Source organism: Lepidothrix coronata, unplaced genomic scaffold (assembly GCF_001604755.1).
Source record: "Lepidothrix coronata isolate B3197 unplaced genomic scaffold, Lepidothrix_coronata-1.0 Scaffold126, whole genome shotgun sequence".
NCBI classification, from domain to species: Eukaryota; Metazoa; Chordata; class Aves; order Passeriformes; family Pipridae; genus Lepidothrix; species Lepidothrix coronata.
In genome coordinates, this window is record NW_016690306.1 from 196,697 (window position 1) to 268,785 (window position 72,089).

At 40.7% G+C, this 72,089-nt stretch overlaps 1 protein-coding gene and 1 long non-coding RNA gene across 2 annotated transcripts; one reads left to right on the forward strand and one right to left on the reverse strand.

Moving 5' to 3' along the window:
* Nucleotides 1–32,665: 32,665 nt before the first annotated feature.
* Nucleotides 32,666–36,803, reverse strand: LOC108502956. The gene is made up of 3 exons (XR_001876670.1): nucleotides 36,686–36,803; nucleotides 36,125–36,341; nucleotides 32,666–35,741 (listed from the first exon to the last, which is right to left on the reverse strand). It is a non-coding gene; the product is annotated as an uncharacterized LOC108502956 (long non-coding RNA).
* Nucleotides 36,804–36,874: 71 nt separating this feature from the next.
* On the forward strand, nucleotides 36,875–56,654 carry MED30 (mediator complex subunit 30). Its single transcript, XM_017826446.1, has 4 exons — nucleotides 36,875–37,406; nucleotides 38,282–38,440; nucleotides 42,390–42,500; nucleotides 56,411–56,654. Exons 1-4 carry the CDS (start codon nucleotides 37,233–37,235, stop codon nucleotides 56,504–56,506), a joined length of 540 nt encoding a protein of 179 aa, XP_017681935.1. The 5' UTR covers nucleotides 36,875–37,232; the 3' UTR covers nucleotides 56,507–56,654.
* The last annotated feature ends 15,435 nt before the right edge of the window (nucleotides 56,655–72,089 follow it).

Below are 72,089 nucleotides of genomic sequence, written 5' to 3' on the forward strand. Positions count from 1 at the left end.
GCCATTAATGAGAAGTAATGCACTCTTCAGCCCTTCAAGGGTTTTGCTCACTCAGGATGTTATGTGCTTTGACAGTTTCTCAGGGGGAAGAGTATTCTAAAACTACCAAACTCTGCCAAAAATACAGTATGTATTTCTTTTCACAAATTCTTAGGTTAATTCAAGCCTCAAGTGACTCCTATTCAAGTGTCCTCTAAATGTGAATGGGATTGAGGATTTTATTTTTATCACTACAGAGCACTAGGCATTTTATTAAACGTTGGCCAAGCTGTCAGCAATGCAAAACTTTCCCCAGCAGAAATACAACACAAAGTGTAAACTCTTGTGTCTACCAGTACTTTTATGAGAATCTGAGTAAACCATGGAGAATTTATTGAATGAACTAAAATATTTGTGCCCCACAAAGGCTACCTGAAAAAAGCTCACTTTTTGCTGACAGGTAGTTGTTCCTGAAATGCAGGGTTGGAGGAAATACAATGGATACAAAGCCATGAAAACAAGTCTACCCAAAACTGGGTAGATACCTTGTGATCACCCAATTTCTAGCCTAATCAGGTCTAAAGTCTGGATCGGCTTAAAAATATGCAAGGATCTTTGGTTTTTATAAAATACGCTGAAGTTATTGATTCTATTTCTTACTTGAAGAATTGGCTAGCAGCTCTCAAACCTCGTGATGATGCATTGATTTAAAGCTTAGTGTGGTTGAAAAAATGTGAGATGCAATAGATAAACAATTCTCTCTCCTGTCATTAGCGCTGGTATTCTGAGAACAAGGACAAATGCTATCAATTCTGCAGAAGCAGGCAGAAATAGTGATAGAAGTTTCTATCTAGACAGTAATGCTAATAACAACTACTTGGGTCGTTAGGCTACCCTGAAAATTGTGCTGCCACATCTTCACTGTCGATCAGCCAGCTATATTGGGTTTTTAGTATATGTAGTCACATATCTTGTTACAATACTTTTGGAAGTCTCCAAGTCAAATATTGAGGTCCTTTGCTTAAAATGTGAAATCTGCTGCTTGAAGTACAAATGACACCTTAGAAAGAAAGAGAAGGCCAAGTAAGCAATCAGTCAGCATTCCTGGGAAAAGTACAGACAAATCCACAAAAGGTTACCAGCATGGTTATGACAATGGTACAGGAGGTTCCAGTGGCTTCAGTCCTGCTGCTGACTGCATGAGGCTGCCAAGAGCCACCTGTACCAGAACTGGCATGTCTCTTTGAAATTACTAACTTGGTTTTGCTACAACAGAAAATAAAGCTTCAGAATTTCCTGGGACAACTTATGCTTTACGCAGCTAAACAGCACTTGGTAGTTCACTACAAGATTTCCACTGAGACACCATCAAGGCTATGATCAATATTTGTGACTATTGCCTGGTTTCTGACACGTGGCCAGGGTCCATGGAAGGGAGGAAGACCTGGTGGGCAAGCGTTGCCATAAAAAGCATATCCTTTGTAAGTATTGTCAAAAGCAATTGGTCTGAAAGCAACAAATATTTTCCTGTGCTTGTTTTCTTGCCACCCTGTTGCAGACAACCCGAAGCCCAGATGCCTCAAGGCTGTCACAAATATCTGAAACCATATGTGAAGGCTGTGGGGCTCCTATAGTCTGGGGCACTCATTTCAAGCCCTGAGGCAGGAATATGTGTCAGTGCCAAATCAAAACTGGCCAGATATTGCCTTGAGTAGCAGTTGCTGCTTTGGACCAGGGACTAACACTGGGATCTTTCACTTTCATGAGTGTCCTACACTCCCATACAACTGTGGGACTAGGTCTCAATCTGGCTTGTTGAGCATGTGTTATACGCACTCCCATTAGGTATGGGAGGAAAAGGTTCTAGCCCTTGGTATGTATTTAATACTAAATGAAATCTCAACAAAGACTGTTCTATCCCTGTAGCTGCCTCAAGGTTAGGACACGCCTGCCATATGGTGGACTGAAGACCCATCCAAGTATTTTGAGTACCATTTAATTGCTTTTAATCAGCAACCAAAAGCCAACATCAAAAAGCCTTCCTTTGAAACAGAATACTGTGAAATCTCAAATTATTTCCTACCCAGATCGAGGTGTAAGACTGCAGAGCTAGAAACTGGACTTTTATCTAAATTCAGTTATCTGGTACCAGGCAAACCTAAGCAGTTGGGTTTTCTCTCAAGGTGACTGTGCAAAGGTATTCCAACCAAGCTGTAATAGTATTCACAGGCACTGAAGTTAACAATGTGTCAGCCATTAATACTGCTTAAACCTCAGATTTACAGAAGGATTTTCTTCTCTGTGCTTCAGAAGAATTCACTGGTTTCTTCTTGTGTAACTGATTACAATGGGAGTTCTTGACAGCTCTATCAGTCAGATAAGGGCACTTGAAACTTTTCTGCACTATTTCTAAGTCAAAAATACCTTAAGATGTGTACTACCCACCTACACAAAGGGTGAGATTTTATTTTTGAAAGGACTGCTTACTGCCAATCACCTCCTAAGGGGTAGTCACGAAGCCTCATAAAGGATACAGCTCCTTATGAAGTTTTAGGGGCAGCATTAACTACTAACAGAAGTCATCCCAAACACCAGATATTGCCAGCTGCCAGAGCCTTTCACTTCACCTTTGAAAAACAGCCGCAGTGTCACTTTGCAGAAAGACAAAAACTACATCCATGAGCAAACTTGCTCAGACTCAGTTTGGCATCACGTCTGTGTGGCTGTAAAGCACAGATCATCTGGAGCAGCAATTAAAGTTGGAGGAGGAGGAAGAGGTCAGTGGACCAGTCAATAATCAGAGCACCTTTTCCCCACAGCTGGCACACAACCCTTCTGCAGTTTGTTGCTTAATTAAAGTTTGGTGTTTTCTGCAGTGCACTTCTGCCATCTAGAGGTTTTCCTGCCCTGATGAAAATCTCTTCAAGAAGAGATTTTTTTCTCTTCTGTATCCCAAACATTTTTAATCAGGTATCAAACCTCTGATGAAAGGAGGGCAAGGCTAAGACTGATATCACATATGACTAAACTAGAATTAAGAATAGGTTGGAAATATGAAAGAGGTTTCTTTTGAATCATAGCTTTGATGGAGTGCAGATTTTACCATGATCCCTCTGAAATAAAACATTTTGAAGAAAAGGGGATAATGCAGGAGACCTAAATCAAAAATTCTAAAAACCCCGGTGCAAGACACCTATATTTTTAATGTTCTCTGAGTCTGGAAAAGAAAAATATTTATGCCATCACCCACAAAATAATTGTAAGTCAATACAATTATAATGAAGGTTGATTTGTGATCAATACAAACCTTTTACAAACTGCATTGCTGAGACACTGCAGTTAAACATCCCTAAGCAAATAAGGTAAGGGGATTTACGTAACGAATCTCTCCAGTCACCCTGTCACACAACAACCCACGTGGTTAACTCCAACACCCAAGATGTACTTAAACATCTTCCAACATCCCCAGCTGTTGATGCACTTGGGAAGACAGTTTCATTAGCTCAGCTACATACTATCTTGCAAGCTTTGAGTACCCCTGATATGCTCACATTTCCTATTTAAAAGTCAGTGTCTGCTCCTCCTCTCTCGTTAAGGAACTACCCCCTGCTCCATTAGGAGAGAGAATACACAGGAGAAAACTGAACAGGAGAGGTGAGTGTGGCAGGGTGAAAGCCCCAAGGCAGGATGCAAATCAGGATTTAGGATACGTGTTCACACTGCGATGTGAGGGCTGCCTCGAGGTTGCCTTTAACACCACTGTTTAATGGTAAATAGGGAAGCTGAACTCCAGGGACAGATAAAGGCTGTCCCAGACAGTGCTTGTGAGCCAAGTACATCTGGCAGCATGTTGCCAAACATACACAGAGAGTTCATGTTCAGCCTATGCATGAGGTAGTTTGAAGGCAAGTGGACCATGAGCCAGTATGCTCCTAGTTGCTCTTGTGCATCCATCAAATCCGTCCATCCATCAAATGCAATGCAGTATACTCACTGAAATGTCAGCTGCCTCAGCTAAAATAAACCCCCAAAATTCATGTTCAACAGATGCCTGAAAGTTCACCTGGAAGATCTGGATCCACTTGCAGCTCTGTGTCTGGAAACCTCCTGCTCCTCCTGAAGCCCTGCTTGAATCTCAAAGCTAATGTGAAGCAAGGCCCAAGTGCCCTCAGCAACCACAGTCAAGAGTCATGTTTGGCAAACACCTAACACACAACAACAGGATCGGGCTGCGGACAATGTAGGGCTGCAGAATCATTTTTTTGATAGAATGGGTGGAGGAAATTGTCTGAATTTTCAATGTAGAGTTGGTTTATACATAACTGCATGGTGCGAGAGGAAGGCTTAGGAAGTGATGCCAACCCATTGCACACCTTCCTGGGGCATGCTCTGAGCACCTGCACTATAAAAGTGAGCTCTGTTCTGTTTTTGGAAGAAGAAAAGCCAATATTCACTCTCAGGAGTAAATTATGGGTCCTGGACACCAGCATGCCTCCTCATATGGCTCAGTAACAGCCCTGTGTTATGGATTCCTGCTGGGATATTCTGCATTTCTCCCTGCTCTGGATATGTCCCTCTCAATAAATTTTCAGTAACTATACAGGATTTATTTACCTTAATACTGAACATTGGTTTCAACTCTGAAGACTACGTATGTCCTAAATAATCACTATTCAGGACCTGTTGATCTAATTGAAGTCTTTGATGACCTGAAAGAGTACTCTGAACCTGTTACCTATTTCTCCTGCCCAATAAATAAAATGCAGTCATCAGGCACAAGCAGTGCCCTAATGCTGGAAAGAGCTCAGAAGCAAACATGGGAGAGAGGAACACAAGGGTGTCAGAGTCTGAATTACTGGGGCGCTCCTGGGCCTCTGCTTTCATCATATGCCAGTCCCAAGGCAGCTCAGGTTCCTGAAGAAGCACAAGTGCCAGAGAAAGGCCTCACTGGTTTTTGCGTGATAGTGGAGGCAAGGAAAGGTTTACTAGCACAAAGCACATCTATTCCAGCAGGCATGAGGAATGGAGTCCCTGAGCTTTGTCTCTTTTGAAGACACCAAGTACTACTCGGTTGAGTGTTTAAGCTCATCTACTTCATCAGCCTTTAAAGGATTTGCTGTGCTATGGAGCTGCCTCCCAGTGCTCAGGTATGACTCCACTGAGTGCTTTAAAGTTTTAGTAAAAATTGACTTGCATCTTGACCCGTTAAGCACTTCAGCTCTTCTGCCAAGCAGGAATCCCACTACTGGTGTCCCAGGAATAAAGGCCATAAACAAGCAATAGAAACATCCTGCAGAGTAACCTTTTTGTTCAGTGCTCACAGAGTGGCTAACACAGTGGGATAGCAGCAACACAAATCATCATTATTATCATCCTGAAAGACAGAGGGAAAAATACCTAAAGGAACAAAATTGAAAAGGGAAGCATACTTTCCAGGTCAGCTTTTAAACTAGAGGCTGCACTCAAGTGTGTTGTGATTTAACTGAAGGAACTTTTTATCCTCTGTGTGTTATAAAATACACAGCAAGATGTGACTAAATAGATATAACTCAAATACAAACTTCTCCAGGGAAGCAGGAGAAAGGCACTCTGCTAGAAACAACAGCTGAAGACAATGCATTGAATTTCAAGACCTATATTCTGCTTTTTAAGCATTAATAAATGGAATGATGCTATTGTCACTGGTATTGATTTGAAGTCATTAATTTCATGAAAGTGATTGATTGGTGACAATGAAATAATTCTATATGGTACTATTAAAAATACAGACTATTTAAAAATACAGAATATGTAAAAATACTGAATCTAAGTCTATTTACTCCATTTGGGCTCAGCTGCCTGAACATGGTCCTCACATAAACTGCAGGGGAATCTCTGCTCTGGCACCTGGAACACCCCTTCCCTTCCTCCCTGACACTGGTGTCTGCAAGGCTGTTTCTCTCATATATTCCCACTCCTTTCTCCACTGCTGTTCTTCCCTTTCTTGAATACGTTGTCCCAAAGGCACTATCACTGTCCCTGATGGGCTCGGCTTTGATCAGAAGTTAGTCCGCCTTGGAACTGGCTGGCATTGGATCTGTTGGACATGGGGGAAGCCTCTAGCAGCCTCTCACAGAAGCCACCCCAGTAGTCCCCTCCTGCTAGCAAAACCTTGTCACACAAACCCAATACGTTATCTTTGTGTTTCATGCCAGGTCCTCCCTGGAACAGTGTTGGAGGTATAGAGAGGATCTGAACATTCAGGAGTGGTTGGTCTCTGGGGTGAAGCACTGCCAGCACAGGAGGTAGAACAAAGCTCGTATCAAACAGAGTGGTATAAAAAAAGGTGAGCTCTGTTTGGTACCACTTCTGGTTTTTCATATTCCTCATCTCAGACCCAGTTCTTCCTCCCATGTTTCCCACAGGCCTAGGGAAAAGACCAAGAATATCACACTCCATGTGGCTGGTGCCATGAGTTGATCCCTATTCAGCAGCCAAAGGAGATATTAGGGTTTAAATGAACCCTGTGCTTCGGAACAAATTACACCAGAAAATATATTACAGGTCTTGCTCTTACATTTGATGAACTGTATGTCTATTGATTTAAAAATATATTTTTCTTTCTTATTGTCACTTAAATGTATGGGATAGTAACTGATTCATGAAGCAGTACGTATTGTTTCTTTTAACTCTGATGATAATTACTTTTATTCAATGAATAAGGTCCAGGTTCAATAAAAGACCCATCTGGCTTCATATAATAAATTGATTTTATTGGGCTGCTGTGAAGCGGAAGCTAGAGAGAGTTTTTATTGAATCTAGGCCCAAACACAATATATCACAACTCTCATTTCATCTTATTTCATCTATTAATAAAACTCCATTTAATATCCTTGGATATTTTTCAAAAGGTTTGTCCTTTATCCTCTTTGTCATAATTAGCACGGAGGGTAATTAGTTTTTACATAGGCGTTTTCCTTCATCTAGATAAAAGTCATCTAAATTATTTTCATTTGCTTATGGAAATGAGAACACCACGTTTTTATTTCTCCTTCAATTGCTCCCTGGTGATTACCTTAATTGGAATTACTATTTCTATACTGCTGTTGTGGAGTTTAACTCTTCAGGAACTGTTGTGGTGGATAACAAGCCCAGCGCACTTGGGTGATGGCAAATGAACTGGCTCTGCACGAACCTAAAGCCTCCAGCTGCCATGTCAAATATCCATGGCAAGATTTTGAAGGTCACAGGACCCTTACGACTTTGCTCAGACTCCTGGGGTAGTCACTGGGGAGGGAGCACATCCCTGCATCCCTGTGCACTGCCTCAGGGGAGGCAACTGGGGTCACTTCCACACTGGGGTGTTCACACTGGTGTCCCACCACCAGTTTGTTCTCCTGACTCCAGCACGGGAAATCACGAGCCCTGAGCAACAGTCATTGCTCTGCCTACCTCAAATCCCTTGCCATAGTAACTGAAGTCTTTGGGATGCCCCAACTCGCAGCACTGCACCTGCAAACACAAGTAAGAGGAGAAGGTGAGGTGAGGCAGCAAAGGCTTTGCCCAGCTAAGGCTCACCTCCACCACAGGGTTTCCCTCTGCCTTCAGGGAACTTGCAAGGGAGCTGTCTGTGTTGCTGCTAAAACACTCTCTATTTGTTTGCTCAGGAAGGTTATTATGAAAAAAATGAAAAAAAATATATATCTGCAATTCATAGATTTTTATATATTTTTACATGCAATACAGTGTCACATAGAACTCCTTATTTGCATCTAATAAATATATATTTTCTAAAATGTCTTTTATTTGGGACAATATTTGCATGGAAGTATAAAGTAAAATAAATTAATATTAAATTATATATTGCAATAATAAAATTATGATAAAATATTATTTATTTAGTAAAAAGAATATTTTAATTTTTATTCCAGTTTCTGAATCAAATGGGCTAACAAGAATTCAGACTCCAAATTTATTCTTCTCTCTTTCTTTCAATATGAAATGAAAATTTCTGTTTTATCAAAAATGATGTAAAGAATTTTCAGATTTCATAAATATTTATCTTTTATTATGATTATTTTTAATTAATTACTAATATTTCAAGGACACCAACTCCTTAGACTGTTGTTAGTACAATTTTGCTGCTACTTTGGGTTAATCTTCATGGCATTCTGCAAATATCAGACTCTCCAAGAGAGAAGGAAGGTGTGTAAAAAACAGGGAAGATAAAATTGAAAAATATTGAATATGACTAGATTTAATACCTATTTAATACCTATTTGACATCTTTATGTCATAGACTCAGTGGTATCTTTTCTTTAATATTCACATCATTAGAAACTCACATCTTGACCCTTCTCACATCAACAAAAACACTTTCAAAATAAGTGTAATAAAACTGGGAGTGCAGGAAAAAGAAGACCCATAAAAATGAAGCACAAAATGAAAAACCTGGGCAAGCATATTCATTCAGAAATCAGCTCTGATGTGTACCCAAGGGCATATCTAAGAAAGGAAAAGATTTTCCAGCTGATGGCCACTCTTAGCCCCATAGTATGGGGCAAAACTAGCTGTGATGCATCTGTAACCATACTACAACCAACAGTCCAACAGTCCATACATGTCCAAGAAACAGAAACCAAGTTGTAAATGATTGAATCATATGAACTTTGTTGCTGAGGAACCAGAAAAACCTATTTTTCAAATACTCAGATTTCAGATTTCACACTGAAGGTGAAAAAACACTTCTAAGCATCTGAAAACTCAATAAGGAAACCCAAGAGAACAATGCAGAATATGAGATAACAGCTCAGAGTCACGCCTCAGAGCAAAACTTCACTTTGGAGACTTGTCTGCCTAAAATTTGAAACAAAAAAACCCAAACAAACCTCCAAACTCTACACTGGGTGTCAACTATTTAAGCTGTCTAATCACCAGAATATCCTACTCTGGGTTTCTGCACGCTGCTTCAGGGATCAGTTAGAAGTACAACATCTTCCTACCAATCCTGCAGGTTTCATCCTCTCTGCCACTTGGGCTCGGGAGTTGCCAGCTGCCAAAAGCACAAAGCCAAATACTGAATGAGATACCTATGGCACGATTAGGGCAGGAGGGAGAGGAAGGTGAAAGAAACATGTTTGCTGCAATTATTCATATAAGTAAAGCACTTTAATGTTCATCTTCAGAATGAGAATAACTAAGGATATTCCTGATGATGGCATGGTGCAGTAAGAACTGAGGAGGGCAGACACAGAGGGCTAACGGTGCTTCATTCCCTGTATCCTTGGGTAGGAATGGGTGCACTTGAAGTGATGGTGGGTAAGGAAGAGTTCAACTGTAAACAGCCCCTGCCCTGTGATGACACCTTTTCCTTTCATCCCATCTTTTGTTTTGCCACAGGCGTTAAAATGGAGAAGCAGAGATTGCAGGCTACTGGAGAAGACAGTTGATAATTAAGCAGTGCCCTTTGTACTGTGGTCCTGGAGCAAGGCACGAGACAAGGCTTTGCTAACAAGATACCACAGAAAACACTTTAAAAGTAAGAGATAATGAAGGATCAGCAGCTATAGCAGGGTTTTCAATGGAAAGGAGGGATTAATTCTGAAGGTACACTGTGGGCTTGGCACTTTAGAAGGAGGCTAACCTGGGGAAGTGGAAAGTCTTGGAGGCTGGAGGAAGAAGCAGATCTGAGATGGCATCATTAGTGTCAGGGAATTTCTGGAGATGAGGAATTCACATAGGGGTGATTGTTGGGAGGGAGTCTGAAGTAGTTATTTGCAGTGCAGCTAGGTTAGATATCCCTGAGAATTTCTATCCGAGGTGTCCCAGCGACTTGCATAAAAAACTTATAATTTGTTGTCTAATGGTTTCTGTCATAGAAATAATGTCATAAAAGCACAAGTAAGAACTCTCACCACCTAACCTTAGGTGTCAATGGCGACCGGAGGACTAGTTTCCAGTGTTCTCATGTAGCTAATGGAAATGGGCTTCTTGCGAGGGATTCAACAAAAGCCCACCACAGACAGTCTGATTTGTCTCTACAGAGGGAAGCTGGATGAGTATCATAGAGTAGCGACCTATCTTCTACATAGGTAAGACAAAGCAGACTTAAGCAAATAACTCAAGATGAGTTGATTGTTAAGAATTTCCCACATGATAATAATGCCTTCTTTGCCTCTGTCTTCAACATTGATGGACCCTGGACCCCTAGAGCCCAGTGCTGGAAGACCATGACTGGGGAGATGCCAAACTCTCAGCTGACTCTGAACTTGCTCAAGACTTGCTGCTCCATCTGGATGTGCATAGAGGGCCCAGCGGGATTCATCCCAGGGTACTGATAAACACAATCTCTGCATTATTTTTCAACTGTCCTGGGAGTCTGGAGATGCCCCAGTTGACTGAAAGCTGGCAGATGTTGTCTCAATTTTCCAGAAGGGTAAGAAGGAAGACCCTGGAAACTTTAGGCCTGTCAGTCTCACTTCAGTGCCTGGTATAATTATGGAGAATATTATTCTGGGAGTTACTGAAAAACATTTCAGAGACAATGCAGTTGTTGATCGTAGTCAGCAAGGGGTCAGGAGGGGAGAGTCCTGTTTGACAAACTTAATTTCCTTTTACAGCAAGGTCACCCACCTGGTTGACCAAGCAAAGCCAGGAGATGTGATGGTTTTGGATTTTAGCACAACTTTTGATACTGTCCCTCAGAGTATTCTTATGGATAAACTAGTCATCACACAGCTAGACACATCCATTGTAATCTGGTGATCAGTTGGATGACAGCTTGGGTCAAAGGGTTACAGTAAATGGGGTTATATCATGATAGCAGCCAGTCACCAGTGGGGTTCCACAGTGTTCCATTTTAGGTCCAGTTCTCCTTAGGGCTAGTTCTTTCTACAATGTTTTTATAAATTATCTGAACAGAGAAACCATATGTACATTAAGTAGATGTGCGGATAATGCTGAACTTTAAGGAATTGTGGATTCCCTCAAGGGTAGGGAGGTCTTACAAAGAGATCTAGATAGACTAGAGAGCTGGACAATCACCGACCATATGAAATTTAACAAGAGCAAGTGCCAGATTCTCCACCTGGGATGGAGTAACCTTGATTATATGTACAGACTGGGGAATGAGAGATCTTGGGGCAAGCTGAATATGAGTCACATGTGTCCTTGCAGCCAAAAGGATCAGGAGTATCCTGAGATGTATCAAGTACTGCATGGCCAGCTGGTCAAAGGAGGTGATTGTTCTGCTCTACTTTGCACTGGTGCACCCTCACCTCAAGTGCTGCGTGCAGTTTTGGGTGCCACAATATAAGGATATAAAGCTATCAGGGTATGTCCAGGGGACCACAACCAAGATGGTGAAACATCTCAAGGGGAAGACTTATGAAGAGTGGCTGAGGTCACTTGTTTTGTTCATCTTGGAGAAAAGAAGGCTGAGGGGCGACCTCATCACAGTCTACAGCTTCCTCAAGATGGGTAGTAGAGGGGCAGACATTGATCTTCTCTCTGATGACCAGTCATAGGACCAAAGGAAATGGAATGAAGCTGCATCAAGGAAAGTTCAGATTGGACTTAGGAAAAGGTTCTCTGAGAGGGTGATTGGTCACTGAAACAGGCTCTTCAGGAAAGTGGTTGCCACACTAAGCCTGTCAGAGTTCAAGGTATGTCTGGATGTTGCTTTTAGGCATATGGTTTAGTTTTAGGTAGTCCTGTGAAGAACAGGGAGTTGGACTTGATGATACTTATGGATCCCTTTCAGATATTCTATGATTCTATATGGGTGGAAGAGACCAGCTAGCTACCTGCTGCACCTCCGTTGAGTCAGACAATCTGTGTAATTGGTACTGTTCCAGATGAGAGCAATGGATCACCGATTGTCAAACATGTCATGTCTTAAACACGTGGGTTACTTCATAACTTTATCTTCAGACAATTTACTTTCTGATACTTCCAAAAAGTAACAAGTTATTTCAATATATGACAAAAATCTATCTTACCAAAGCCCATCCAACATCCACTACTTCCATTTATCTTTATGAAACCCCCCTTCACACAGCTGCATCTCTGCATGCTTCATAACAAAAATCACTTTCTATGTTGGTATCTACTAATGAATCTTCCTTAATTGCTGACAGGAGAATAAGCAACATCAGTTTCTCCTGTGAAGCCAAATCCAGGTGTTGCTCATTCTTCATAGTTGCTAAAGTAAATGGAAAGCACAGCAGCCACAATGATTTGGTACATCAAGCTTAAGCTGATGTTCCAGGTAATTTTCCTGTTGCAGCTAATTTGGTATTTTCTTGTTTGTGACTAAAAGCCTGTTGTTCCTTCAACTAACCTCACCGGGCCAGAGATGCTCTATGTGGTCAGAGAGTGCTAAGGCAAGGAGCACTGTGGAGTTTCTAGGGGATATGGGCACATACAGAAATAGCTGGATATGAAATCTTTAAGGCCCAGTTTCCCTCCCAGACGGTTGCTCCATACGCCTAGCAAAAATACATACACATAGCAGAAATGCAATTGATTGCTGCTGTGCAGGATGAGTACTTGAGTAAATATAATGTAAAGTTCATATACTGTAATGCAGGAACAGATATGAGTTACTACATAATACAATAGTAGTGTCCATGGCCTTTCAAAGATGATCATGTTCCTTCTTCAATCCTTTGTTAGTTCAATTATTTCTCTCTCTGACTTATCATTTTAATTTCTTGTGGTCTTACTGCTTTATGTAATTCAATTTCCAGTTCTCCATGTAACTTCAGTAACTGCCATTCCCACTTCCCCAGTTTTCTGCCATATAGAATACGGATTTTTCCATAGATAGATTAAAATATTTAAAAACTTGGAATATATTTCTTGATTTCATTGCACCATACAAGTTTTAGAAATATAGAAAGAAAATAACTAAGAAGACTTTTCAGTCAATTATTTCAATATTGATGAAGTTGTCTTTGCTCCTTTATCTTAACTTTTTCTAATATGCAGCCATACAGAAAATAAGCATTTTGGTGAGTTTAATGTAAAATATTTTTCCTCTGCCAGAACATGACGCTTCAATATTTTTTCATTAAAAAATCTCAGCACTCAATACACCTAATTAGCATTTTTATTTCCTAAAATTAGCATTTTCTGATAGAAATTATTGGCCAGCTTTAGTTATGTTTATTATTCCCCTGTTGGAGTGTCATCAATAGCAACAGTAATTTATTCTCTTTTAGAGACTGTAACTGGAACCTGAATACCAGGTGTTAAGCCTGGTTAACACCATGACCCACCGGGGAAGCTGGAAAACATGGATGTTCTGTAATTTTCCAGGCCAAATCAAACCTTTTGAAAGTTTTCTGCTATACTTGAGACAGATCACAAAGTTCAGAACAATTCTTATTTCACTCAGCTGTTTGCTTGCTAATTGGTGTCAAGTCCAACGTTTTTAAGATAAGACTTGACATTGGAAAGTGGGAGGCAGAGATTATACCTGGAGATTTTCCTTGTTTTGAATCTTCTGTGCCGGTGTCTTATGCTGACTTCAAATTAGTTAGGAAAATGTTTAGCTCTGAGAAGCCTTTCATAGCTTGGGTCATGAAGAAGAGGTAGCTGCTGCTACTGAGAAAAAGAAATTAAACTCGGAGGGTTTGAACTTCTTGACAGCAGTGGGATTTTTTTCCTACGTGCTGTTTCAGTGAATTTACTTTCATTAGGCTGCTCTTAGGCTGTTTGGTGAAGTGCCTCCCGCCATCCCTTCCGTCTCCCGTGTTTCCATCCCTGTCCCGCTCTGGGCAGCGCTGGCACCAGGTGGCACCACCGCCCCGCGGTTCTGCAGCCGCAGCGCCCGCCTCCAGCCCCGCTGGCTCCAGCTCCCCGGGGGAGCGGGGGCTTCTGCCCTGGCCGAAAACAGCTTTTATGTTTTGGAAAGGTGATCAGATAGAAGCCTCTAGATAGAAGTACTCTAATTCAGATTAGTGTTCTATCTTTATCTCATGGGGAACGTATAGGATACAAAATGTAGATAACTTCCAAGGCCAGATCTGTGAATAGGACTTGATAGTTATTATTGCTGTTATTATTTCTCTTTGTGCTACTGTTAGAGGCTCATCCCTCAAGAAGAGAGAAAAGAGACACACTAACATTTTTCAGGTACTTAAGAAATTCCTACAAAGCACTGCAGGGATACCTGCCCCTTGCATTTACTGTGAATAGGACAAAAAGTAATATAAGGAACATTTTTAGGTTAGACAATAGAGAAAATGCTGTAACAAAGAGATTAAAGCATTGGAAATTATTGCACATGGTGACTCTGGAGACCTCATCACACTGGTTTTCAGAAACAAGTGAGGCTAGTTTAGGATGAAGAGCAGCAGAGGAAGGACTAGAGGACTTGTCAGGGTCCCTTCTGGTGTTGCTTTCTACAATTAGGTGAGATAAAGATTGTACTCAGGTATTCAAACAGCATCTTGCCCAATGGTACAGGCTGCATAAAGTCTGATGAAATTTTTGATAAACACTTGGTAATTGCAGCTCTTCAGATCCAAAGGCACTAACTGAAAAGCTAACTCAGGTATGTCAATACTAACGGCAATCACCCTTTTGGATTGCATCCCATTCTCACCTTTAGATTTGATATTCAAAAGAGAGATTAGGCGTAAAGAAGCCTCTCCTTCCTCTTGTAAAGAATTTCTACCTTTCCCTTTGGAGACGTTGCTTTTTAAGATCATTTTTGCAAACACATGCTTGTCTGATCAGCTTGGTTTGTTTCTTCAAGCCTTTCAAGCTCAGAAACAGACATTGTTGTAACTAAAAAAAAATAATCACATTTAATAAACAATGTATTCTAATACTCCTATATACCACACATGTGGACATATTTCATATATTAACAAACTCAGAAATAGTAAGATAATTTTCTGAGACTGATGAGGTAAATCTTCATTTTACCAGACAAACATGATGTTTCTGGATTGGATAGAAATTCAAGACTAACAGATAAATTTGGGCATTATTTAAAGGGGTGGGAGGAGGTGTCCATCCTCTTGAAACTTGGCAGAGCCTTCCAAATTGAGATCCTCACTAGCTTTTTCACAATGTTAGGGACCTTTATTAAATAAGAGTCTGAATTTTCTTTCAGTGGACAGTCTTCGCTTTTAGCACAGTGACCTTCCAGCATGGAAGCACATGTGTCTTTCCTCATGGAGAAACTTTCAGTCCTGTGATGCCTCTTCTGTGTCAGCTGGTCTGTGGTACCTGCAATTGCTGCCACATACCCCTCATGGTGAGTATTTCTGTTTGTGACTGTCTTCTCTTTAAAAATGGCCGAATAGCAATGAAAGGAAATGATATAATATGAAGCTGCAAAGAGCAAAACGGTCTCTAATTTAAGGCATTGGGAATGCCGGTACTTCAAAATGCCTTCAAGATATTAACTAATCCACAGCAAAATACATGACACAGGTAGAGACTGATTTACAAATTGTAAGCCCCAGGCTACCTGGATTAAAATAGTGACTCCAGGCTCTGTGTGCTCCAGTTACACTATGTGGAGGATAGTGAGTACTAGAAATCACATCTGTATCTGTCCACCTTTCATTTCTGCTGTTATTTTGGGAGTATGTCTAACTCCTCATGGCAAAGTGGAAAAATCTCTGTTCCTCTTCTTGATTTCTTTCCCTACAAACATATGTATGCAAGGAAGCACAAGGTGAAATTGCCTGCTATTGAAGATGCCAAGTCTCATACTATGTTTCAGTTTTGCACATTGATTTTCTTGTGTGTTTCTCTGATTTCACTTGTGCAAACTGATCACTACTATACCTTACTCAGCTAGGACTCAGCCCCAGGTTGACTGTAAAGCTGCAATAAAATAAATAAAAGAAAATGAACAGCATTTACTTTTATTATGAATAATAGATTTTTCATTAAAATTCCTCCCATCTCTCAGTCCCCTTCTGGATGGATTAACCACGTCACCCATGCAGATTGCTGATATGTTGTCTCTGATGTCTGAAGCAGGAAGAAATGAAATCGAGCAGTCCCAGGGAAGCACTTGACTACAGTAAAGTGGCAGATTACAGCCATCAAGAGATTTTCCCATCAGATGCAGTAACCAGCCACCTTGAAAATGGTTAATAAAAGAACTTGACATGAAATCCACATTAGTATTTAGATTTCAGAGAAGCAAACACATTTGCATGTAGCCATTTTAGTCTTAATTCTGAAGTCCCACATTCTGGTACAGTCTCCCTCACTAATGCTCTTGCATCTTTTAAGAAAACCATCTCACTTTCTCACCTTTCTTAACACTAGTCATTCTGATGATCACAGAGATAAAACTGTAACAATTTTATAAACAGCACACCAGTTAAGATTTTTAAATAAGTTACCCATATTCATCACTGAATCAGTTTGGAAGGAGACGTAACATATTTTATTAGCCCAGATGGTGCAATTAAGGAAAAAAGAGAAGCCTGGATACAATGTAAAAATTGAATATTTCCCATTATGAGCAATAAATGCATCAGTTTTACTTTTCAAGTCCTATTGATCTTTAAACAAATTCTGGAGAATTAAGATTGTCAAAATTGACACTGAATTTCTGACTTACTGAAAAGAAATGTGTCGGTGGGACAGAACAAAATATTTTTATTAAGGGAAATTTCTCTTAATTTGCCATTTTTGTTCTGATTTTAAAAGAAAAGACAAAATACCCAGTAAATCAATTCCTGTACAGCTCTATCTGTCCCAATTCAACAACATCAGGCAATATATAGACAAAACCCACTAAAACTGAAAGGGAGATGATTTGGCTTATTAGTCTTAAACAATAAGTTATATTTCATATTACCTTGAAACAGAGTGATGGGTTGTTGTTGCTTTTAAATGAAAGCAGTGAAAATTTAAGCAAAGAATCAGTAAGAAAACCAAAGCCTGGCAAGCAGATTTTCAAACCTGTCTGTTGCACAAGGGCAGGAGAGGCTGCAGAGGAGGAGGAGGAGTAACAGTAGTAATAAAATGATAACCCACATTCTGAAATACAAAAGGTGAATCACTTTTGTTGTCAGTCAGCAAAGTGATAAGGACAAACAAGCCATTCAATAGCGACAAACTTCTGTGGAAAGTTTAAAAACATCTGAAAATTGCTGGTGCTCTGAGATTCAGGCTATAGGAAACTGAGAATATTAAAACCAAAGAAGAATAAAAGGCAGAGGAGTTTCAGCTGACATTTTCAGAAATGCATTTAGTACAGGAAAGAATCCCTTTGGACTAGAAAGTAACTAACATAACCTTTCAGAAAAAGAGTCAAGGGACCCGACAGGAAAATACAGAGCAGTCACATTCACAATCTACTTTCCAAGATCAAAAGGAAGAATAGTTAAAATAGCCAGACTTCTTTTGCTTCAAATGCATCCTTTGTTAAGACTTCTTTGAAGATCCCTCTGACACACTGCTCATGAGAGATGCAGCCCTTAGCTAAGATGTCCTAGAGCACTTGATAATAACACAGCCCACCAGCAACAAATGTCTAATGTGAAGAAAGAAGCATCAACAGATAAGAAAGTAGAACAATGGGATAAGAATAACAGGTTGTCATAAACAAATCCTTCGTGTGCTGAAAAGAATGCCTGCATACCTTAGAGATCAGCGTTAGAACTGGTTCATTGCTTTGTCAACAAGTAAAGAGAAAAAAATAAAGAATTGAAATAGTTTATATATTGCACAGTAGCAGAAGAAAATGCACATTAAGATTGAAAATAATAAACTATGTTAACAGCGATTTACTCTCCAACATACCTGCCCTGGAAATGGCATGCAAGGCGTATTCCAGCTTCTTCTGCTAGGTAATTTACAAATAAACCCTAGTGACATCAACAAAACAGCACAAATGTTTGCAGATGTCTCTTCAGGACTCAGCTAAGGTAGGTAGTTTGGGGGTTTCTGGTTTTAGGGACAGATCCTCAGCTGCTGTAAGATGGCACAGGTCTACTGATGCCAGGATGCCAAAAATTAAAACTAAGCACATACTTAAAACCTTATCTTGAAGCACAACAACAGTACACATTATGCGTTGTTAAGGCTTGAAGACGAGATTTATTGAAGACTCAGCTGTTAAATCCAGCTGTCTGGGGCTGCAGCCTGAAGACTTTACCCACGGTCACCATAAAGGATGTCCTTAAAGCCAACAGCATTAAATCTTTCTTGCTTCCATGGAGCCTTGCATGACTCAGTTCCTCTTTAGCGTTATTTGTCCCTGCACCTGCATATGTCCGCTAATCTTTTATATATCATAGCAATCTAAACTGGCCACTATAAGTGATTCAGCAGAGGGATTTCATCTGCTCATTTGTTAGTAAAATGCTATGTATACCTTTAGTACTATATAAATAAATAATAAGGCTAACAAGGCTGACTCTATACATAGGGACTTATAAGTCAGACAATCTTAATATTAACATCAATCTGCCACTTTATTAGCAGCCCGTGAAGCTTGCAGATTCCTGGCCTAATGTGCACATGCCAGCCAGTTTCAGTTGGCAGCTTAGCTACAGGTGACAAAACATCTTTTCTGACTTGCATAAAAATATGTGTGTAAGCAAAGAAAAACCCAAGAAAATAATATCTACTATAAAGAAAAATGATACAGGACAACAAAGATATTTAGAAACTGGGAGGGAGATGGTGTATAAAGTCCCTGATGATTCAAAAGTGCAGAAAGATGTTGGATTCAGTGATGCTGATGGTGATAGATTGGGCATTTGGCAACGTGTATCTCTTGTCGGTCCAAGCTGCTTGTCTGAATTCCTGTTGCCTTTGCTTTGTCTCTTTCATCTGAAATAATCTGTCAATACAGGGAGCATGGGAATGGAAACTGAATCCCTTACCTGACCAGGACTGAAAGAGCACTGCCAGGAGCGGGAAGGGCAGGAGATGCAAGGGATGTGTGGGCTTACGCCAGATGTATCTGTTAAATAATGCAAACACATTAAACAACACAAACTGTGTTCTTTGTTCAGTACCATGTGAACTACACTCAGAGATCCTGTTTCAAACCTCAAAACTCATCAGTCTAAGGCCAAAACTCTCAGAGTTGGTTTTCAGAATTACTGGATTTGAGGATTTCCAAACCCTGGCACACAGAAAGCTGGTACATTTAGAGAGGAGCACCTGGCACCTCCTGAAAGAGATTTGAGTCTGGATATACTATCAGGGAATCAAATCACACCATTAGCCCCCTTAAGACATCCTTGAGACAGATTAAGCATCTTATGAGACAAGATAGGGGAAGTGAAACAAAGGCTGGACAAGGTACCGGCAACGACACTGATAAAAGCAAAATCCTCATATCCCCACACTGAATGAGGCATTTCCAGTCACTAGTCTCTGTGTCTCATCTTTGCTAGATGGTCATTTGGAGGAAGTTTTGTTGTTACGCAGGTGGATTCTCCAGCACGAATCCCACTGTCTCCTTGATCAGCTCTCTGAAAATACTAGCCTTCATGTCAGAGTAATACAGGGTTATCTACACACTTTCCTCTTCTTCTGGTGCAAGAAAAGTGAAGGACTTACAATGACCGTGAAGACCACAGTGAGCACCTCACAGTGAAGTCCCCATTCCAGTGACAAGCATCAGAGCTTAAGAGAATTGTCAGTGACACACTGTAAGGGAGAATCCTCACTGCACTGAACCAGAGTACTCAGGCACACATTCATCCCATATACAGGGACTGTCAGCTGTTTTGTAAAGGAAAACAACTACTGTACAAGTGGTGAAAAAACATTGTTCCACAGAAGACAGAACTGAATGTAACTACATGGCAGGGCAGGCAATACCAGAAAACAAATAAAATTATATCAAAGAAACTGCTCCTGTATAAAAATCAAATCTTACTCAGATATGAATCCTGTTAACTTCAGCCTGGCGCAGGAGTATTCAGTTTTTCAGATGAAAGAAGGCTGCTGTAGGCATTTCTGTAAATAGGTTCTATTTTATCACAAATGAACTTAAAATGATTTTACAATTCTTTTCTTAGTTTTGCTACGCTTTTACTGACATTTTATTTTTTCACATCTTCACTCTCCTTTCTCTTGCCTGCATTCCATCTGGGTAAAAGAGACTAAGTAGCAAAGTGCCATTTTTCCTTTGGTATGACGGTCTTTCACTTTGTGATCCTTTGGAGGACACCAAGTCTTGTGTTTAAATCACTAATCCCCTTTGGAGAAGGTCTCACTTTCTGGGTGGCTTCATCAGTCAGACCCACAAAGCGATCACTTCTCAATTTATATTATTTCAAATTACACTCCTTTATCTGTCATTGTCATACAGCACAGTAGGACATCTTTGGAAGATGAGGGGGACTGTCTGTTTTGTCACATTCAGCTCTCTACTGCAATTAGAACCTGCTTGTCTGCTAACTAATCACACTTTGTCTGCCTCACAGTCATATTTTCACTTCTTCAGTTTCCACACAGCCTTCAGAATAATTTCAAATCTCTGAAATGGATATGATTTCTCGAGATTAAACTTCAGATCTATGCTGATGACCCCAGTTTTGACACAGCAGAAATCTTCCTCTTTCATCCTTCTTTGTCATCAAACATTAATCTTTCAAAATAAAGGACAGCATTGCACACAAGACACTGGATTCTAGATACCTGCTTCCAATTTTCAGCTATGCCACAGCCTTCTCCAGGAGGTTTGCCACTGTCACTGGGAATGGGGCATGCCTTCCCTGACTCAACTGTTCAGTCTAAGCTGTTCTCTACAGTTGAGAGAGAGGCATGACCAGCAGTCCTGAAGGCATCACTCACTGCAAGTATGTTTTACTTTCCTTTGACAAGTGGGAGAGCCTGGACAAGAGGGTTGACCACAGCTTTCAGATGCCTAATATTTATAAGGAAATCCTATCCTTACCTACTCTCCACCCCAGATCTCAAATACAGTAATAACAACCAAGGCCTTCTTTCAGCTGTTATCAGCTGTCTCTGTTCAGGATATATAATGTTGTAACACTCATATTCTGTGTCTGAAGAGTGCCCAGTTAAATAAAAGAGGGACTGTACAAGCCTCCACTGCAGGAAAGGTTGAAGCATCATTCTAGGTCCTGTTAAACATCAGGCCAAACAGAGGAGGACACAGCCACCCTCCAAAGGCAGGTGAAGAGCTCTGCCAGCAGTTGACCACATCCATCCTCTGTTAGTCAATAGGAAGATTATTTGAGAATGATTTTCAGTATCCTTTCTATTTGGCTATATTAAGCTTATATTCCACAAATCTTTCATATTTACTGAATTTGTTAGTGTCACAGCATAGATTCATCATTTGAATACATGCAGTTGTTTGGCCTGCTATGCCCAGCTGTCACTCTCATCACCTTCCAACATCATATTTCCTCATCTTGACGTTACGATTTTGAGCCACAAAGCTCTGAATGTTCAGAAACATCTGTAATTGAACTTTTTGATTCCAATGACTATCAAAATTGAGGTTAAATATGAAATTCACATCCACACCAGGTAACTGGTTGTGAATATCCAAATTTCAGAAATGTCCATCTTATACCACATTATTAAGTTACTCAAGAGTTAGTTACTAAGAATAGATTCAAAATGTTTTGGATTTATCCACCTAGGTTAGAATTTACCACTAGCTTTTGGTTCACCCTTTCAATCAGATGGTAAGGAAGAAGAAGGGTAATCTAGTTCAGATCTTGTGACTTGTTAATATTGCAAGGATCAGGAGTCTTGGGCAGTTTGGCCAGAGCTGATCTCCACTCTTGGTCCAATGTTGAGAAGATTTAGGAGTCCAGAAGCAGCAATTATCACTATAACAAAGTTTATGGCATCAGGAACAACATAACAAGGAGAGGCTGCTGAAGTATTTCACTCACTTTTCACCAGGAAGACAATCTGTTCCTGGCTATCGTGCTCATATGAAGGCTGTGTTCGAATTTAGGTCTTGCCTTATATGGTCAAATAAGGATTCTATCTGTGCCTAAGGAACATTTCGTCTGAAGCTATTTTCTACTCTTCCTTTCTCCTTTAGCTAAGGCACACTTCAGTAGATTCATTCTGAAAATGTTGTCCCCGTTATAAACGCAACCAGTATACACTGGCATCTTTTCATGGTACACATATCACTGCACAGGCATTACCAGCAGTAGCACAATTCCTATAGATCAATTATCCTCCTGACATTTACTAAATGACCACCAGACAAGACAAGAGCTGCTATCATTCTCCTCCTAGTGTGATGACAGATGGACAAATAGTTTTGTTCAGACAATTCTCAGAATTTTAGTCGAGCAGTTGAAATATATGAGGGTCAGAAAGAATTATTTCCTTCATCAACATTTTTAATACAATGGTTTGCAATACACAGATAACGGGGCAGATGTATACATCAGGCAGCTATCAGTAAGACAAGAGGGCATGGTCTTAAGCTCTGCCAGGGGAGGTTTAGGTTGGATATTAGAAGGAAATTCTTTACAGAGAGGGTAATCAGACATTGGAATGGGCTGTCCAGGGAAGTGGTGGATTCTCCGTCCCTGGAGGTTTTTAAGATGAGACTGGATATGGCACATAGTGCCATGGTCTAGTAACCATGGCAGTAGCAGATCAATGGTTGGACTTGATGATCTCAGAGGTCTTTTCCAACCCAGCTGATTTCATGGTTTTATGATTTCATATGGATATACGGTCACATACAAACAGATACAGATATACACATACACATTTAACATGCAATACAGAATATGCAATAGTAGCTTATATGGTTCATACGTTTTTATAAACACATGTAGATAAATGTAGATATGTGTATGGAATATATTCTTAAGATGTGGCATTCAGTTGCATATAACTCATTTTAAATTTATTTATGTTGTCTGTTTCTTCAATTTTTCAGAAATCACTTATGTCCTGAATGACTTCCTAACAGCCCTTACTTAGATGGTTCAATACTAATCCAATTTTTTTATAGACCTTACAGCACAAAGCATGGCAATTTCAATAATAAAATTACTTATTATTTTTACAGTTCTCCAAAGTGTGATGTTGACCTGAGTTTGGAATGCCAATTAACTCAAAGCTAAGCACATGTTTAAGTACTTTCCTGGATCAGAGTCAATAAAATCAGCTGAGACAGGATTCATGAAAGGTGAACTTATGAATCATTAGCATGGAAATGGTCATGGAACCTTTTTAAGTAAATTACATAGGGAGACTGGACACAAACAAAGAGAAGAGACACTAATAACTGGCCCTGTTGGATGTGGCAGGACGCTGAGATCAGGAGAAGGATCTGGCAAAAGTATCCCAGTAAGAACCTGTCTCCGTTCACTCAGATCATATGTAAGATTGCTACTGCTTTCCCATGACCTTAATATGGCCCCAAAAATGGGGAAAGGAGCCAAGCCAGGAGATTCAGGTGCAGTCTTGCAGTACTGGGGACTGCATAGGTGTTTGCATCCACCACTCAAGTCAATATTAAGGGACTGCAAAAATATTAGCATGTTGATGGAAATCAAGTCTGGAGCTCCCTCAAAAAACCCAAAACATGCTGCAGCTGTGCAGCTGGAGCGATGCAACAGCATCACCTTTTAGTCAATATAAACAATTTTATATATACACAGTATAAAAACATCAATCATGTTCTCTAAAGCAGTTTGGATGCAGCATTATTTCAGTATTTCAGTATTTTCAGTAGAATAATCACTAGCACTGTCCTTAGCCTGGATTCCTGTTTTGCTTTCAGAGATTCCATGTCCCTCCTGTTGCGGATCTCCTGCACCTTTGAAAAACCCAGGGTGAAGGATATGCAGATTAAAAAATTGGTGAAAATGATGGAAAATTGGATGAACTAAACATGTTCTTCCCATAAGATCTGTACTGTTCATATGAAGATCTTGATACTTAAATTCTAAGGCTAAAGACTGAGGCACAGCAAAGTACTGACTCCTAGTATATTTACTATATAAGGATGAAAGATTGTTGGTCCCTCTGGGATTATGAGTCTGAGAAGCATTGTTATTTCAGACCCGATGTTAAGGCCATTAATGATTCAATGCAGCCTTTTCCTTTACTTCAGTAGCTGCAGTTCTACCCCTAACATCATTTTTTTCCCATTTAGCCTGAGGATTTGATGTGATTAACATCTGAAATATATTACTTGTGTTGGTGTTAATTAATTTAGCTGATATATTACAACTTTTAAACGCTACTGGTCATGGAAGGCAGAACGATAGGGTTAATTAATTCTGAAGAATTTTAACCATATACAAAAGTATTTTTAAAATGAAACAACATGAAATCAGAGAAAGACTTTTCTCTATCATACTTCATTAGGATCCCTTAGGTCCTATAAAGAAGACAGTATTCTCCCAGTAAACTTGTGTTAGCTGGGTAATACAGGAACAATGTGCTCTCAGTCCAGATTTCAAATAGTTATCTCAGCAAAAATATGCATCTTAGAAATGGCCCTGAATTTACTCTTAGCGGGACCAAGTTCATCAATCCCACATTCTAAAGTCTCCCAAACTAAGACTTAGATTCTGCAGTTCGCATTTTGAATCTGTATGAATCAAATCTTTTTAAGTTTCTCCCTCATTAATTTTCAGTCAGGATTGTCAGTTAATAAAATACAGCATGGCACAGATGCTCAACTCATGTAAATTTTCCTGACTCCTGCCACTTGATAGCTGTCTCTTTGACGTCAGTGGAACCATGACAATTGCCATCAACCCCAATGTTCATTTTTTCCCTCCTGTTATCCACTTCCCCAAAGACATGAATCACTAGATGCTGCCACTGCTGTCATATAGTGCCATACAGACAAAAGATAAGTCACCTAGAAAACTTCACAATTCACGCTATCAGAGGATATGGATTTGAAAAAGTAGTTTGACTGAAATGACAAATGAAACACTGAATTGACCTTTGCACTGTAGTTTTCTTCTTTTCACGCTTGAGTATAAGGTTTTAATTCTCCTCATGCTTGCAGCTATTACTCAGCAGATATCAGCTGCTGAAGGACCTCTTCCTACCCCCTCAATACTGTATGTTCGCTCTGTCACTTCTGGCACTAATGGAAGCAGCATCCCTAAATACAATTCTATCATTAAACATTAAGAAGAAAGATTGGATAGCAGGGTTGCATCTCTGGTGGGAATATCTGCACAGGCTGACAGAATAAAAAAGAATATTTGAAAGACGTCTTTTTAAAGCTCCAAGCAAAGCGTGTGGAACGCAGACTGGTATATTATAATTTTTCTACATGAAATTAAAAATTCATTTAATTTCATCTGAAGTAGCAACAGGGCACAGATTTAATCTGTAAGCATTCTTTCTAGACCTAGACTTTCATTCAGATTTTTCTGCATTATTTATGCCTTTTTTCCATACACTAATTTGGCACCTGCACACGAGAAATAAAGACATATGGGCCTGAAGATCCTCAGCTCAAGCAATGAGAGCTAAGGATAATACCTCTAGAAATTAAAAATAGAAAAAGAAGCCTACAATAACATTACTTTCATCTTTTCTTTTTTCACAGTGATACATGGATTGTTCTTATTGTTACCAGCCTCACAACAAGACAGCATACTGGGTCTTTCTTTTGTTGATAACAACATGGTTGGTATTTGCTAATAATTTCTAAAAAGGCATCTTCTAGAGGGTTAGTAGTGATTAAAATAACATTATTTAAAAGTCACACTTCTTAACCCCAAGACTGTAATACTTGTCACATGTGCCAACAATACCCTTACAGCATTAAAATGGAAGAATTTTCAGATGTCTAGTTGAACAATAAATAGCAAGCTTGAAGGTGTTTGGTTATCTTGCTTTATTGTGGTTTCTTTGCTTGAACAATCAAACTAATTAGTCATGTTCTCCTTTTCATGTTACTACTTTATGGTCTGTTTCACTTCAGGCTTTCTCTCTAATTATTATCAAAAATATGACATGTGATATGTCATTCAGATAGTGCTGGCCAGAAATTTTCCATCAAAAACTTTCATTCGATGAACAGCTTCTATTCAGTTAAATGAAAACATCTGTAGCTAGTTCTCACATCATATATTAAAAGATGAGCACTTTCAGACAGAAACCTCCCTCTTGCACATCTCAGAAGTAAAAAATCACTGAAAAACAAACAAAAATAACTTAAATCATTTTACTGGAGTCACTGGAGATCAAGTGAAAGGAACTGGGAATGAGGAGAACATGTTTTTTTAACAAATTCTGTTTGCTATCACCACACATGCAGTTCTCTCGAAATATTGAAAATCCCTGGTGGAAATGTCTTAATTGACTTTTGGCATAGTTTGGTTTTTTAAGGCCTACATTTAGGGCCTTTTTAATTATTTTTTTTTAATGTGGTCTTTTAAAATCCAAATCAAATCTTCCTGCATTACAGGAAGCAGGTAACTGCAACTGAACAGCCAGATAATGGTTGCTTTAAGATCTATGAAGGAGGTACAGAATGGTAGCAGCCTGCTGCAACAGTCAAGGTGATTTCTCAGCACTGCCAGTCCAAATAAAAAGCATATCATGCCACCTGCTAATGCAGCAAGATTGTTCTGCGGAGGAGCTGAAGACCCATTTGAAGGACTCAGTAGTAAGGTTTTACATGAGAGGGGACTTACACTTTTTCTGTTTCTCCTTTTCTTTGAGAATTCAATACATTGGTTGAAAACATTTGGATTTTCTCAGAATTCTTCGCTATGATACCATGTAATTTTAACATATTCTGCCTCTCTACCCTTACAATTTGTCTGTCTGCATTCTTGCTCTTCCCATATCTGTAAAGCCATGAGAGTTTTCTTAGGTTTGAGACAGCTCCTCTGCTGTCCCTGCCAAAGTACCACCACCAGCAAGTCTATGGCAGCTCCCTTCAAAGGAATATCACTGTACTTCTCATCTGTAACAGCCTGATACAGAGGCAGAGACTGATATTTGAGCTTTCTGTGGCTGACACTCCTTTCTTCCTCTTGTTGTCATTATTATTTCAGCAAAAGCATTGCTACTAGCTGTGGTCCAGTCTCTACTCACAGCCAACTGGAAGTAAGCCATTCCAATCCAAAGCACAAATTCTCCAAATTCTCCAAGCATTATCATGTTTGGAAATCCTCATACTGTCACACTGCATGTATGTTCACTCTGCTAATAAGCCTTTTTGAGTTGCAACCTTAGAAAATGCTTAGATCTCAGATCACTAATTATCATCTTCATTCCAGGAAAAGCCTTGTTCCAGATACTGACAAACCTGTCAAACTGAAATAACACCAGACTTTTCACTCACTTCACACAGCATTCATGGAAAAAGCACTTGCTCACACCACATTTCATGTTAGAAAAAGCCCCGATAACAATTAAAAAAACAACTCCACTAAATTCCATTATTCTCTTAAAATTGACATGGATTACAAGATGATGAGGTTTCTTCTTCAGTAGTTTGCTTTTCTTCCATTCCATTTTTCCTTTTAAAGATTCTAGTCATAAGAACAAAGAAAAAACATGTATTTGTTATGGTGTACTCATAGGTAAGAAGAGTAGACTACCACGGTCAGGAGCACTCTGCCACCAATGGTCTGGGAGGTAACAGGAGAGAGAAATAATTTCCAGTAGGCAGCATGTGTGTTGCTGCCCTTTTGCAAAGTTTAAAAGTGTCAAATAGTATGCATATGGACTGTTCCACACCAACTGACCTTGAACCCAGAGAACAGTCTGATGAACATTTAATTTATTAGTATAGTTGCAGCTATACAGAGTTTACTGAGCATGTTTCACACACAACACACCCCACAAGTTACAAAACACTTTCCAACATGCCATAATTAGGATACACAATGTTTAAGAAAAAAGAGCTAAAATGTAATGTGCAATTAGTACTGATCCAGCAAGACGATGAGCTTTGCCATCATCCAAGCCTGCACTAGTTGGGAATGTAGTCAGTAAAAATGGCCAGATGTTGTATATAGATTTCAGGTTATAATGAGAAATATACTGCTTCTAGTAATTGTGATATACATCTGGAAGGTTATATAGGAGCAGGATGAAAAACTCTGGGGAAATAGAGGACATCCTCCATTCTGTAACATACTGCTTGTAATATTAGACAGAAGGAATGTGGCCAGAAGTTTTGCATAAATAATGACAATGAGTCAATCCAGGAATCCCGCAGTAATGCATCAGCTTAGAGGGATGATTTGTGTTCGGGCATCTGCCTCCAGCTATGCTTTTTTCTTATCTATTATTCCATTCCCTATTTCACATAGTCTTATATCACTGGGAAGACACAAGTGGCATTTGACTTGCATCGAGAGATGATGGCTTTTGCAGACAGGATCTGCACTGTAGATCTTTCATGCCCTTATAACTTTTCCAGCATTGCCATCTACACTGTTGATGACTTCATGGTAAATTAGGACACTCCAACCTCCTTATCCAAAAACCATTAGGTCCCTTTTTAATCTATCTTCTTCCTTGTTGTGAAATATACAATCTCTAAATTGTAAAGCACCGAAGATAAGGACTATTTTCTTCTGTGCTCACAGAGCAGAATGAAGTTATACTCTTGCCTGGAGTCTTCTGCTGCTACCACAACATATCTGACATGACCACATAATGTATGTCTGGGTTTCTTCAAATCATTCTAAAGCTACTAAAAAGAAAACAAGAAGAGCAAAATTTACCTTAGGATGAATATATTGTGTGAATGAACGTCTAAATGAGAGAGTGAACAACAGAGAATGAGTCCATGAATGGTTACACATGCAGGGGAGCTACTGACCAGAATGCAAAAATTCCCAGGACTAGATTTGTAGCACCAGAAGGGCTGATCTTACTATCTTGTTAATACCTGCTTTACATGCCATCCATGTGTGCATGCAATATCTGATTCACATGCAGAATGGGTTGTGGAATCTCTGAATAAGAAATGAGGCTAGAGAATCTAAATTGATTGACACTGAATAAATCACAAGTAATTTTGTTCATAAGAAGGAAATTAAGGTGAAAGAAAACATCTTTTGCCACAGATACAAGAAACAACAATGAGCCTTATAACACTTCAAGAATACAGATATTCTTTGAAATCAGCTGACAGGTGGTCAGTGCTCTCCCAAATGACAGTGGGGTACGCTTGTTCCCTTGAAGTCACAGAGAATGTTTTCACCTATGTATTGGGTTTCTGTGGCCAGGTTTTGGTAGTGGGGGGACTGTAGGGGTGGCTTCTGTGAGAAGCTGCTGGAAGTTTCCCACATGTCCAGTAGAGCCAATGCCAGCCATCTCCAGAATGGACCCAGTACTGGCCAGGCTGAGCCAATCAGGAATGATAGTAACACCTCCGTGATAACATATTTAAGAAGGAGGAAAAAAAGTTGCGAGACAGGTGAATATTGCAGTCAGAGAAGAGCAGACTGAGAACATGTGAACAACTTTGCAGACACCAAGGTCAGGGGAGAAGGAGGGGGAGGAAGTGCTCCAGGTGCCAGAGCTGAGGTTCCCCTCCATCCTGTGATGCAGACCATGGTGAGGCAGCTGTGCCCCTGCAGCGCATACAGGACCGTGGGAGTGCAGAGACCCACCTGCAGCCGATGGAGGAGCCTGTGCCAGAGCAGGTAGATGCCCAAAGGAGGCTGTGACCCTGTGGCAGGCCTATGCTGGAGCAGGATCCTGGCAGGGACCTACTGATCCATGGGGAGAGAAGCCCACGCTGCAGCAGGTTTTCCTGGTAGGACTTGTGGACCTGTGGGGGACCCAGGCTGGAGCAGCCTGTGCCTGAAGGACTGCACACTGTGGAAAAATGACCCACGCTGCAGCAGTTTGTGCAGAACTGTTGCCCATGGGATGGACTCACGTTGGAGAAGTTTATGAAGGACTGTCTCCCATGGGAGGGAACCCACAGGATGCAGGGAAAGGACTCCTCTCCCTGACCAGCGGCCGAAACAACAACTGACCGTAACCCCCGTTCCCTGTCTCCCTGTGCCACTGGAGGGGAGAAGGTAGAACTTAGAAGGAGGGAGGGGAAAGGGTTTTTAAGATTTATTTTTACTTCTCATTCTCCTGCTCTAATTCTGTTAGTAATAAGTTTAATCCATATCCCTACTTTGAGTCTGTTTAGCCTGTGATGGTGATCAGTAAGTGATCTCTCCCAGTCCTTATCTCAACTCATGAACCCTTCCTTATATTTTCTCTCCTCTGTCCACTTGCAGAGGAGAGTGAGAGAGTGGCCTTAGTGGGTACCTGGCGTCCAGCCAGGGTCAACCCGCTACAGCCTACTACTAGAGATTTACAGTTAGAGAGAGAAATAAAACATCAGTAGAGGCAGATGAAGAGAGAAACCCCAGGCTGCTGCACTTTTCAGGGTCTAGGAAAATAAGCCATGTACTACAGAGCAGAGCAGGGATGCCCTCACACAACTAGGACATGTTTTGGGAAGGAAAAGAGCACAGGACCTCTCTCTCTGTCCTACTACGGAATGAGTCACAGGAGTATCATCTGTCAACACTTTAATGAGAACTATGCCTCCAACTGTGGATCAACAGTGGGAAACTGCATACTGGCAATGACCCCTGAAGAGAAAAACCACCCTTGCACTCCTGCTTGTAATGTTAATAGCACATAAGCAGTCAAACCACAGGGCAGACTAGCTTTTCTCCAGTATTAACTACTGTGAAGTCCACCACAAAGTCATTTGTCACCAACATACTTTCAGCATTGGTGTAACAGCTGTGAAAATATAATTAGTCCCTCCATCTCTGTCCCACTGTGTACCAGTCACTGCTTCAGTGGTCTCTTTAGATATGTTTCTGTCCTCCACTGGCCAGAGGTCAAGTTTCCCAGAAGCTAGTTGCCTGTATAAATTACAGTGCACATATTTTACATCTCATTGTAATGCTTTCTTTTGCCAACATCCGCTTCTTTGCAAATGTTTCGTTTCCAAGCCATTTTTGTGCAAGCCCCAAGAGAAGCCATCCAACAAGCATGCTGAAAATTTATCTACAGGCATCATTAATGCACATTTGGCTGATGAAGACACAGAGTTCATATAAACTGCAATTTAGAATGCCTCTTCTTCCAAACAGCTAGTCCCACAAGACACCATTTGCTCAGGAAAAATAGGACCAGGGGAAATATCCGAAAGTCCAGTACAAGAAGTCACAGACTGCCCACAGCTATTTTGGGGCAAAAAGAGAAACTTGGTACTGTTCTGTGTGAACAATTTTCAGTGTCAGCGTTTGGAGCACCAACACAGTGGGAGGCTGCAGGGGAGGTGCTGGGTAGTGAGACCAAAAGGAGACATGATACATCTGCTTCTAGGCTTGGGTCTGAAGCCACAGTGTCTAGATTACATTGGGACTTCCAGATGTCTCTTTGGAGACAAGCAACTGAACGACTGCAAAAGCAGAAGGATTATAAGGATGAGATTTCTGCACTGGGATACCCAGGAAGAAGTCTGGGGACTTCCTGTTACTCCTTTTCCTTCTGTCACAGTTACAGGGAGAATACCAGCTGCTGGGCATAACAGCCCATCATGTAAAATGCAGGGAAGGATAACAATCTGCATGCCAGAAAGAACTGAGTGCGAAACTAGTTCTTTGGTGTTTTAAGGAACAAAGGGGCCAAGGGCAACATTTCTGGGCTGAAGGTCAAGAAGCAAACTTTTTAGAAGTAGAGAATTGATAATACAACACATCTGTCAATATCAAGAAATGGGTGTGTAGGATCCTCTGCAAAGTTAGAACCAAAAAGCTACATCATGCCTAAAGCCCCCCACATGTAAGCTGAACTATCACACTTCATCTGGCTCCCCCATCCTTTGTTAATGCTTGTTTTTATATTATGGGAAATTGTTGGAGGAGACGAGAGCGAGTGGCAGAAATACCAAGCCTGGAGAAAAGCCTATGACCCCTGAAAAGACACTCACATACTGGAATGGACATTTATGTACTGTTATGGACCTTTATTCACTGGATTTGACAAACCACCGGATTGACTGTTCTCCCCTGTCTACCCCAGTTATACCCCAGTTCTATGTTATATGGTTGTACAGTTCTTTGTACCCCAGTTTGTTGTTTAAAAATCATGTCCACCATATTGTCTCCTTCCTCCCCTCACAGTTTTCCCGCCTAAACCTGTTGTCCTCCCCTGTTTTCCCGCTCTTCTGCCTGCCATTGGTTGAGGTTTGGTGCAGTGCAGAGGTAGCTGTCATTGGCCCATTCCCACAGCAACTCCCAAACTCCACCTACCCTTACCCTGTTATCCTATCCCTGGGACCCTTCAGTTGTCAATCCCTTGCTCGTCCCTAAACCTGAACCCAACCCCTAAACCTACACTATTTAAAGCCCTGTTGTCTTAATAAAATCGGCATTACCTCACCAGACCTCAAGTGTGTTTGGACCCCTTATTGTAGTGCCCGATCCCATTCCTTCATACCCCGGACCGCAGCAGGAAATGGATGTATGTATATTACTGGAAATGGAGTACTGCCCTCTGCTCTGATGGATCTGACCCTGACTTATGTGGGCAATGCAAGTCTCCACAGTGTCCAAGCTGTAAAATAACACCTGTTGTAGTGCCATTTGGATCAGTCTATGACAGGACTATGCTTCCACATTCAGCCTTTACTTTCTTTTATTAAACTGATTTTATCTCAACCTATAAAGTTTTTCATCTTATTCCCCCCCACCCCGTGCTGCTGAGGAGGGGGAGCGAGGGAATGGGGTAGTGAGGGAGTGTGATGGTGGGGCAGCTTGGTGGGCATTCCACCACATAAGGCCATTCTGAAATTAGGGATTTACAGGTCATTTTTTCTGACCACTCTGTGAACATTCGGAGGCTGGGCTGTGGCAAACCACTGAAGTTGGTTACCACCTGTATGAAACCCAGTAGACATGACACTCTGCTTCTCTGCACCCCCACAGAACGTGCCATTAACACATTTAACATATAGACAAGTCTGCTTATGGATATACAGATCATGAAGGAGACGAGGCAAGGAAGGAAGCTGAACCCCTTCCATCTCGCTCTTCTTGTCCTTCTACCACCTGCAGCACTAAGAGCTGTGTAACAGAATCATATAAAGGCAGAGAGGTCTTCATTGCTCAACCCCAGACTCCCTTTGGTCCAGAAAACAGCTGTGTTCATCCCCTACTGAGCAAAGGCATGGAGTACTGCCCTCTGCTCAGATGCTTTGGGCTCTGATCCTATGTAATTTATCCCATCTTATCTAGCACTACCATAGATGATCCTGCCTCCCTCTAAATGGATGCTTTCATAGTTCATGAAAATACCTGCCTGAATGAGGAAAACACGATCGGAAAAACACCCATGTCACACACAAAAAAAACCACCAAACCCCCAATCCTCCTCATGTAATCACAGCCATTAACTCTTTCCTCTGGCCTATAAACATAATCCCTGATGAACTAAACTCCACCTACCTTGACTGTCTGTGTTGGCCACATACTAAAAAAGTTACATGCTATGCCTTTATCTGTCACAGCTTGGTATCAGTAAAATTGTGCCTTGTCTGTTTATTGTTTGCAAAGGTTCCACTAAGTCCCATTATTTCTCCTTGAAAGAACACATAAACACTAAATGAGACAGGGTGGAGAATGAAAGTCCTTTCCTGGCTAACACATTTCCCCCAAGCCCATCTGTCACCCTCAGAGCAGTATCAAACCACTGCTGCTAAGGAGTAGTGTGAGGAAACTTGTGAGAGAGTACACTCTTTTATTCGAGGAAAAGAGAGAATGATCCAGGGATTTCACCAGTTCTGTTTATTTTTAAATAGAATGATTCATATTGCCTTGCAAGCACATCAACTGATTTAGAGAAAATTATTTGAAAAAAAGCAACAATTATCCTCTTCACTCACTTTTGAGGATTTTTATTCTCCTGATGGAACACAACTATACCACCTTTGGAGTTGCTCAGGGTATATGAGTGAGAACCTCTTAAAATAGAAAAAAATCATAAGACATTATTATTGTGAAAACAATGAGTCCTAATCTCAAACTTGGGTTAAAGCTGATTGGACTAGAATATTACATACAGACATAGGCTCTTTGTTAGGTTTTTGGTAGCTTCTTTACAACCCAACAACAAAGGCTGCAGAATGCTAAGACACTGGTTGAACCGATGCCACAGATATTGAAATGGATGTGAAAGATGATCTCTGATTTGGACACCTTCCAGATGAAAGCACTTGGCCCAAACTGAAGTCAGACAGTGGTTGCTTAACAGATTGCCTTTAAAAAGAAAAATACATATTAATCTTTTTCTCATTCAACCAAGAAAATATTCTTACCTAAAAGGAAGAAATTCCTTTGTCTGGGAGTGAAACATCAGATTTAGATGGCTCTGCGGACTGGCAATGAAGAACATTAGGCCTCCTAGCAACGTTCTTCAGCACTCTCCACATGCAGACTTGGCTTCATGTTTCAACTGCCTACTGTACGTGACAGCCCTATACTTCAGGATACACCGCATATGGAGTCTGTGTCTGGCATGCCTGAATAGTAGGTGGTCTGAGTTGTTCATTACTCTCATGCCATCGGATCTGGGACAGCAAGTTAAGCACTGTGAACAGAGCTCTTGGCCAAGCAATCGGAAGAGGAAACCGTTATCCTTTGTGCTCAACCCTTGAATAGTTTTTGCATCTTTTTCTCAATGTACAGTGAACTGAGATGCAAGCCTTCAAACAAGCCCTTTGAAATTCTCCAGGGGCTGCTCTTCCCAAACACTGTCTAGCCAGACACCATGGGATGTTCTTTTGCTGTCTGAAAATATCCCCCTCTTATTTTAATAAACCATTTTTTCCTATCTGTTTAAGAAATCACTTTTGTATCTTTTATGCTAAGATCCTCGTTAAAATATAATTATTTACATTGCATCTTGGCTAGGGCAGAGTGCTAGAGAGAACTTAGCCAGGCAGTAAAAATCTTCAGTTTAGGAAAGGGGGTGGTGTTTACCCTTATTAGTCAGTTTCTGAGGTAAAAAATGTTTTCTGCAGCAAAATGCCTCTGATAGCAACTTTGTATGGTTCTGTTCCTGACTGTTCCTTGACTGCTTTTTTCTTTCTTTAACAAAGATTGTATATCACATGTATGATTTGATATGCACGCAGGCAACCAGAGAACTAAGCCATTAGCTCCAGCATTGAAGACAGTTAATTTCCAAATTCAGAAATGCTAGAACAGACTGTGAGAACTCACAGCCAGGTGGGAGAGAACACACACATCCCGCAGAGCTGGGCTCCTGCCTTATGTGTCAAAGGCCCAACACATATGCAGAATACCCTCTAGGCTGGTTTTTACAGTTTTCTCTTTCTCTTATTGTTTCCCCTCCCCTCAGTCAATGGGAAAGAATGCTTTGAAGTTTTACATAACTTGTAATTATTTCTCTTGATAGAAACTAAATCTTTTTTGGCAAAAACAGCCAGAGGGAAAAACAGAATGTTGCTGCTTCCCACATTATTTCTTCTAGACTTAAACCTTCCAGCTGCGGAAGGTCTCTTGAGCAAAGGAAAACCCTTAAACAGCTCAGCTTTCCTCCTCACCCAATTTCTTGTGCTTGTCACCCCTTGCCTCCCCACACGCGTCAAATTTCTGATTTATTTTTACAGCATTACAAATGCAATGCATTTCACAAAAAAAGATAATTTGTAACATCAGTTTTAATAGATCACAACTATCTTGACAGGACTTAGTAAGAATTCATATTTTGTCATGATTTTGACTAGTTGTCAAACTCACTCAAATACAGAGTTCTAGGTATGACATCACCTGGAAATAAAAAAAGAGAAACTTTGGTACTTACTGATTTTTGCATATGAAGAAATTTTTCATTAGGCAGACAGTAAGCATTAGCTACTGCATAGACAGTTTGTATCTATCAGTGCCCTGTTTGTTTTTGAGGGTGTTCCTTTTCCCCTCACACAGGAAGCTTTGTCTGTATTTTGAAACCACCTCAACTCAACTGTATTAGTGTGGTACAAGCACTCAGAGACATTTTACACCCACACAAATACTGTGACACAGGAAGGCCACGTGTTAAGGCTTTTCCATATTAGCAGTAATATTTCTAAGCAAGAAGGAGTAGCAGTACACCTATAAAGCTGTAAAATTAATCCAGGTGTGCATGTGTATACCAACATATACACTCCTACCTTGCAAAAAAGATTTTCAGCCATTTATCAGCATGATTGGAACCAGATCACCTCCCCTACGAAGACAGGCTGAGAAAGCTGGGGCTGTTCAGCCTGGAGAAGGTTGTGTGGAGACTTCATAGCAATCTTCCAGTATCTGCAGGGCACCTCCAAGGAAGATGTAGAGGGACTCTTCATCAGGAACTGTAGTGATAGGACAAAGGGGAATGGCTTCAAACTGAAAGACAGTAGGTTTGGATTAGATGTTAGGAAGAAATTCTTTGCTGTGAGGGTGGTGAGGCACTGGAACAGGTTGCTCAGAGAACCTGTTGATGCCCCAACCCTGGAAGTATTCAAGGCCAGGTTAGACGGAGGCTCTGAGCAACCCAGTCTAGTGGGAGGTGTCCCTGCCCAGGGCATGGGCATTTGAAACTAGATGATCTTTAAGGTCACCTCCAAGCCAAACTTTTCTGTGATTCTATGATGTAGCACAGGGGCGGTGGGACTTGTGTGAACACGCTGGGGGATTCTGACCAAAGTTTTCAATCTCAAGAGACCGCGCGCAGGGCTCGGGGCCGACACCTCTACATGCTGACCAGCCCGCAAGTCCTCACTGGATTCAGGAAGCCAGGAAAACGACCCAGATCCCGACTGAAGAGACCGGCGGGCACAGGGACCGCACGGAGCGGCCGTGACAGGCTGCCCGGGCCCCGCCCGCCGCTCCCGCCTCGCCGGCTGTGACGACACCGGGCGCCGGGAAGTGCTTCCGCCTGCGCCTTCGCAGGGGGCGCGGTGCCGCGGCCCCGGGAGTGTCCGCTTGCGACGGGTCGAGGCAGTGACCGCGCTGAGGGGACGGAGGTGCGTGAGGAGCACCCCCGGTCCCACCGCCCGGCAGCGCTGCGGTTGTGAGGGAGCGGTGTCCCAACCGAGGGGTTGGTCCGACCCCGGGGGTGCAGCGCTGAGCCGGCTTCGTCAGTTGAACGGTTCTGTCTGGGATAGGGCCGCGTGCCGAGAGAAGGAGTGGGATAGCTGCCCTTCAGAAGTTTATTAGGATAGACTCAAGTACTTGATCGTTCCATCATAACCTCCTCTTTCTGCTCGGCCTAGTGGGACTGGTTAAGGCCAGGAGATGTCGACCCCCCCTCTGGCTGGGGCGGGGATGCCGCCGGGCGCTTTCTCGGGGACTCAGTCTCAGGCGGCCAGGGAGGTGAACACGGCTTCCCTCTGCCGCATCGGCCAGGAGACCGTGCAGGACATTGTGTTCCGAACCATGGAGATCTTCCAGTTACTGAGGAACATGCAGGTGAAAAATAGCTTTTTATTTTCACGGCCCTTGCTTCCTGTGTTGTTATCACTGACAGCCAGTATATACAGACAGAGGTGGCGGCTTAGGACGTTTAGATAACTCCATCAAACTGTTTTAAAAGGGTGGATTGATTGGAGAACTGAATTCTACTCTTAATGTATTTGTTTACTCCTGTAGATAAAGTGAACATGTAGAATATTCAGAAATGCTGAATTGCTGTTGCCCCCACAATAGATAAACTCTAAATACACTTTGTAACTGTGTTTTCCTTTATGAATAGCAAAGTCTGTTTATATGCCAGTTATGTTTCTCTATTTATGTTAACATACAGGGAGTAATTTTAGAGGAATTTTCATTGATCTTTTTTGGTAATATTTCCCACCTAAAACTTCTTTTTTTTTCTTATAAAAATGGACATAGTCCTTATTTATGGCTACTTACTGAGAAAACATACAAACATTTGTTGTGTTTTCTCTCTGTGGAAAGTAGAAGATAAATAATAACCCCCATTCTTTCTGTTTTCATGACTCTGGTGTTATTGAATTTTGTGGCCTGGGGTTGAGACACAAACTCTCAAAGTGTAATACTTGGATCACAACGTCATACTTAACCGTTGTGAAGACACTCACTGAAAAGAGTTAGAGGGATTGGCAATGACCAAAGTATAGAATACGTGAAGCTGTTTGACAACAGTGATTGAGCACATAAAATACAGAATTTTACTGGTAAAGAAAATAAAAAAATCAGTGATTTCTGTGGGAATAATGTGATTGTCTGATTTTAAAATGTACAAAACCCCATCTGATTTCTTTTGGTCTGGTTATTTTGTGGGACAGAAGCTTTAATATTTTTAATGTTTTGGTTCTCTTAAGTTACCAAATGGTGTTACTTATCATACTGCAACATATCAAGACAGATTGGGAAAGCTGCAGGAACATCTCCGTCAGTTATCAATACTCTTCAGAAAACTGAGATTAGTCTATGACAAATGCAATGAAAACTGTGCTGGGCTCGATCCTGTTCCCATAGAAGTAAGTATCTTTATGCATATATACATTACAGCTCGGAATAACCACTCTCTGCATAGCATATCGTTCATTCTCCTCAGTTGCAGGAGACTCATAACAAGTTTTAATGAGACAGGATATTAAGTGGACTGAATTCTGTTTATTAGTTAAAGCTGGTTGAAAAACTGCAAAACTTTCAGATTATCATCATCAATTCTTGCCAATTGGGAGGGATCCAATTTTGAAATTGAATCCCAGTTTGAAATTTTCCCTCTGTACTCGGCACTGGTGAGGCCACACCTCGAGTGCTGTGTCCAGTTCTGGGCTCCTCAATTGAGGAAGGACATGGAGGTGCTGGAGCGTGTCCAGAGAAGGGCAATAAAGCTGGTGAAGAGTCTGGAGCACAAGTCTGACAAGGAGTGACTGAGGAACCTGGAGTTGTTTAGCTTGGAGAAGGGGAGGCTCAGGAGGGACCTTCTCACTCTCTACAACTCCCTGAAAGGAGGTTGTGGCAAAGTAAGGTTCAGCCTCTTCTCCCAGGCAACAAGTGATGGGATAAGAGGAAATGGCCTCAAGCTGTGCCAGGGGAGGCTTAGGTTGACATTAGGGTTATTAAACACTGGAATGGGCTGCCCAAGGAGGTGTTAGAGTCACTGTCTCTGGAGGTGTTTAAGGAAAGACTGAATGTGGCACTTAGTGCCATGGTCTAGTTGACAAGATCTCAGAGGTCTTTTCCAACCTAATTCATTCTTGGATTCTGTAAAATCAAACTTGATTTAAAATTTTAGCCTTTTTCCTCAAGCTTCTTAGTTCCTTCATCAATTTGTTTCCCCTAGGAAAATGAAAGGATCAGGGTAGATTTTTTAAAAGAAGTGGGAAAAAGTGGGGAACAGCCTGCTTCAAGTTCTCACCTGTCAGCCTTGCTCCCTCACTAATAAACGTTATTCACTTTCTCTGACCATCAATCTGTGCCTCCTTAGTTGCCTCATTCTGCTGCTCCTAACCTGCTGGGCCAGTATGAACCAAAATTAATTGTGCAGTGGTGATGAAACAGTTACAGCATTGGACTTCCTGGAAGGAGGATTGGCTAAAGTTTTTCCTAATAAAACTGCTATTCCTAGTAAAATCAAAACTTTGTTTTCTCCCTCATAAGTTAAGTTGTTTCTAATTCTTAGTAATACTCTTAAACCCTGTTTTGTGTTATGACTCAAGTTATACTGCGCTAATTATCCAGAACTGTGAAGTTCTTTAAATATTGACCTTTGGATTCAGAGGCAACTTTATTAACAGACTTGTGATTGTCCGTTGAATTTTAACCATATAAGCATTTTATTTTGTATTTGAATCTCTTCAATGAATAGCAATAAATAAATTAGGTTCATTCATTCATTCTGTACAGTCCAGTCTAGACTACTACTTCTAGACTACTACTTCTGTCAACAGTCACTACCAAGGGTTTTAGAGAAACCTGACAGCAAGCAAGGGAGTAGGATAACTTTCCCATTTTAAAGAATAAAACTTTTTCCATGGTGTGTTGACTTGTGTGCAACAGAGTAGAGTAAGCTTTTTTAATGCAATGTCTGACTGATAACTTAGGCACAGCAAAATTTTGTATCAATAGTTGGAATTCTTTCTTTTTAATCTGCTGTCATGGTTTGAGATAGCTCCAAAAATCCTAATTCCCTAGTCTAAACCCCCCTCCCACATCCCAACCTAATGTGAGATGGGTTTTCCAGACAAAACACGCCAGACTCAGAATGGGGGAAGGGGAATATATTACAATGACTGTTACATATTACAATGACATTAGTTTGGGATGTGGGAGGGGGGCTTAGACTAGGGAATTAGGATTTTTGGGGATATCTCAAACCATGACATCTGCGTAGTCTTTTCTGCTCTGAAGTTAGGAAGTGCCTGCCTGTCTCGTTTTTACTGGTTAGGGTGAATGACAGTGGCACACCATTCGTCTTGGATCAGTTTTCTTAAATTCTTCTTCCAGTATTTCAATAATAGTCTCAATCATATTATTTTGTGGCTGACATTCTAATCATACCTTTGAGAATATTTACAAAGCTCTTTTTTTTTACAGAGTCAAGAGAAGTCGGTACCTACTAATATTCCTTAGTCTATTATTATTGATATAAATGTTTTCACATTTTTTGTAAATGTGTACTACCAATATAATGACTAAATTTCTGTTAACCAATGTAGCAAGGCATGAAATAATTGTGAAGCAGATCTGGTTTAAATTTCCTGCTTTTGTGTGTTAAGTGTAATTTGGCTTTTCTTGGTGGGTTTGGTTTTTTTCTATTACCTTTTCTAAAAGACAGGAGGTTTTCAAAGGAAGTGTTCTAGTTTGAGTGCTACTTTATTTTTCCATCAGAGAGAGGAGTTTTTTTCCAAGAGTATTTAGGAGCCACACTACTTCTTTTTTTATGGTTTGCAAATGTAGTAAGTGGTTAACCTTTACTACGTTTTCATGACAGAGTTTAGTGTGGTAGTTTTTGTTCATTTTCATAAGCTTAATAAGAATGGACTATGGAAATTTTTGCATAGAAGGACATTAAATTTTCAGTGGGTTAAATCAAAGTAAGTTTTCTATCAAAATGCTGAAGGAGGATGCTGAATGCTTTGAAATATTACACTCCAGCCTAAGTAACGACTTAATATGCACTTGGTGAGCAACTTGCTCCAAGGCTTTTGAACTAATGTCTTCTTGCTCATTTTCATCAATACTAGTCTTTCATTTCTTTGTAGTGTGTATGGGAATGAGGATGTAATTTTGCTTGGTTCAGGACAGAAAAACAATGTTGCACTGTGGACACTGTGGATGTATGCTATGTATAAAATGCTACAGCTTATTAATTTTTTATTAGTTGTTAGTAGCTTGGAAGTGTTCTGACACAGAAGCATGTATTTGTTTTATACCTGCTATATTTACTGATTCTTTTTAATTTATTTTCTTTTTAGGAAGGAAGCATACAGTAGTATTCATTTAGGGATACTTCATCAAAGATTTTTGGCTTTGTACAGAAATGATAGTACAATATGGTCTTTTCCAGCCTAAACAAAACTATGATCCTGTGTGTCGGAGAAGATCACAGTGGGAAATACTTAGGGAAAAACTCCCTTTAGGTAACTATAGGCCTGGTCTTAAGAACAGCCAAACAGAGGTTCACTAAAACAGCAAGTCATAGCTGGAGTATTAACTAAGTAGCTATGTAAAGCCAGTCATAATTATGGTTAGTATAGAACCATAGAATATAGAATCATAGAATCAATAACCCATCAGGATCATTGAGTCCAACTCCTGGCCCTGCCCAGGACACCTCAAGAATCACACCATGTACCTGAGAGCATTGTCCAAATGTTCCTTGAACTCAGGCAGGCTTGTGACCTCTTCCCTGGAGAGCCTGTTTGGTGCCCAACCATCCTCTGGGTGAAAAACATTTTCCTGATATCCAACCTAAACTTCCCCTGACTCAGCTTCATGCTGTTTCCTCGAGTCCTGTTGCTGGTCATGAGAGTGAAGAGATCAGTACCTGCCCCTCTGCTAAAATACTTTATAATAATGACAAGCTGTTGTTTGTGGTGTTTCATAGTGTGGAATGGTAAAATGGAAAATCACAATCTGCATAGTTCAAGAATACAAGATTTATCCATGATACACATCTTGAAATGGAAAGTGTGGGGTTTGCCTGCAGTTGTGAAATTGCTTGGATCTAAGCATGGTAACAGGTGGGGTTGTGTCCTTTTGAAGCGCATCATTTTCCTGGAGAACAAACTGAGGTCATTCCAAGGCCTTTGGGTTTGAGGTGACGAGCTTGTGTCAACTTTCGTTTGAGCGGTTTGAACCTGCGGAGAAAATGGTAGTACCTTATGTATCTCCTGCATTTCATTTCTTTTTTTTTTAATTTCTTCTTTTAATTTTTCTTTTTTTTTTTAATAAACCTAATATTTCTTGTTTTCACAGCAACTTATTCCGTATGTTGAAGAAGATGGCTCTAAGCATGATGATCGTGGTGCTGCAAGTCAGCTTCGTTTTGCTAGTGAAGAGAGAAGGGAAATTATGGAAGTAAATAAGGTAAGAAAGTTAAATTAATATGCATAAAATAGGAAATGGCACTTTGATGTCACAAAGCTTAAATTTCTAGATTGCTTTACTAAATGCAGAATGTCTGATGACTACCATCAAACCTGGGAATAATTACTTCTTGCACTTAACTATTTCAGAATTACCTTTCAGGAAACAAATTTGAGAGGAGTTTTTTGTTTTGTTTTTTGTTGGTTGGTTGGTTTTGGTTTGGTTCTTTGTTTGTTTTGGGTTTGTTTGTTGGTTTTTTTTAACTCTGGCTGTAGAGTTTGGGTTCCCTGACAGTTTTTACTTGTGCCTCTTTTAAAACCAACATATATTCTTTTGAATACAGTGTATTATGTTTATGCTTAGCCCACTAGATATCAGCACTATAGAGTGAGGTAAGGTGCCTGTTGAATTTATTTATCTTCAAAACTTACCTCAAAAAAATGTGCTCTGAATTATAAAGATGCTGTTAAATTTTCAGTTTGAGTGGCAGTCTGCAGTTAGGGACAATTATTAAAGATGGATTCAAATCTAAAAATAAATAATGCTAGAGTAACTGCAAATATAATATTGAGATTAAAATATGAAGTTTTGCCAGACCACAGTTTTGAACATTGTTTCTTCAATCTGTAAAGTACAAAGATAGGATTAATTAAATATTTCTATGGCTGTAATATCTGTAAATACTTAGTAAAAAGGAAGTATAATCTACAAAAATAACTGAACAAAGGAAATAAATAGATGAAATGTTTAATTTAGAGAATAATTGGTGGATTTTTAACTTTTAAAATATTTCCAGTATTTTAATTTGTCTTCAACACTCAGAGATGTATTGAATTTTTCATAACCCATTTATGTAGAAAAATGGGGACTACTTGAATTTAGAGAAAAGCAGTTGTCAGCTTCCCTGTTGTAATCGTTCTCCTAAGTGCTGATATAGCATAGTTTTATATATTATATTGTATGCAGTGTTGTACTCTGAATTTATGCACATTCATTTGCAATCTTTAAGTGTTAATAAGTTTAACTGTCCATATTTGCTGTGGGTTTAATAGTTCTGTGACGTGGGTTTGCCCTTGTTGTTGTACTTGCATCCTAATGTGTTTTTAAACCTCCTTGGTGAGATCTTGTGAAAAGAATTTCATAAATTTTTATGTTGAGTTCTGAACCTTAAGAAGGTTGATGGTGTTACAGGACCACTGGTCGAAAACTGGTAATTAAGAATGCATTAAAACCTTCACTTAAATCTGCTCTGAAATCCTGTATTTACACCTAAATGCCAGACCTAGTTTTCCAGATTTTCCATAGTAAATCTTCACAAGATAGTTGAACTTTCTCTAATCTTCCTGTGGACAAATACTTACTAACTACTGCAAAAGGAAGTTAAAACGTCTTGTTTTTTGGAAGTGCACTGATTTTTTTCTTTTGTCTCCCTCCAACTGTATTAGCACATCCAGTACCACTTTCAAAGCTCGAATTTTAGTACTTTTCAGAATAGGAAATGCTTTGGGTTTTATGACTAGAAATAAAGAAATTCTTCTTTTTCAAAGAAAAATCACTAGAATCATTATTAATGGATTTAATTTCTGACATTGGCTGCTGGGCTTAACTAGCCCTCTCTGGTTCTTAGCTGGCATTCCTGATAGCTTTTCAGTTCCCCTATGGTATGTAGCATCCAACTCAATTGGATTAATTTATTTTAGAAAAATTTCATGATGCAAAATGTTGATGAAGATGCTGTGATAGGGAAACCAACATTACAGATGAGGAAACTTTTTATATTCTTGACCCACTGTCATCGTTCAGCTGTTGTCCTGTTCTCACCTAATCCTTTTTGCTGTGATAGGTAGCATTTTTTCAATCTTGGCTGTCATTGGTACCAAAAAAAGCATTGTTGCAATTTCCCAATACTTTGACACTATTGAGATATTTGAGTTCTTAGACTTGCCATGGGTTGCTTAATTTTACCCTTCTTCTTGTGATAACCCAGCCAGTCTGATTTCTTTAGTGGCTCTGGATGTATGTGAAAGGCACTCCTTGCCCCTCAGTGTAGAGCTCAGACACAGCTAGGAGTAGCTCATACAAATCTTGTGGATCATATATTCTCACACAAAAATGTCCCTCATTCCATGAACCACTGACCTGAAACATGGCAGCTCTGCTTTGCTGCTGCAGTTGTCTGGGCAGGGCATCCTCAGTGGAGGAGGAGAGGAGCATCAGGTACTTCCTGTACTCACCGTCTCATTCATGGGGCAGGAGAATCTGTTGATGTGATCCTAAATACTGCAGAAGCTTTTGGTATTGGTTTACTGTGTAGTGACATCCTTCTGCTGTGTTAGGCTTATATTTTTAGGTCAGAAAGTTTAATGCGCTCACCTTGGCTGTGGAAGTGCTTGTCTGTTAATTTAAAATATAGATCAGTTTACAAGGTAATGAATTTCTGTCCTAGCAATTCAGTAGTAATTAGCAAATGTAGGTTTAAATAAAACCCATTAAGCTTAATACCAGAAGGGTGTTTTGCCAGCACTAAGAAACATATACCGTTATTACAAAACAAACAAACAAACCATTTCTTGAGCACTGAGCTACTTCTACCTTTTGTACTAAACAATTCTCTGTTGCAGTTCCCAGAAATGTAGCTTATTCTTTTTTAACCATATTTGCTTTCTGGGCTTGTAAATTGTTGGGGTGGTTGACTCTCTTTTGGAATAAATAATTCACTGTTCCAGAGTCAATTAAGCATTTGCATTGGTTTACTAGTGCAAATCTTGACCCAGTTTTCATTGAAATTAATCTATTTGCAACAAGTGGAAACTGTTAACAAGATTTCCTCACTTGTCTTCATATTTTTCAAGTGTTTAATGTTCAGTCTACAGATTTTTTACCTTCTAAGTATAGCATCGTCAGTATTATTTTCACCTAAGGCTCACCTTAGGTCTGTAGTCTTGTAGTACATTTGACAGGACTTAGAAAATAGCAAATCAGAAACTGAGAATACTTTAGTCTGTGTGGAGCAAGTACAGCTTAGGTTTCTTAAGTGCTGTAGGTCTGGTTTCAAATGAAGCACTTAGGAAAACTGTGACGTAATTAGTAGTCTCAGTACATTTGAATGAAAATGAAATGATGTGAAATAGCATTAGGACATTCCAGGTGACCCTTTAGAAAACAGTCATGTCTGATATTCTTAATTAACATTTGCTAAATGTTTAACAGTGATCTTGCTAAGAGAGGAAAAGACAATCTATATGACAGACTTCTAAGTTAAGCTGTTGTGAGTTTAGCTCTTGGCGCTTTTTTGATAACATAAACATTGTGCACTGCAGCTGATGTTGTTTAGGGAAGTATTCTTAAAATGACAGCAATTTGCAATTAGTCTTTCTCTTCAGAAAGCTTTACTTTTGAAGTATGCTGAAAAACTAAATTCCATTTAAACTACCTTTCACACTATTTGCATGTACTTTTGTTTTATATGTGTAGAGTACTTTTTCACCCAAAATACGAATGTGCACCAAGGAATACTTCGCAAGAGGGAAAGAATTCTTTATTTGGACACCTTATCAGTAGATTAAGCTGCACTGGAGACAGTTCCATCATGTTTTGAGTACCCAAACTGGCTCTCTGCAGTGGTAGAATCAGAGGAATTTAGACTCAGTGGGAGGTCTGGAGGTTATCTACTTCAGCCTCCAGCTCAAAGCAGGATCAACCAGCAAAGTTAGATCCTGTTGCTCCAGCTCATATCCAGTAGCATTTCAAATATCTGTAAGGATGGAAATTCTGCCTTTTCTGGTCCCTTCTTAAGGGTTGACTTTCACTGTGAAATTTTTCCTAATGTTACATTGGAATTTTTTCATAACTTATATATCCACTTTCCCTCATCCTTTTGCTGTGTACATTCAAGAAAAGTCCAGCTTTGTCTTTCCTATGATCTTCAGTATGTAGCTGAAGACAGTGATGTAGAGAAGCAAGATTCATGATGGGAACAGTTAAAAGCATACAGCAATTGGCAGGACTTTCATATGGACTTTACTGTTATTATGTGGTTTCTACACAGTGCACAACTGCACATGCCCAGGCTTCCTCCTCCCCCTTTTGCCTGTGCCCTATTCTGATTTGCTCTGTCTGATAGCCCACCCTATGTTCTGCCCCCTTTTCCCTGGCGGGACAGTTAAGAATCGGACACACGCCTGAATAAAGAATTCTGCTTGCACCCTTCCTCGTGTCCTGTCCCCTCCTCCCTTCGGACCGCGACAAATGGCGCCCACCGTCGGGCAGAGGTTTTTGCCTTAAGAAAACCTCCCCCACGCCACGACGGCTCGGACGGCGCAGAGAGAGGCGTTTCCGTCCCGCTGGTCCCTCCCGGTGAACTCCAGTTTGCGGCATAAGGCCCTCGCACCGAAGAAGGTGAGCGCCGGGGAAGCTCCTGATCCCTCACCCATCTCCCACCCTCACAAAATCAACTTTAAAACCAACTGCAGACTAACAGAAGCCTAAGTAATTTCGCAATGGGCCTCTGGTTATCAACCCCTCAAAAATTTGTATACAGCAAGCTAAAAGACTTTATTATTGAACATGGGCACCCCTTAGACAAAAAGTCGGCGAAATCGCTTGCAAAATGGCTAGAAAACCGCAGCGAAGTGGTCTCGGACGATTTAAAAATACAGGACTGGGAAAAAATTGGACACCACATATGGAAACAAAAGGACAGAGGGGACAAAAACGCAGCCGAAGCACTAATTGCTTGGAGATTGATTTTGATGGTGCTGCAACACCAAATAACCAGTTCCAATGAAAATCTCCAAGAACCTGAGCAAAAATCCAAGCCCCCATCCCCGAAAAAGGACAAGCCCTGAGGGTCCCGGAGGGGGCGGGGGAGACCGCGGACGGCGGGAGGGAGAAACAAAGCACGGAATACCAGCATCATGGCGCCGGCGAGCTGAGAGACCGCGCGGGCGAAACCCAGGAGAGCGGGGAGCACACACGGCGTGGAGAAACGGCATGCAAAGATTTCGCGCCTCTCCCGCCGGCACCGCCCCCCAGCCCGCCCGTGGAAGCTCAGCCGGCACCGCCCCCCAGCCCGCCCGTGGAAGCTCAGCCGGCACCGCGTCCCCACCGCCCCCTGAGCCTGCCGCCATCGGCGCCGGCCCCGGCGCACGGCACGGCCCCCGGCAGCCCCCGTCCCCACGGCAGCGCTGCTTACCCACCGCGCCAGCAGCTGGCGCTTTAACCCCTTCAGTACCACCACCCTGCGAATGTATTTGTCCCTGCCCATCCAGTGCCCAGAGGAGCAGATGGACTTACATAAAGGAACAAGCGTCAACAGTTGATGATTTGAATTTGGTTAAAGCATTTCCCGTATTTTATCATCCCAACAATCACCCCGTCTGGGAACCAATCCCCCTCCCAGTTCTGAAAGATACAAAACAAGCTATTACTGACTATGGGTTAAGTTCACCTTATGTGATAAGGGTACTTGGTTCACTTTTTGCTGCTTACACATTCACTCCAAATGACATAAGGGATTTAATAAGTGCTTTCTTCACTAATATGCAAGCAACACTTTTCCTAGATGAATGGCAAACTCGTATTCGCCAGCACGCCCAGCAAATCTCAGCAATCACAGGGACCCCAGTCCTGGAGTCCTTTAATAGACTTTTCGGAGTGGGACCTTATATTTCCAATGAGGCCCAAATCAAAATTCCTATGAATGAATTGGACATCTCAAAAAATCTAGCCTTCCAGGCTATTCAAACCATTGCTGAGGCTGCTGAACCTACACCTTCATACACACAAGTACAACAAAAACCAACAGAACCATTCATAGACTTTGCAGAAAGACTAAAGAAAGCCATTGCTAAACAAGTTAAACACCCAGAAGCTCAGGATGCACTATTTTTAAGGTTGGCTATAGAGCAATCTAATGATGATTGCCAACAAATACTAAGAACTCTTAGGGATCCTACCCCTATAGACATGGTCAAAGCATGTCGTAATGTGGGGTCTAATTCTCATAAAGCAAGACTAATAGCTGAAGCTTTAGCTGGACCACAAACCTGTTTTCACTGTGGTGAGACAGGACATATAAAAAAAATCTGCCCACAATTAACTACAAAGACTGAGCTTCCCAAGACGCCGTGCAAACGATGTGGGAAAGGCAGACACTGGACTAAAGATTGCCGCTCCCTTACTAACATTTACGGACAACTGCTACCCCCAAAAAAGTCACCAGACTTGAGGAGAAAAGTGACTTTTAATTCAATGCCAGATCTTAAACAGTGCACCTGTGAACGGTCAAGAAACAAGGCAGCACCCCCTCAACTACGTTCCATCCTGCTTAGTGCATCCCTTCAGCAAGTGCCAGGAAACCACAGCAATCCCTGCAGTTCAGCTCAAATCAGATGAACTGATTATGCAAGTTATGCCCTTATCACGCGATCCCAATCCTAAATTCTCCCTTCTAACATGTTCTGCTTACTTTCCAGGATCTCGTAGTCCACAGAAGACCACTATCACTAAGCCTTTAGACACCATGGAGCAGTGGCATCTCGGGCTGGAAACAATTTTTAGGGGGGGAGTCGCTCAGCAAATGCAGCTGTCCACTTGCTTTGAAATTTTGCTTTGTCTGTTTGTTTTGTTACAAACTATTTCTTGTATCACAGAATGCTACAAGAAGGACTATCACAACAGGCATTTTTCAAACTAATAAGAAAGGGTGAGATGTAGAGAAGCAAGATTCTACACAGTGCACAACTGCACATGCCCAGGCTTCCTCCTCCCCCTTTTGCCTGTGCCCTATTCTGATTTGCTCTGTCTGATAGCCCACCCTATGTTCTGCCCCCTTTTCCCTGGCGGGACAGTTAAGAATCGGACACACGCCTGAATAAAGAATTCTGCTTGCACCCTTCCTCGTGTCCTGTCCCCTCCTCCCTTCGGACCGCGACACAGTGATCATGCCTTTTGGCCTTCTCTTCTTGAGACGAAACAAATACAGCTTTAATCATCTTGATGGCCTTCCACTAGGCATTATTCAGTATGTTAGTGCTTTATATTGATCCCCAAATTGGACAGTTGTTCTGCAGAACCAAATAGAGGGGAATAACAATTTCACTTGACCTGATGGGTGCACTCTCTCTAATATAGCACAGCGTGCAGTTAGTCTTCATTGTTGCAAAAAGATCTGCAGCTGACTCATGTTCAACTTGTCAAAAAGTATCAAAATTACCCCAGATCCTTTTCTGCAAATGTGATTTCTATTCAGTCAGCTCTCTGCTTGTGCTGTTGTGTGAGTTTATTGTGTGTGCAGATGTAAGATTTTGCTTTAATTGAAGTTCCCAAGGTCCCTCTGAACCAGATATCCTACCACTGAGTATATTTATCACGTTCCCCTACTTGGCATTGTCCACAAATTTGATACAGTGATTAGGTCAGTAAGTGTGGATTAATCATTAATGAGGATATTAAGAATACTCACCTTAGTATCAATCCTGAGAAACTTCAAGAGTGACCAGCTACTATTTTGTCTTAATACTGATGATCCCAGCATTTAGAATTCCATAGCCCTGACAGATTTCCATCAATCTTGTAATCCACCTATCCAAACCACACCTCTCCAATTTGGCTACAAGACTATGAGAGATTGTGTCAAAAGCCTGACTAATATGAAAGTAGAGAAAAGCCCCTGCTCTACCCTTGCCACACAGCCAGTCACTACTCAGTAGAAGGATGTCATGTTTTTCAGGCACAGCACATCTTTGGTAAATCCAGGGTGACTGTTTCCAGTCACCATGACTTTATCATCCATATGTCTGGACATGACTTCCAGAAAGGTTTGCTGCATAGTCTTTCTGGAGTCAGGGGTTAGGCTAACCAGCCTGTAGTTTTCTGGATATCACTCCTTGACTTTCTTGCAGATGACTAAAGATGTTTCCTTCTTCATCAGGAGCCTCCTCCCCTCTCCAGTAGAAGATTGCATAGAGTGGTCTTATAATATCATCAGACAGCTCCCACAGCACTCAGATACATTTTATGCCAGATGATGATATACTTCCTTTTCAGTTTTGTGTAAAGTGTTGCATGCAAAGTTTTTCACATTACATCCTATATCAAAATAATATCATGGTAACAACGTTGAAAAAAATTAGGAAAAAGTGAGCTTAACAATCCTAATTGTCACCTTTTGTCCTCATATAGGTGCATATTGTACAACCTTTATTGCATTATCACATTTGGTTCCTCTTCCCCTCTGCCCACTTTTCTGGAAGAGTCCTTGAGTTATTCTGCTTTTGTTGCAGATGAGGCAGTGTTTAGATTGAATCAGTATCGTAGTAAATAAGATTATAAAAATCCTGGTTTGTGTGTTGGGTAACTGGTATGAGGGTATTGAATAAGTAGGGAATTTGGGAATGAGAAGCAAGGATTTATTGTGAGCAGTGAGTAACTAACTGAAGGCAGCTCCTGAAAACTGGATTTTTTTTTCTCTGCCACAAAACATCCATGGCAGTTGTTCATCCTTCTCCTTGTGGTTCATGGTAGCTTTGAATATGTGGGAAGCTGTTCAAATATGAAATTTAGTTATGAACTTGAACCTGAAGTGTCTCTGGACAAAGATAGTAGGCACTCCAGTTTTATCTCTGGTGTTCATGTCACTTAGTTGTCCATCTGTAACTGAGGATCATACATCTGTGTGATTTTCCTCTTAAGAAGGGGGATGTAACACTGAGGATTGTGGTGGAGAAGCACCTTGGGGAATGGGTAATTCCATTACAAGCTACATAGTCTAGATGGTACTCAGTAAATAAGACCTCAGACCTCATTGTTGAATGATAAATAATTGGTATGGAGCAAACATCGATCTACTTGAATGAACGTGCTTCCTCCCTGACACTGCATACGTGCAATCCCGTCTGGGTCAATGGGTGAAAAGTACTGAGCATGCAGTGGAGCACAGGCTGTCAGTGGTGCCTTTGCATGTTTTAGGAACACACAGTTACACATGCAGAAGGAGCAGTTTTCCCTTCAGCTATCAGGTGAGGAGCAAGGCAGAAAACCCAGTCTTATTTCTGGTAGGGGTAGAACAGTTATGTCTGTGCGTGACATCAGGAAAAGCTGTGTTAATGTTTATTGCACAGCAGTTACTATATTAGTGATTAATATTTTTATCCCTTTGGAAAAAAATTATACATAGATTGATATTATGATGAAAAGTAGGCCTTGGTATCAGTTGAGCAGACATAAGTTAGAATATCATCTGGCAGCTTTAAGAGTGTTTGACCAAAGTGTTGAGGACATTTTTTGTATCATATTTTTTTCCAGCTATATGCATATAATACTGTCATTCTTTTGACTATAAAACCAAAAGAAAAAAGAAAGGAGAAGGTTTTTCGACCTTACTTCAGAGATTTCAATATAAAGGACTCATTTTAAAAAGAGACAGTATAAATTTCACTTTCCTATCACAAACATTGTGTTTCTGTAGAAATTTCTTGGCTTTGACTTACATGGAAATGTGGAGGCCACTGTCACCTTCATAAGGCTTTCAGCAATCACTTCCTACAGCAGTTTAATGGTCAGAAGGAGTAACATGAGTTCTATGTCCAGCTCTGGGATCTGCAGCACAGGAAGGATATGGACCTGTTGGAGCAGGTCCAGAGGAGAGCCACAAAAATCATCAGAAGGATGGAGCACCTCACCCATGAGGAAAGGCAGAGAGAGCTGGGGCTGTTCAGTCTGGAGAAGACTCCACAGAGATATTGTAGCAGCCTTTCAGTACCTAAAGGGGCCTGAAAGGCTTCCCAAGAAAGGTGGGAACACTTTTTAGCAGGGCCTGTTGCAATAGGACAAGGGTAATGGCTTTAGACTAACAGAAAGTCAACTTAGATTAGATATAAGGAAGAAATTTTTTATGCTGAGGGTGATGAAACGCTTGTCCAGAGAGGAGGTAGATGCCCCATCCCTGAAAACATTCACAGTCAGGCTGGATTGGTCTCTGAGTAACCTGGTCTAGTTGAAGATGCTCACTGGGGGGTTGGACTAGATGACCATTAAACATCACTTCTAACCCAAACTGTTCCATGATTCTATGCTAATGGAAAAGAACATGATGCCTGTTCTCTGTAGTAGAGTCATAATCAACAAAGTAAGTATAATTTTTTAATTCTGCCAAGATTTATGCAAATAAAGGTACTACTGTTACTAATATTTAGTGTTTTATTACACTGAGATGTCCTTCTGGCCTGTACAGTTGTAGATCTTCAACAGAGCAGGTGTAAACTATAGCTGTCACAGCATTCAGAGGTATGGTCTTTTATATAAGATTTTCAAGGTGGAAAGCCCTCTTTGTTTATTTTTTTCTTAAGCAGAAGGAGAGCCTGTACAATATAGGCAAGTACTGTTGATGTTTCTACAGGCACCAGTTGGAATATGATCTTACTCGTCCACAGTGTTTACACTATTTTCTTTGCCTGAAGAAGGGACTTCTAACAAATAGCTTGAGTGCAGCATATGACTCATGTTTTGGTTTTAAAATTTGAAGGATAGATGAGCTTAAAATGAGGAGAGAGATGGGAACAGTGTTGAAGGAAAGTTCTGATGTATCTCTGGTAGTAAGTTGTGAATTGGTCTAGACAGCACTGATTTCAAATGAAATGAAAGTGAACCAAAAATTAGTTTTAGTAGAAATTTCGTTTCAGTTGAAGTTGAAATTACTGTGTCCTACTGAACCCAAATCTGTATGAAACGTGGCAAGTTCTTTATGGCAGATTTTCTTTTCCTTGAAAGACAGCTATTTTCTACATGTATGTTACGGTTCTCCCACATAATTTCATTTATGTGGGTTTTGTGCTTCAGTACCTGTTTTCGTGACTGACTTACCTGACCTATGCCTACTGAGGTATTGTTGGTTACTGGAAGGTGCAGTCCTTGACAACTCCATCCTGCTGGCCATAGTGCTTGCAGGGTCAATCAAAATGGGTAGTTAAACACATCGAATATTAGTATCACCAAAGAAGACCTCTTAGGATTGGTTTACAGTCACATCCCTTTCCTGACAGAAAGGGACTAACAGAAATCTACCTGTCAAATGTAACTTGAATTTAGGTCTCTTAAACTCATTATAAACTTCCAGTCAGATCCCTTTTCTGACAGAAAGGGACTAACAAAAACCTGCCTGTCAGATGTAACTTGAACTTAGGTCTCTTAGATCATTATAAACTGCCTCATATAAGATAGTTTCCCTGTGCTATCTTAAAACAGATAAAGTCAGAAGCTGTAGCATATATGTGGGATGAAGTACTTTTTCTTGTTTCATACAACTGCTAATCCTGAGAAGCAGTCCAGAGTTCAACTAAGTCATTTCAATAGAAGGAGGAAAGAGTGGGAGACAACTTGCAAGCAATCTGTTCAAACAAAAATTTGTCATTACTGCAGAAGCTGCTTACAGAACTTGCCCATTTCCCAAGAAGGCCATTTCACCTGTCTTTCCAAGGTTAGACCTGGGTTGAGGTGTTCTTACTGGCTCAGCAAAGTCTTAAACAGAGGCCAGCACTTCCAGTGGTGTAGAACATATTAATTATGTATTACTTTGTGGTGTGAGCCACTGCCTGTCAAAGATCAGTAACAAAGATCACTCTATGCATTTCAATTAGGAGACCATGCTCTCTGAAGTGGATATTTTCTCCTCTCTTTATACTTTCACCAGCCTAGCAATCCAGGGATAGTGCTTCATCTTAGATGCTTTTTTCTGTCTCTAGAAAAAGTAGAAGAGCTAAAAAAATAGGTCTTCACTGAAGACAAGGATCTAAAATTATCTTCAGATAAATAAAGAAACAATTTTATACTTCCTGTCTTTACAGATGCTTTGAAAACAAATGAAATCCAGTTTGAAGGTTCCCTTGTCTAATATCAAATAAAGATCAAGCAATTTACAGTGTCATAATGCTTGCACAGGAAAGGAAAACAGTCTTACAGAATGAGTCTTTTGGGCATAACTTGCATAAAGTTCATGTGAGCTTACCTAAGTAACAGTATTTAACAATACAATTAGACATGGATGAAGAGAGAACACGGTCTGCGTATCAGAGGTCAACGGTTCTTATTTCTGTCTGACTTGAATAACCAGCACTGACTGTTCACCCTTCATTCCTATTGATGAAGGTTTTGAAAAATCTTGAAATGACATGCTCTCAGTATCAGCCTGCATTAAACTAGTAGTTTTGATGTAACATTCACTGATTTCTTTAAGACTGAATGTTGAGGATGGCAAATAGAAACATGTTTAAAAATGCCACAGGTATGAACATGCTTGTTTATCTCATCCCGCTTGTGCTTTCTCAAGCATCAAGACCTTTGTAGGAAGACACTTGCAGTTCTGTCATTTGGGTGCTGTGGTAACTACATGATTCTTAGTTTTCTCTCTCGTCTTTAGGAGTTGGGTCTCTGATATATATTATGAAGTCTTGGATCAGCAAATGGAAATGAAAGAAGCATTAGATAAATGCCCATAGTTATCTTTAAAACACTTTTTAGTCTGTCAAATGCTTGATTATGTTCATGCTTATTGCACATGAATTGTCCTACCTCTGTTTTCACATCCTGCTCAGGAGTCTGGAACTGCATGTTGACTCTTCTTCCAGGAAATGTGTCCCCCAAAGTCTGTGTTCAGTAATATTTCCCTTACTATGTTCCGCATATAAGCCTAATTACTATATTACTTCAGACTGTTTTTACAGGTCTGAAATTAATGGGCTTACTTTTTTACTCTGGACTTCTTTCCCAACTGACCATCTGGGCATCTTAAAATGTTGTTGTATTGTCTGCATCAAAATACGGGAGACAGTTTTCAGGACATTGCTTCTTTTGTTGCTTCATTTTAGCACTGTTCCAGTTGCTTTGGCTGTATTACTGATCTGAGTTGCCCTTTTAATGTATTGCCATTTGTGTAGTGTCAATAACAAAGTTATGTCAAACCTGAAACATTTTGTTTTCTTTTGATGGTAGCAAGTCTTTCCTGTTCTTTCACTTTACTTGGAACTCCAGACTTCCCTAATGAATAAGTAGTTTGATCTCTAATGTGAGAAGGCTGACATCTTGTTAAATCAGAATGAAATGAAGGACATGCTGTGTATTGTTAACAGCAACCTAACTTAGTTCTCAACAGCTTCAATTTAAGCAGGAGAATGAATAAATGAGACAATAAATACGGGGATTATTGTGAAACATGAAAGGTTAAGGAAATTGTATGATGTCTTAATGCCCAGATCTTTCTTCTGTAAAGACATAATTTCTAAGTTTTGGTTATGCAACCAAATAAAAGCAAGTTGGCTGTTCTTTTTTTCCTTCACGTGCTTCTGCAGTTTGCAAAAACAAATACATAAATTTAAAGAATTCAGCATGATTGGGAGAACCTTTTTCAAGACAGGACTCTAAGCACATCACAGTTGACCTACATAGGCAGAAGGGCTGCAAAAGCTTGATTTGCTTCACCTATACCTTGTGCTCTGTTTAAACTTCTACTGTTAATCTCTCATTTTTCTGCAAACCCAAGTTACAAAACATATATTCCCATAAATTTACCTGTTCCCTGAATTGTTTCTTCCTACTTATGATGCTCTCCTTTGGACTTTGAAAAGTGGGGAATGATCTCCACAAACCTCCAGCTTATGAAGGTGTCAGGTGTTCTGATAAAAAGAATGCTGTGAAGAGAACAGCATTGACCCTGTAGCCATAATCCTTAACTTTTGAGGCTTTCTTGTATTTTTAGGATGTGATTTTAAGGGGATGTATTATCCCACTAATAGTGCTCACAGACAACTGAGGAAAAGGTTCATATAGCATTTCATAACACTGTAACTTTTGTTGAATTTTTGAGTGTGTTAATTGAACTGATCACAAAAAAACCTGATAATAAACTCTTTCCACAGAAGCTGAAACAGAAGAATCAGCAGCTGAAGCAGATCATGGATCAGTTACGGAATCTTATTTGGGACATAAATGCCATGTTGGCAATGAGGAATTGAACAAGGAAAATCAAACTTTGTATTTGAAGAAGATACAAATCTCATTGGATATGCTTAACTTCCTTGTAAGAAGAAACATATTTTCCTACAATCATATTGCAGTAATGTTTGAAAAGTCTTCACGATTAAAATGTTGGTTTTTTTCTAATAACTTAAATGGTGTTGGGTTTGTTTTTATAGAAGATTCATTGTACAGGTTTTACCTGAGTGTTTCCCTTAGGCTGTACAGCATCAGTAACTTACAGTAATAATTTGTATTGCTATGCAAATGAGGGGGTTTATAAATGAAGTGTTTCTGGATTTTCTTTATAATACAATTAACAGTTTTAAAAACCTGTTTGTATACATCAAACAGCCTCTACAGATAGGAAGGGTTGCAAGACAGGAAAGTCGCTCCAGAAAGCTACAGGGCCAAAATCAGCAATCAGATACTGCAATTCGATATGTTCTCCATTGTGGGAACTTACGCTGCAGGCTGCTATACCATACAAGTTCATCTTATTCCATATCCTATCACTGGATATATGATACACTAGATAAATCGGAGCAAAATTCAAAAGCTACATAAAAATTATATCCTTATGGATATAATTAAGTCTTTTTAAGGGAAGACTACCTTAACTTCTTTTGCAATTACATGTTGTAATTTCTTGAGTACTACTCTAGGTGTTGTATGGTGAATCATAGAATATGCTGAGTTGGAAGGGACTCATCGGTATCATCAAGTCCAACTCTTGCCCTTGCACAGGACCACCCCCAAGAATCACACCGTGTGCCTGAGAGCACTGTCCAAACGCTTCTTCAACTCAGGCAGGCTTGGTGCTGTGACCGCTTCCCTGGGGAGCCTGTTGTGGGTTCCTTCCAACTTGGCATATTCTGTTCTGTTCTGATATCTGACCAAAACCTCCCCTGCCTCAGCTTCATGCCATTTCCTCGAGTCCTGTCACTAGTCACAAGAGATTGGTACCTGCCCCTCCTCTCCCCCTCATGAGGAAGTTGTAACTGCAATGGCTTCTCCCCTCAGTCTTCTCTTCTCTAGGCTGAACAGACCAAGTGACCTCAGCTGGTCCTCATAAGCCTTCCCCTCAAAGCCCATCATCATCCTCACTCCTCTCCTTTGGATGCTTTCTAATACCTTAATGTCATTTTATATTGTGGTGCCCAAAACTGCACACAGTATTCCAGGTGAGGCCGTACCAGTGCAGAGCAGAGCGGGACAATCCCCTCCCTCGACCGGCTGGTGGTGATCCTTTGCCTGATGCCCCCCAGGACACGGTTGGCCCTCCTGGCTACCAAGGCACTGCTGACTCATATTCAACTTGCCATTGACCAGGACCCCCAGGTCCCTTTTCACAGTGCTGCTCTCCAGGCTCTCATTCCTTGGTCTATACACACAACCAGCATTGCCCTATCCCAGGTCTAGAAGCCAGAACTTACCCTTGTTAAACTTCATGTGGTTGGTGATTGCCCAGCCCTCTAATTTATGAAGGTCTCTCTGCAGGGCCTCTCTGCCTTCGAGGGATTCAACAGCTCCTCCCTACTTAGTGTTGTTGGCAAACTTAGTATTCCTTTGACTCCTGGGTCCATGTCATTAATGGAGATGTTGAAGAGAACTGGGCTGAGGATGGAGCCCTGTCAAACCCTACTAGTGACCTTGCACCATCCTGATGTCACCCCATTCACTGTAACTCTTTGTGCTCAACCCATGAGCCATTTGCTCACTCATCACATAGCATGGTTATTCAGCTATATGCTGGACATTTTGTCCAGAAGGATCCTGTGAGAAACAGTATCAAAACCTTTGCTGAAATCTAAAAGGATTACATCTACTGGCTTTCCTAGATCAATTAGGTGGGTTATCCTGCTGTAGAAGTAAATCAGGTTCTACAAGCAGGACTTCCCCCTCATGAAGCCTTGCTGGCTGTGACAGACTGACCAGTGATGTATTCCTGTAGCATTATGTATGGCTGGAATACTTTGGTTTTCTTTACCAGAATGCACTGGTATGCTTTTCACAAAATCATAGAATGGTTTGGGTTGGAAGGGACCTTAAAGATCATCTCGTTCCAACCCCCTGCCATGGGCAGTGAACCTTCCACTAGACCAGGTTGCTCAGATCTTCATCCAGCCTGGCCTTGAACACTTCCAGGGATGGGACATCCACAGCTTCTGTGGGCAACCTGTTCCAGTGCCTCATCACCCTCACACGTGTTTTATTGTTCTGTCAGTCCTTTTAATTTTGTTTTTTAATAATTTCAACCCATTTGTCTACTCCTTGAGATAAAAGTCACTGGTAATAGATGTGCTCACAGCTGGTTAACAATATGTGCCTTTTCCCTAAAATTCAGTACAATATAGTTGTCTTTTGTTTCTCCTTTTGAAGGCTGTAAATATTAACAGATGAATGGATGTCCTGTCTTATAATTGCAAATAAAGTGTTAGAAAATGTTAATTTTGATTAGTTTATACAGTGTTGAAAGTGATCTGTAACTATGACAATACCTAGATGTGAGTAGATGTCAAAACACCTTACAAATAAGGTCTCTCTTTTCTCCCACATTGCAAAAGGAAGACTGGGTATCTTACTCCACTTATTCCTAGCAGCAGAACTGTTCTTTTCCCATTTAGATTGACCACTATGGCAGACTTGTTGATCAGAAATAATAGTTGATTTCTGCAGCTGTGAGAGTCATACGCAAAGCTTTTGAAAAGGAGATGACTGCAAGTAGAGATTTTATTTTGGTTTTGGTTTAAAATGCATTTTTCTATTTGCTAGGTGTGGTGGCAGCTTTCTGTTTTGTGCATGTATAAGTATGCATACAGCCTAGAGGAAGTATTTGACGTGGATTTTGAAATGGCACGATCATCTTAATTGGTAGTGTAAAATTCTCAGTTCTTCAAATTTTTGTTCTATTTTTGGAACAATTATGGAAAATGGAAATAAGCCTAGACTTCGCTCTACTGCTTGTATAATATCTATGTCTTTTTCCTAAATGTTTTTAAAGTTCGTTGACTTTTTTATTGCATACAAACAGTACGCAAGTAACCTAAAATGTGAATAAGAGTGCAGTTATTGCAAGTAGATGTCTGGCTGATAAAATATTCAGCTGTCTCTGTGCAGCTGCTAGCAGTAGCCAAGGTCTATACTACAATTTTTCATCGGAGAGGAGAAACACTTCAAACCGCTACCAGAATAGATGGGCAGTAGCTAAATTGCAAAGTGCAGAAATTGACAGAATTGTAAATTATCACAGTAAATACTGTCAAATCAGGAACTTTGCGAGGTATTGGACCAAAACCATACACTTTGACTTACACAGATGAAAGTAAGGGTAGTGAACGTAATTCATGTGCTAGCAGGTCTGTGAATAAGTATCGGATTTGGCCAAGAAGATGACAGTTTTAAGAAAAGTGGCAATTCCTGAGCTGTGAAACACTTTTGAAGGAATTACTGGGCATCAACATGTGCTGAAATTTAATATTTTGGTTAATGCTGACTGAACTTTAACTGCTGGTTAATGAAATGGCACCAGATGAAGTATTTACAAATACCAGTAAAGCAATACCAACACAGATGTTTCAGTGTTTGGTTTATGTATGTATAGTTGATTGTTGTATCATTATATATCATTGAAATTGTCTTCATGCTTCTGGCATTCCCCTACTTTCCTCAGCAACCTGGTGGCTCTCAAAGTTGCTGCCTGCAGCAGTGTTGGGACTTGCTGTCCCTCCTGCACGCACAGAGCTCTCTGGAAGCACACCCTGTTTACTTTGAGGGTCATCTTCGTGTGACTGGTAATAAGTATAACTGCTTATTAGTGGTTGGACTCAATGATCTTAAAGGTCTTTTCCAACTTAAATGTTTCTATGATTCTATGGCTATATTTGTATTTTTGATAAGGCAGAAGCTGGATAAACATACAGACAATCCCAGAAGCAAACACCAGAACATAGGGTCATTATATTTTTGGAGTATAAAAATATTTGAGGGGCTTGGGGTTCTTAGGATTCTGTTTTGCCCAAATAGGACTTGGGAGAGTGGAGCTACGATGTGGAATACTTTATAGCATATTTGTGGGAGCACTCCAAGTTAACACACACTCTCAAAATGCAACCATTCATCCAACACCTTTGTAGACAAAATAGCGGATATTGAATGTGCGGCTCAGTGTCACAACACAACAGCAGAAGATGCCTGCTAGGCAGGTTTTTCTGACATAAAAAGACAAAAGTGCAGAGCAGATTTATGCCTTGTTCAGGAAAGATGCAAGGAGTTTACCTTTCCTCTTGTCTTCCATAGAGGCAGCAAGGCAATACCCAGAGTGCTCTAATAAACCATGACCGTTCTTGTTGTTCCATAGAGAAAACCCCTGCTCTGATTAATATTTCTTACTGAGGGAGAAACTGGAACTTGTGCACAAATGCTACCTAAATTAATCACTGTAGAGAATGGATTTATAGGGAGAAGGACAAGAATTCTGATCTCATAGGAACCAAGATTTCGTTGGTGTATGAGGTGGCTGCAGAAAGACTACAGCTGAAGGATGACTGACAACTGCTGTGGAAAACAGTAAGCTCCACATGTAGATTTGAAGACCTGAATTTAAGAAAAAGTGTCAAAAAAAAAAATTTGAAGACACCCAAGGACGCTGTGAGTCAACTGAGGTTCACAGAGGATGGATTAGTTTAATTGCTTCAGGCTAACAAAGGAAATGGGGGATTATAAAGGAATTTACAAATACATCAGTGCAGAAAAAATATTTGGGGAAGGAAGTAAGTAGTTTTCTCATTTTCCTTATTTAATAGCAGCAAAGACTGATATGGCTGAGCATCAGGCCTTTAAAAGAGAAGGGGTTTTTTCTGAGTTGGAAGGTTACTCTATATGTAAAAATAACAATCTGGCTGATATGTATTGCAGGATATTAATGAAAGTGACAAAAATTATGTACCAATGTCAGTTTTTATTTAAGAAAATGTAATGAGTAAATTAAATGTAAGAGGTAAATTAATACAATATAGTAAAACTTTTGTCTTGTTAAATCTAACTTCTGTGTAAATTTAAAGGATTTTTCTTACTCATATTGCATAAGGGACACATTCTGGCACCTGTTACTACAGAACAAATAACACTACTAACAGGCTGGAACAGTGTTTGTATTGATTGAATGTAGTCAGAAGCTGAATCCATGTTTTCCAGCACTTCTCACCAGACTAGGCCCAGTGAGGACCATCAACATATTTGAGGTAAATAAGCAGAGGCGCATTTTCATATGTCCCCTTTACCCTGGGAGCATCACAGCTCATTGTCTGCCTTCATGTTCAACTTACAGACCATCTAATTGCTTAGAGTTCTGCTTCTGCACATGTTCCCAGCAGCTGATGATATCTGACAATCACTGCTGAGGTTGTATAAACTGTGATTTTTCTGCCCAGATCCTATAAGAGACCTGATGTGCTGAGGCTCCATTTGGCCCCTTGTGCTCTCACGTTCAGCTGACTGCCCTTGCTGCAAAGCTATAGAGCAGTGTTCTAGAATGGAGTTGAAACTGAGTGGCTGAAAGGAATGAGTTACGTACACATCTGTGCTAAAATTTTTTCCTAGGCCTGTGTGTGCTTATTGTGAAATCTTGCTTGAGAAATAAATTCAGATTTGTGTAAATAGGAAGAAAGATTGGTGATTTTAAAGTTGTCTCAGTAGCAATGGATAGCAATGCAGCTTTTTTTTACAACCATGTAGAAGCTTTAGTGGTATTTACAGTCCTGGGGAGGGTGGAGGAGGATCATGAAGACAGTCCATCACTGAAATACATTGTTGGAGTAGAAAGACTTTCAAACAGTAAGGGGAAAATACAAAGAAATATAACAGCAACCATCAAAACTTAGGTGAGCACACACTTGCCATAAAATAGAGACAATGAAAGGGAATTTGGGAAAACACATTTTAAACCTGCATTAAAGAAATAAATTTGGACGCTGTGAGACAAAAAAAGCCTCTGCGGTTTTGGGGTGCATGTCCAAATATTGCATAGTAGGGAGTGTGAGTGTGAGAGCTCTTGCTCTGAGACCAGTAGTTCTGATACATTAGTTCTGCATGAAATACTGCATTCGTTTTTGGGTCAGCATGTTACTAACACAGCAGAAAAGAAGAATACTGATGTGCTACCATATGCATAATCATTAGAATAACTTGTGAAAGTGAAGACAAGGCTCGAATGTAGAAATTCTTGGGTAGATGCAAAGGGGAGGTAATTAGAGTGATTTGGAGTGGCTGTAGTACAAAACAGTGAAAGAAGGTAAGCAGGAACTTATTTCACCAAGCAGCAATGAAGAGGGATGGGTAAGGGAAACCTCTTAATGCCAAGATATGAAATACTAATTTCTGTAGTAGTTTAGAAGGTGCCTCTTGGGTTACTTGGAAATTTTAAAACTAAACAGCACAAAAAGGCTAAACAAATGCATTGGGAAAAGGAAAAAAAAAGAATATCTTGTCTTGCACTGGCAGAGCAAGAGGTGGATTGAACTGACCAAACTGGTTTTTCCACCTTTAGATTGTACGGTTGTAGAGCATCTATTTATTGGATGACTGTCAGATGATGAGCTCCTGTGAGCACCTGGACTAGATGCCACCTGCAAGTATTAAACAGGCTTTCATGGCTTCTTTGTGATGATTTGCTGCAGAAATTCCTCTTCTGGTTAACATGCGTTCATGGAAATTGTATTAGAGGAATCCTAGCAGACAAAGAAATGAAGCAGTACCTTGTTTCTCCCTCCCTACTTCCCCACCCCACATCCCAAGCCTCCCATTCCTAATTTTGATTCATTTCCTAGTGAAGTAGCTGATACCTGATTACTGTCTGTTGACTTTGTGGAACTTAGGAAGCCTTTTACTAATGGGAAACATGATCCTGTTTATCCACCCTTCCCCAGCTGATAACAAAACCAGCCGTAGTGATTGCATGCCTTGCAGTGTGAGCTGATGTCACAGTCTGCACCAAGGGAGCATGTTTGTTCCAGCACAGACACACAGGGGTGATCTAAGAGCATAAAATACATGATCATATTTTGCCTCAGATATGAAGTAGCATTATAAATCGTTATGTAAACCACATATTACTTTTATAGCATTTACGTATGTTACATATATTTTTGTTTGGTGTGGGAGTTTTCAATTACTTTCTAGGAAATGAGAAGATTTTTTTAAAGGTCTTGGATAGTCTGAGCAACCCCATCTAAAATGCCCTCCAGCACTCACAGAAGACAGAAGAAAAGGAGGAAATAGAACATAGGCACTGCACTTTCTCATAGGGTAGAAAATGGGGTTATATATATGTAATTACTACTTCCACAGTCCTGATTTCTCATCATAATCATTTGGTAGCTTAGTTTATAAAAACTACAAGTCCCACCGTACCATTTGGAAAGTAATAAGCAGATTCAGTAGTTAAGCCAAATACAATTAGATTTATTTATTTTACACCATGAAGTTGCAGAGACCACTATAATTTAAATTAACTTTACAAGGCCAGAGTGGAATTGCAATTAATTCAACCAAAGAGTATGTAGCTTTCAGATTTGAGCTTTTGAACTTGACTCGAACAATTCAGCTAGTTTTCCTGCCAAACAGAAAAAGCAAGCAGAGAAACAGTAAATCCTTCAGGTCTGCAAACTCACGTCACAGACAGGAGTAAGGAAAGCCGGTAGAAATTTCAACCCGCTGATGCTCTGAAATACAGTTACCGAGCAGATTATGGAACGCACCACTACCATTTTGCTACACATTAACACAGCACCTACCAAAAAAAAGTGGTTTCAAGGACAGAGCTCAAATTCCTAGCGTGAGGCCAGCAACATTCACCCTCACGCATGTGTGCTGGCTGCATTCAGGTTTGAGGCACAAATATTTATTCCCGAAGTCGATTGCTTCCATGAGCCATGCATGTAAAATTTCAGAAGCCCCTTGTATTATAGTTTGTGCACTTTTTTAAAGGCCTTTCACTGACACTTAATAAAGTTAAGTCTCTGGTGATCAGCCCTACAGTGGTATGCCAATAAAGATCTCTGTTTGTGTGGGTGGAGATGTACAAAACCAGTGATCATCTCTGTCTCTGAAGAAAAGGGTAGATAAACAGGAGGGAATAATGACAGAAATAGACAACAAAGAAATGCTTCCCCCAGGACTGAAGGATTTGTTTTTTCCTTGTTTCACATATTTTTTGGTCAGTTTTTTCTTTAAATATGTGAATAACTCTCTCCTTTCGGTGCATGCAAGTTTCCATTTCCAGCTACAAGACAATTTGCATTTGAAGTTTGGGTTCAGGCTGTTGAGAGACAGGAATTATCTGCAGTGTGCAAATGTGAATGTGGAGTGCAACTGCCCAGGAGACTGGTGATACATCATCTCCAGGGTTTTTGTCAAGGTCTTATATTTTAACAGTGTCAGCCTTCCCAGTCTGTTGCAAGCACAATTTACACCCCTTCTGTCTCCTAAGAGGAAAGGAAATAGAGGCGACAGAGATGTTCCCAGAGGAGTGACTAATCTTTACCCTTCAGGAGTGTTCAAGGATAGCCACCTCTACTAATCATTAAATAGTTGTTTTAAAAACAAGGAAAAAAAAAAGCAAATCAGTTAATCCCATTTCCCAAATGTTCTGCAGTGCACATCATTATCTATTCTGCTTCTTGTAGTCATTATCAGAGAGAAATTAGGTCTAGCAATGAATGGTCAGTATGATGCTGTCAGTGACACACAGTTCAATTTTAAATTTAAAATAGACTCTGTTGTCTGCCTATATCAGCTATTAACTTTAGTGTCATTGTCACAAAGCCATCAATCTCAGTCTGTCCCAAACCTATTTTATGTGTAGAGTCAGCCCATCTTCCTTATTTTCTACACATGCAGATTTTAAATCATCTTGTAAACCTTGTACTGCATGAAAGGTTGAAGGCTGCAAGACTTGGCAGATTGAGGTTTTTTTTAATTCCCCCCTCCCCCCAACATACATTCAGTATCCACCACCAGATGACAGATTGCAGCTACTCTCTGAACTGGATCATGCCAGAAATGGGAAAACAGAAAAATAAACAGCCCTAAAGCTGATACGAAATGGATGAAAGCTGGTTCCACTGAAGCTGATGGCAAATGCAGTAGAACTTAATTTCCAAGTAATTGCTATAAAAATTGTTTCAGAGAGACACTGCACAAAGTCTCCTTTGTAGGCTGAATCTTGTACATTTTAGAGATGATTTCTGCTTGTGTAGCACCAAAGCAGCTGAGTGCATCAGAAATGCCTCAGTTAGTTGTCATCTAGTTTAATGTGGGGGAGTTTGTTACTGGAACGTTTTAAGCATTTAATTGAAAGAGTCTTTTGTTCTGGATTTTGCCTCTCTTCTGGGTCTATCAATGTCTAAGAACATCGGCTTTTAAGGCAAATAAATTTCCTCAAAAGTTCCAGAAGACACAGCTTTGGGAACATATATGTGATTTGTAAAGGATAGCTGTAATAGGACAAGCTGCTTGACTAGAGAGCATATTCTGATATTCACTTTATTCTATCAACATGAATCCTTCAAACAAGAGTCTTTCTTAAATACCTAAGTAGAGAAGGGGCCCCCTGGTGGTCTAGTGGTTAGGATGCAGCACTCTCACCGCTGCGGCCCGGGTTCAATTCCCGGTCAGGGAAACTCCCCTGGGCAGATGGAGCTCATCAGCCCTGTAAGGCAATCCATCTAAGAGAAGGTCACTCTAAACAAACCTACGTCCTGAGGACCTCACTACCGCTGTCCAAGCTTGCTCGGCCCCAGCAGATGAACCTTAGGATTAAAGGGTGGGCTCAGTTCAGCGCACACAGTGTCTCACCTAAAAAATCCACTGTGCAGGCTCGAAGGGTAATGACCTTTCCCAAATCTTCGTTCGCGAAGACTGGCCATACATACAAATAGAGAAGTTTCTGCCTCTTGAGTCCATGACAGAGTTGCTTCATTAGCCTACATCTCACTGAAACAACTGTAAAGGGACCAATTTGTTAAATACAGTAACTGTGATGTTGTGTTGCATCAGTACATAAAACAGTAAGTAATGAAACCTGGGTAATTCTGGCCATTTATGTGTGCAATTACTTTGTTGTTAAAGTGTTGGGCACTTGAAATTTGAGTACTTCAAGAGCTATATGGCTGCTTTGAGTGCCGTGTCCAAGAACTACAGTGACACCAATGCTTGTTGCAAATCTTGTGTTCAGATCCCATTTTAACCTGTAGATGTCAATATTAATGTAACAAAGCCTAGGTTTTGTTTACAGGAAGTCACAGACTTGCTAAGCCTTGATGTAACTGACCTGCTCTGATCCCTAGATAGTATCTGAGTGTTGGCAGAACTCCCGTACTGACCCTTTTGTCGCTTCTCTCATGGGAACTGGTGCTAGTAGGCATTTTGTAAGTGAGGCATGAGAGACTGCACAACGAGATGCAACACCCATCCCTCTGGTGACTAAAGCACTTCCTTGAAAGACCCAAACTCAGGTCTTCAACCTTTGGGAGCACATCAGGCTCAGCTTGAGGCAAAGAGGGCTGCAGCAGCGTGAGTCATGCCAGAAAGGAGCCAACTTTATGTCTGGAAGGTGCTCTCTTACACAAGTCTTTTTGTTTTTTGTCTTTTTCATACATAGAAGCCTCACTTCTATGAGAAGAAGTGAGAGATGAAAACTGAGAGATGACACAGAGTACGTGCATAATTTATATTTGTTGGAAGATACAGCTCCTGAGTACAAATCAAATAGCTGTATCCAGAAAAGAGTAGAAAATACTGCAGTGTTGGGTTTGTGTGGCATTGTTTTTGCAGCGGGGGGCTACAGAGGTGGCTTCTGTAAGAAGCTGATGGAAGCTTCCCCCAAGTCTGACAGAGCCAATTCCAGCTGGCTCTGAGACAGACCAGATGCTAGCCAAGGCTGAGCCCAACAGCTACCTCTGGGATAACGTATACAAGAAGGAGAAAAAACTGCTCAGAATAACAGCAGTGAACAGAGGAGCGGGAATATGTGAGAGAAACAGCCCTTCAGACACCAAGGTCAGTGAGGAAGGAGTGTGAGGAGGTGCTCCACGCACCAGAGCAGAAATTCCCCTGCAGTCTATGGTGCAGCCCATGGCGAGGCAGCTGTGCCCCTGCAGCCCATGGAGGTCCACAGAGGAGCAGAGATCCACCTGCAGCTCATGAAGGACCCCATGTTGGAACAGGTGGATGCCCAAAGGAGCCTGTGACCCCATGGAAAACCTGTGCTGGAGCATGCTTCTCTCAGGACCTGTGGATCTGTGGAGAGAGGAACCCACACTGGAGCAGGTTTGCTGGCAGGACTTGTGACACTGCAAGGAACCTACCCTCGAGCAGCCTGTTCCTGGCAGACTGCACCCTATGGAAGGGACCCATCCTAGAGCAGGGGAGGGGATGAGTCCTTCTCATTGGACTCATTGGAAGAAAGGAGCAGCAGAGACAAGGAAGAAAGGAGCAGCAGAAAGGAGCAGCAGAGACAAGGAAGAAAGAAGCAGCAGAGACAAGGTGGGATGAACTGACCACAGCCCACATTCCCCATCCCCCTATGCTGCTGTGGGGAAGAGAGAGAGAACTTAGATATAAAGTTGAGCCTGGGAAGAGAGGAGGAGTGGGCGAAAGGTGGCTTAAGATTTTATTTCTCACTACTTTACTCTGATTTTTACTGACAGTAAATTAAACTAATTTCCCCAAGTTGAGTCTGTTTTGCCTGTGATGAGTGAGCTCTCCCCTTAGTGATCCCTCCCCTGAGTGATCTCTCCCCCTCCTTATCTCAACCCACAAGCCTTTTGTTATATTTTCTCTCCCCTGTCCAGCTGAGAAGTAGTAGAGTGGCTTTAGTGGGCATCTGGTATCCAGTCAAGGTCAACTCACCACAATTACGGAACGAGAACAACCAAGTGCTCCCCTTAGCTACAGCAGCTAAGGCCAAAGGAAAAAGAGAGAGGTGGTATTTGAGTAACTCTAACACTGCTTCTGTGATGGCAGAGAATTTGCAGTTATGAGCTTGAGCATGAGACATGGCTGCAATACCTTCTCATCAGATCTGTGCAAAATTGTAAGATAATGCTTCATTAGAGAAAATATACAACACATCCTATTCCTTATGCTCTCTTCACACGCTTGTAAATGTTGCATAAGGAACAGAGTATATATATAACTATACCTACAACTCCTTGTCACGTGAAAGGTGGGAGTTTGGATTTTTGCCTGTTGGTATCTCTGGGAGAGTCGAGACCCTGGTGCCTGACAGTCTATCAGCATCCTGTAATGAGACCCTTCACCAACAGATTCACAAGATCGGAGGGTACCTCAACCTGCCTTGTTAGGGGAAACTCATCAGAGCCAAGACCCCTCTGCAACTGGTGTTAAGCGCTGCCAGCAACTGCAAGGACTAACTTTACAGTTCATGGTATAACACTCTATTAATACAAATTGTGACAGATAATTAAGGTTTGAATGTTGTCGGTGATAGTGTCTACTGCAAGAATATGGCTTAAAAAAACCCAATCTATTAATACATATATTAGGCAAGCACAAGTTCTGATACAAAGCAATCTACTAATATGTTGTGGGGTAAGCACAAACAAAAGCTTTAGTCTTCAAAGCAGCGTTTAATGCATGTAGAGTATATTTCTCACCCAAGGCGTCCCTCTGGCGGGGGAGAAGATGGACTCAGCCCATTGACTGATCCCAGCAGTTTCGGTGGAGGTCTTCTCCCACTTTCCCCTTATCCCCAGCTTACTTTTATACTATTTGCTTTATGTTTGGGTGGAGTTTGAGTGGCTTTAGTCATAAATACCTTTTATTTCTGATTGGTGTATTTAATGGGAGGGGGGTGGTGGTTGTGGTTTGGCACCTGAGGAGGGAGTTTGACGTTTGTTGGCTTCAGCAGCAGAACATCTTGATTCTTCCTTGTCAGACGGGTACTGTATGGTCTCAGTACCACAATGTTCTCCCATTCTGCTGGGATTAGAATGGAGGGGGGCCACGTAGTCTCCACTTCGTTCCACACTCCGTTCTGTTTCTCTGAGCAGATGTTTATTGTTGTATAGGAGAGGATGTTGGTCTCAGTCCATCCAGGTAGTTGCAGCTGCTTTTTACCTTAAAATTCTGAATTCTCTCTAGGTTTAATTCTATCCATCATCCCACACTCCTCTCACTACAAACACACCTGTAAACCACCAGCTGCACACGTATAATCACAAACCCAGCCTCACATTATTCACATTTTGTGTGGCTGGAAAAAAACATCCTTCTCCAATGACAGTAAACATTCTTGGCTAAGACACTAGGTCTGACAGGACTCCAACAGCCAGGTGAGATCCTTCACCACTCATTGAAAGGATGAGCCTGCAGTGTGTCTTGTCTTCTAGGAGTTGTCTAAATAAGGAAGAAGACAGCTAGGACCAAATATGAGAGATACTTTATGGCAGGAGAACAGAAGTGTCCTGGGTGCAGCCTCAGCCAGCCAGTTAAGGATAGAGGAGTTCTCAGGAAACCCTAATCTTCACTTGGACTATTTTTGTACCTCGGAAGGGTCTTTGATTTGAAAAGGTGACGTGAGTCCATCTGTAAAATAAGAAGGATAATAAAAATTTGTTCCAGGCATCTTACTTTTATTAGTTATTGATGTCTACAAGCAGGTTGGCATGGCACAAAGCTTGAATAATGCTGCTTTTAACCAATGAGTTGTAAATATAAGTCTGGAGCTCATCAGTGGCCTGGAGTGTGATAGTTTTGGCAATGTTTGCCCTTGTCTGAATGTCATAACGGAGCAGGGAGGGCTGAAGGAGCACATATCAACACAGGAAGGTGTGCTTTGAGAAAGGATGCATGAAAACTGCAGTGCATGCCTTTCGAAACTGTATAAAAGAAGAATTCAGTTGTTGAGGATGGTCTGAAGAATGGAGGAGACGATAAAGGCATCACCGAGGTGTGATGTACTGGCTGAGTGGAAATGAGAGCAGGAAATATTGCAGTTGCTGCTATAGGTCAGAGCAGTGTTCTGGGGATCCTTGAAGGGAAGCACAAGTAGCTGAAATTTAATGCAGGAGGCCAAAGGAAAATGATGGAAGAATTCAGAGGTGCCGCTGTGGAGGCAGATGATTTACTGAGACATTTGAAATAGGTTGCAAAGGAAAAAGGTGAAAATGAAGAGGAGGCTCTAGTAATCTTGAGGAGAAATGATCAGGGCATGACCACAATTTTTGTCACATGGCTGACACAGGTGAGACTTCAAGAAGTTGCTCATGGTGAAGTGATGTAATTTGGCAAATGTCTGACTCTTATTTCAGACTGGGAGAGATGAGTCTAAGGAGATTTAATTAGCATGTAGGACTCCTTGTAGGAAATTGCTAAGTGTTGCTATACCCAGAAGTTTCTCAGGAAATAGAAAGCAAAATGAAAAATGGTCACGATTTCCTCACTTCACAGAGAAATTGTGCAAGAGTCGCAATCTGTTCTTGCTGTCCAGGAGATGAATATTCAACCAGTTGTCTCCCTATGAATAGAAAGCTCTAGAAAGATCAAGTCTTTCTTGATCCTCTAGAGTGTTCATGCTGAATGATGGTTGAAACATAGCTCAATAAACGCTTTATGAAGGAATAAATTCTATCTTGATTTCATATTGAATTGTTATAGACAAGCAACTGTTCTGAAAATATTTTCACATATTCATTCATCTCTCTTTAGAGAATGCAGTGTGCCAGTTTCTGAGAGAGAACAAAATTATCATGTATTATTTTTAGATGTAAGCAATTTGTGGTTAATGTTACTCTGCCAGAACAGGGTACCAATCTCCCAGTTTCAAAACCAGGCATGTTTATTGGATAGCTATAAAACTCAGTGTGAAGGAAAGAGGGGAAATTTTCACCCAACTCAAATAATCTGACATGTACTTCCAGCCTACAAATAAGACTGAAGCTGGAGTAGCTCAACAAGAGAAGATGAAGAATATTAATGTACTGAAATGTCTATACGTGGATGCAAGGAGCATGGAAAATAAGCAGCAGGCACTAGAAGAGATACTAAACAATGAAGTTTATGAGCTGGTGGGCATAGCTGAGGCAAGGTGGGCTGATTCCTGTCAGTGCTTTGAATGTCAATAAAGAGGCAGACGTCTGCACAGACAGGCAGAGGCATGGTGGCAGGATGCAGCTATGTTTTCTCACTGGTGTGGTGCATGCAATGGGCTCGAATGATGTTCTGTTTTCTTGAAAAAACTTTAACTTGGTAGATTAGAAGAAATAATGAACATGATGGATCCAGTGCAACTTTTTTTGTTCATGAGCTTTTGGAAATCCACAGTCCTGAACAAATTGGATGTTTGTGATAAAAAACAGTTCAAACACTTTTAGTTAAATTAACACTGTTAAGTAGTGTAGTAAAGCTACAAAACACTGGATGCTCTATTTGAATGTTGGGTGTATTCTTATGAAGCTTCCTAATTGCAATAATTAGTACCAGCCTTGGGACAGGCCACCCACTTCTCTTTCCCACTTTGATGTCAGCTGCTGAAGGGAAGAATGTAAATAAAAGCTGGAC

What these genes read in the sequence shown, in the direction of transcription:
- MED30 (XM_017826446.1), top strand. Translation starts at nt 37,233, where the DNA reads ATGTCGACCCCCCCTCTGGCTGGGGCGGGGATGCCGCCGGGCGCTTTC. An exon ending in AGTTACTGAGGAACATGCAG is followed by an intron (nt 37,407 to 38,281) that starts GTGAAAAATAGC and finishes GGTTCTCTTAAG; the next exon opens with TTACCAAATGGTGTTACTTA. An exon ending in AAATTATGGAAGTAAATAAG is followed by an intron (nt 42,501 to 56,410) that starts GTAAGAAAGTTA and finishes CTCTTTCCACAG; the next exon opens with AAGCTGAAACAGAAGAATCA.